The following is a 72089-nucleotide window of genomic DNA, read 5'->3' on the forward strand; positions in this document are numbered from 1 at the left end:
TTAATGAACTTGTCTGGAAATTCAGAGCACCTAACTGAGAGATTATCTAAAGTAACAGCACAGCAGCAGTCTGTTTTAATTTAGGCTGTCTGCAAGCTACTGCTATGAAAATTAACAGCTCTTAAGTGTGTTAAATAATCCCTGGCCTTCATAATAATTGAGCAGGCTGAAAGAAGTCATACAATTTGTATTATCTTGTTGTCAAACACCAGCTGACTTTTTTTCGCCTTGTATATTGATTTGGAGAATTAAGCTGCCTCTAGTTAGATATGTCAGCCTGGAAGGATTTTAAGGACAGCTTACAAAATCCTCAGGCTACCAGTTTTAAGGTAGCAATGTCAAATGGGATTTAATTTCAGACCCTATGTTTTTACTCCTGAGCAATTCCAAGAGAGGGTAATTGGGGGAGAAATTAATTGCACCTCTGCCTATTTATAAGGCTTTGGGCCAAAAAATAGTGACTGAGAACTGAAGACAGGTTCACCTGTATGAGGTTGATAACAATGCTCTGCAGCCCCAAAATGTATGATCTTTATGTTTTCCCATAAATTATGCCTAGCAATGCTGTCTCCAATCAATTAGCTGCCCTGCACCAACTGATTAATACAGCCACTTTATGTGCTGCAGTCAGACAAGAGTGCCTTTCTGGCAGCAAAATGTTTGCTTAGCACTTATTTGGTGATGCTACCATCTGACACTGGTGGCACTCACCCTCAGAACAGATGGGAGAGGAGAACAAGAGAAGATGACTCATGGCACTGGAGGTATTAACATCAGGGATGCTGTTGCAACAGTGCCAAGAAACCCTGGCTGAGGCCAGCACCTTGTGTTGCCAGGCAGAGACACACATGAGCATAAGATGTGGTTCTAAAAGTGTTTCTCTATCCTGGGCAAAAATTCTGAAGCTATGAATCTCTGCAAGAAATTATGTGGAAGATGCTCTACTCTTGCCTAGCTCCTCCAAGCTCAAGCAAATACAAACTTCTTCAGGCACATATTATCTCATTTCTCTGCAGCAACTTCTGACTGATGACCAGTCTTGTTTTGTGGTGACTTTAAAGAGTCAGAAGGTGATATTGATTTTGGGAGAACTAGCTCTGAGGTGGCTGTATTTCCCACTTCTTTTGCACTGAGAATAACTATAGTTTGCTTTTCTGAAGTTGGATTTTTAATTCTCCAGTAAGGTACCTAGAGACTGGAACAGCCATTAATTATAACATTTTTGGTTCATGGAACAGAAAATATCCAATAAAGATGTGCATTGTCATGGGATAAAGAGTGGTTGAAGACCTTAGTTCCTGGAATATAAATACAGATGTGGATGGATAGGTCACTGCAGGCAGGTGGAAGAAATTCATCATTGTCCAGACAGTTTCCTGGATTACTGCTGTAGCTATCACCAGGGAGAGACCATTACAAATTGATGGTACTGATGACTGAGCTCTTGCTTTGGGGTCTGACCATGAGCAGAGAGATCTTGGAAACTTCTAGCTTCAATTTCAGTTCAATAACATTTCATATCAGAAAAGTTTTGTTTCAATGTTCAGCAGAGAATTCAGATGAAAATTTTGCACTTAAACATATGTTGCCTTATATTACTTCTGTAAAAATATGACTGAAAATAGTCCACACATTTTGAAATATTTAATTCTGAATATTAATTAAACAAAGGACAGAAATATCTGCATTTATTTCACCATAAGTGATCCTTAGGCAACTTATCAAACTAACTTCCTATAGATACAATAGGTCCAATGGAAAATGTGCAGTTGGCAGAAATGTACCCACCAATGAGTACAATTTAGTGAATCTACGTACAAGTCTGACAAAACTAAATATTTTTTAATAAACAATACATATATAATGGTTTCATTGTGAAGATATTTTTTCATGCAAATATAAATACTGATATGTTTATGGAGAAATTCATGCATCTAGTGCATCAGATAAGGTTATGCAGTGGTCAGTCCAAAGGGAAAAGTAGTATATTTCATAGGATTTGAAAAAACAATATAATGTGTTCCAAGGGAATATAGTTAACATTTTTATTCTTTTTCTTGGCATGAGACTTTAAGAGTAAATGCTCTTTTTCACATAATACAGCCATTTCTCTATCAACAATTTCAACAAACAGAAAGCATTGAAGTGAATGCTATTTTTATTCTTTCTGATTAAATCTTTTTGGTAGCTTTGTGCTGTATGGAGAAAAACATACTTTTCAACATTTAAAGATTTGAGCTGAACAAGCTTCATATTATCTGTCCAGTTTTGATTTTGGTCATGGATTTATTGTCAGAGAAAAGTTCTCCCCATTCTGATTGTATAGCTTGAGTTGAATGAGTGTTCATAAGTCATTACAGAAGGATTGAATTTTTCAAGGCGAGACTATAAAAGAAAAATATCGGCTATTCTCTCTATAAATGAAGAAATGGCAAAATAATTCTTTGGTATATCCATATAGTTCTAGACAAGGAAGAAATTAATGAAGTGAATCAAAGACTGAAGTACAGCTTTTTCCTAATTTCTATGAGACCACTGTGTTTGATGTAATCTGTACAGCAGAACATTGTAAAGCTCGATGCCTTGAGAGTCTGGAGCAGAATCTTCTTCTGGTGGGAGACAAGAATTCCTCATGTAAGTGTCGTGCAACTTTCTGGGATAGAATCTCTCGTTTGATTCAAGTAAAGACCAAAGCTGGGAACAAAACTCTCTTTCCCCCATCCAAAGAGACTGCATTTCTCTTTGTGAAGGAGAACATGGAATTTATTGTATGTCATATATGTCAGCTTAAGGCTTCTTCACACACTCTGCTTCTATTATGTTTCTTAAAATGTTATTAAAGAGTTAATATCTTCAGTTTTATCAGATGATGTTTAAAAATAAACTTCTTAGAGTAATAAAAAAGCGTATACATGAAGATTGATCTGGCATGCATTTTTATGATATTTAGCACCTAAGACAAGTCCTGCTTCCATGTTTCTAAATCTGTCCTTGAATTAAATCCAAGCCCCATGCTCATTATTTCTATTCAGACAATTTTGTAGTTATAAAAGAAATGTTATTCACTTGGGATGGTTAAGGAAAATTGTCTTCAGTAAGACAAATCAGAACTGAGCTCATATTAGGCAAGGCATCCTAATTATGACAAAAACAAAGGCTGTGAATAGCTCACCAAACGGGTTGCGGAACCTCCTTCACCAGACATATATATATGTATATAAATGGAAATGAAGGTTTCATTTATTTGAAACTAGCAACTCTTTTATTGAACCTCTTTTCAAAGGCCTTTTCTTGGTTTTATTTTTGACTGCCTAATCTAGAGCCTTCCTGTTCTATGGAGAATAAGCTTTCTGATTTCTTGATCTTCAGTGGTGGATTGTCAATTTTTATATTTACACTGCACCTCCCAGACAGTCAGGGACACAAAAGACTAAAAATTATGTCATATGATTATGAAAATAAATATTTGTTTATGCTCATATTCTTCAGTTGTATGAATGAAGTTGGTTTCTCTTTGGAGTAAATACAAATGGAAGTCATTCACAATTATAATTTTTACTCACACAGTAATTATTATAAAATGCCTCCAAAATCTTTAACTTTAGTGATACATTCCAAACCTTTTAAGTTAGCATATGTATTTTAGAATAAATTCTATTTTTTTTTTTTGCCAGGTCATGGAAAAATTGCTTTGGTGAAGTAGGTACTGATGGATACTCTTTTAATTTAGCAGATAACACAGATGTTCCTTTATTTCAATCTACATATATATGGACACTCTTGCATTCATAAAAGTATCTTCTTGGGACATAAGAACTAAAGCATTAAATATCTCCCAAAACTATAAGAAAAATGGAAACAGGGGAAAGTGTGTTGGGTTTGCATTCTCAGGTTCTTATACCAGTAGGGCTATAGGGGTGGCTTCTGAGAGAAGCTGCCAGGAGCTTTGTCCATGTCTGGCAGAGACAATGCCAGCTGATTCCAGGATGGACATACCACTGGCCAAGCCTGGGCCAATCAGAATGATTGTGATGCCCCTGTGATAACATATTTAACAAGAAAAATAAACAACCAGTCACGTTATTGCACAGTTGTAATTACTGACAGAGAAGAGCAGACCTCTGCTGACACCAAGGTCAGTGGAGAAGGAGGGTAAGGAGGTACTCCAGGTACTAGAATTGAGATTCTCCTGCAGGCTGTGGTGCAGCCCATGATGGGGCATGTGTGTCCCTGAAGCCCATGGACATCCAGGGGAATGCAGAGATCCACCTGCAGCCCATGGAGGAGACCCATGCTCAGGCAGATGGATGCTGAAGAGGAGACAGTGACCCTGTGGGATGCCTGTGCTGGAGCAGGCTCCTGCAGAGACCTGCAGAGATGTGGAGACAGGAGCCCACGTTGCAGCAGGTTTCTTGGCAGGGTTTGTGACCCTGAGGAGGACCCACACTGGAGCAGCCTGTCCTTGAAGGACTGCGCACTGTGAAAGAGAGACCTACAATGCTTGTGGACAGCTACTGCCCTTGGGATGGAGTCACACTGGAGAACTTTGTCGAGGACTGTGTCCCATGAGAGGGACCCCATGCTGAAGAAGGGAAAGATTTTTCTCCCTGAGCAGCATAAGTAACAGTGTTGATGGACTCACAATAGCCCCCATCTGCTGTCTCTGCACCTGTGGGGAGGGGAATGAGGTAGATATGGGATGGAAAGAAGGTTGGGGGAAAGGTTTTTAAGATTTATTTTGCTTCTCATTATAGTGCTTTTATTTTGCTAGCAATAGATTCAAATAATGTCCCCAATCCAACCCATTTTGCCTATTATGGTATTTGGTGAGTGATCTCTCCTGGACCTTTTATGAACCTTTGTTATATATTCTCTCCCCTGTCCAGTTCTGGAAGGATGTGAGAGTGACTTTGGTGGGTGCCTGGCATCCAGTCAGGGTCAACCCACTACAGAGAGCAAAACCACAATATAGACAGTGATTACATATTTTTTTCACGTTCTGATTTTGCATAATGTAATATTCTGTAGCCTTGGTGACTGGAATAGTTTTGGAATAATAAAGGATTAGCATCAGTGGCATTCTCACCCTTGATAATATTCTTTAAAATGTATGTTGTGTTTATAAGAAATTATAAATAGCAATCTTCCAGCAATAGCAAGACTAGGCATGGGTCATTAGCTATATTACCATGTAAAAGACTAGATCTTTTCTCCAGGAAAAAGTACTTGAACATTAATCTGGTTGAGCAACCTAATCAATGGAGCATTTTTGTTTTTCCAATGATACTTGGATAAGTTCAGGGCAAAGAGAAAAGAAAAACATGTTTTCTTCTTTTTTTTTTTCTTTGATTGCTATATTAAGCAAATAGATTTTTAAAAATTCTGGTTGCTATCACTCACATTTTAGAAACACACTTTTCTCATTAGTAAAGTAATCTGCTGTTGCCAACAGCTACTGGAAGCGTTACAGTTACATAGGTTTCAGGCTTGGTATTTGTTTCCTGAAGAGTATAATCTGCAATTTTATGTCAGAGACAATGTAACTGATATGTTAATAAAGCACTGATATTCAGACATTCCTGTGGAATCTTTTGGCAGCAGTCTATCCTTACATTTTCAGATATTTGGTCTTTTTATGATGCTGTGCAGGGACACAAGTTGGACTCTGTGATCCTTCCAGTTCCACGGGTTCCTTTCAACTCTGCTTATTATGTGACTCTGTGATTCTGTGATTACTTTAATTTAAAGGTTACAATGCAAAAGTGTTATCACTTTTTAGTGAATTAGTGAACCATAAACACAAAGAATGACATTACAGAAAGACTTGATTGAATGATTTGTCTCAACACATTTCTTATGACATGCCATCAAAAATTTCTTTTACTTTAGTTACTACTTTTCCAGGTTTTCAATGGAAAAAAGAATAATTTTCCCCCACATGTGTTCAATTATCTCCTAAAAATTAATTTGGGTCTTTCTTTTGTTCTGTTTTGGTTGTGGTTTTTTGTTTTAATAATGTAGTATATACCTATTGAGAAGATTCATTTATTCTATGATGAATATTTTTGAGCTCCTGCATATTTTTCAGAGCATTTTAATTCAATATCTAATTTTTTTCTCTGAAAATTTCCTAGACAATTTGAAAAAAAAAAAAAGAAAAAGGTTGGTAATTCTTTTCTTTAGTAGTGTCAAAGTAATTAGGATTTTAAGAATGGCTCTAATCTTTGTATAGAAGCACAAGAGCTCTGACACACTATTCTTTGCAGATATATCTGAACAATGCTTATGCTCACTGTTTGCTTAACTGAAGACAAGAAAAGAAGTCTGGGAACATTAGAGAGAAAAAGCTTGTGATGAAGAAGCAGTGGAAAAAAGGCAAATGTTGATTCAAACCAATCATTGTGAAATAGTGTGTCACTTTATTTTGAATCAATTTAACTCAATTACTTAATGAGGCGTAGTGGAGGAAGTCAGTCACACAAGAGATTCAATTGTTTAAAAGTATTGGAAAGAGTAAGGGGGGAATAAAATATATTAGGAATTTTAAAGTGAAGAAAGAAAATAAGAGTTAAGAGAGACAATGCTGGAAATTCACCTTTTATGGGAGGATGTTGGCAGGTGATTTCAAATTCTATCTTATCATAGTGCCTTTCAGTTTTGTCTACAGGAACCATTTGCTTTCACAATGAAAGAGTGATTTAGTTTCAGGGTTTTCTTATCTTTCTTTGGCTAGTGTCTTGCATGTGATGGTAACTTAGTTTACCTGAAAGGCTAAGCAAAGGTTTGTTCAGTTACGATGGCTAATGGTTCATATAGGCATGCTCTAGAAGTCAAAAAATGATGAACCAAACAAGCAGAAGTGGAAATTCATTGCAGGAGGGGAAAGAAAAAAAAAAAAACAGCAAAAACCCCCTCAATTATTTTCCAAAGAAAAGAAACAAATACATCCCCTGATATTCTCCTAGCTGCATGCCAAAAAACATATTTGAAATGTTAAACTATTGTTACAATTTGGGAAGCATGAAAATTGCAAAAGCTGCAAGCTGAAAATGCTACAGATAACAGTGAAACACAATTTAGTGGATTTTCACTCTTTCTACTAATAACTGACAAAGGATGCTTTGATCAAGCAGATTTTGTTGACAGAGACTTTCCACAGCAGACAGAAGCTCTTATCTTCAAGCTATGAAACACAAAAAACATTCATAAAGATCACTTTGAATGCCATTTTCTCTGTATTATGTAAGTTTAGGGATTACTGAGCACAAAAAGGTGTGTGATGAAAGATACAAGACTTGGGAGATATTCTAGTGCACAGTAATTCACTGCATTTATTACCATTAAATTCCACATTCTGCTGGTAAACATTGTTCCCTATTTAGAAGTTGTGTCAGTGTTTCTAGCCATTTTCGTAAGCAAAAATTCTGCTCCAGCAAATAGATTAACTTTAAAACAACACAGGCTTTCAGCATTAGATACAATAGTTCTTTCCCCTCTTAAACCAAAGCTCTTCTTCTGGAATATTGCAAGATATTTAGCATGAATTTCATTAACTCACTAAATAGAGTGCGGGTCTGTTGCTGGGTAGAAGCACTTTAAGAGCATAGTGCCTTGCTTGCATTTTCAGAACATCTTAGGAAACCAATTAAACCAGCTTTTATTTTAGACATTTGTTATTGCTTTCAGTGTTTTTTCCAACACCATAAAATTCTTTAACTAACCTTTCAATATTGAATATCCCATTATAATTTTACAGTTGGCCTTCCAAAAACATTAAAGAACTTGACAGGGTTATGAATCACAGATTATTTGTCTCTCTGTGGGCTAATCTATCAAAAGGATTGAGATAGGGTCTGTATCTAAAGGGCTGGTGTTGATTCAAATTCAGTGGCAAATTAAACTGGGAGCGTGTTTCATTACCTTACACACTCCTACAGCTGAGGCTTACTTACTCCTAAATCATTGCAGCTTTCAGAACAATGTATTAAAGCTAAGACAGTAATCCTACAAAAATCTATAGCATATTGTATGGATATGTCATTTGGGATCAATACTAACCCCGAGGACTCTGCACTGTCTTATACAAAATGATAATCACTGAAAACCAGGGTATCTCATATCTTATCTTTACAGCTTAGATATCTAAATCAGGATTGCTTCACACATGTTGCCAGTCTTGTAACAAACTGGAATTTGTCACTCAAGAGTTTATGAAATACAGTACAGATACAACAGCTCTTTTAAAATAATGAAGCTCCTTATGAGAGCAGATCCATTTAATTTTCTGTGACCTCAGTCAGTAGCTGATGCCTACAATGTTTTTTCCACTGTCACAGAGATCATTTAATTTTATCTCTTCACAGAATTAAAAAGTCAAAAAGATAATGATAAAAAAGACAATATTCATCTCTTTTTTAATGCTTTTCTTTTTTTTGTGTCTTATTAGATTTCGGTCTCTTCATCATTCCAGTTTTGCCAATATTGTCATTCAATGACCATTCTTAAAATTATTAGCTCTTTAAAGTTTTATTTGATTTTTCTCCTGAGTAACGCCAATAATGTAGCTGACAATTGCTTTGAGTACTCATTTCTCTACCAATGCACAGACAATCAGATTCACTGCCACCTTGAGACTCAGCTATCATCAGTCACCTCAGCCTATCAAACCAGTCAATCTACATAATGAGGAAACATAAAAAACCTGGGGTCAGAAAAGAGCTCTTTCTACTTGAAAGCTACAAGGAATATTCTATTAGAGTTCCTTGCAGGCTTCACCTGGGTATATTCACAGTACAGGTCAAAGAAATGTTTGTTATGCTGTCCTCATTTGTTTAAACCACTCAGAAAAGCATTTTAAGTTCTGGAGTGTTTTTCTCTGTATGTTTCTGCTAGGTGGTTTTAGGTTATTTTCTTAGAATAAATACATTTTTGTGGATTAAAGTAAATGACCAATGAATACCTGTGTAGGAGTAATTCATGACCTGAAATAAAAATTGCTCTTTAGTCTATTGAAACAGGTTATAGGAGGTCCAGAAAAAACAGAATATTAAAATCTAGTGAAATTCCCTTTTAACTCCCTAGATCTGATAAAAATTCAGCTGAATTTAAGAAAAAATTCACATCAAATATAATAGGCTTTCACAGAAGCTCTAGTTTGTGAAAAAGATTTGTTGTAATTTTATATTAATCATAGTTTAACTTTTAAATCAAAGTATGATTTCTGAGATTAGCCATGCAAAATTGTTTCTCAGAAGGAATAGAATTTGTCCTTTCTTTGGTAGTTTTGAAAGTCTACAATGTTCCATTTCAAGTAATGGTGAGAACAATACTAAACCTCAAAAATTAAAATGAATGAACATTAGGGGAAGGTGGGAGGACTACTGGAAAAGAAAATATTACCTTTCACAGATTTCTATGAAGAAGTGATCAAATCTTTCCTGCCTGCTGATTCTGAAACTGTCTACAAGATAAGGTCTCCAATTTGACAATCAAGTAATTTCAACAGCAGATGTATGGAGATGGTGCAGTCAACAGAAGCTAACCACTGCATTCACCTTTCTAAAATCACCCTGCCTTTTCAGGAGCTTCAGAACTAATTATCACCCCCTCTGAAAAGAGAAGACCTTTGCTGCTTTTTTCATGTAAGCCCATTTCTCCTTTTAGCTGTAGATCTTTTATCTTCTTACATTCCTTTAAGTAGGTAATAAAAATGCTTCAATGTGTAACAGATATGCACATGTACATTGCATTAAATTCATTGCAGATACAGTACACACTCTCAAAAATGTCTTTTTTTTTTTCTGTTTTCATATGATGAACACCTGCATCTTTTACCAAGGAACGTGGTTAAAGAGGAAAGACAGATTGCTGTACATTCATCTAACTTTCTTTCTTCTTGTATTTAATAGCAGAATTCTTTCTGGATACCTGTTTAATATCATTATATTTGAATAATGTATACATGTATCAAATGTATTTATTAGTTATTTCTGAACCAAGCAGTACACCCATGACAGATATATATATATGTGTGTGTGTGTGTGTGTATATATGTATATGCATATATTCTTTTTCTTTTTCAATATGTGCAATTTCAATGCTACAACATCTTGAAAATTAATTTTCATGACGGGAAAACCACTTTCAAAAGTGTTTATGAAAGGGAGGACTATAGTGTCATGCATTTTACAGGCATTAGTAAACAATTCAATAAGAGTCCCCACAGCCAGATCTGACTGCCCTTCCCATTGGCATTGATGGGGATTTTTTCAGTACTTTTATGAACTCCCGATTGGAAAGAAATCAAATCAAATCTCAGAAAGATAAGATTTCTTACTCATATCCCTAAAAATATCTAAGTAGCTAACCTTAAAGAACAATGAAATTGAAATTAGTAGACATAAACTTCAGTGAGTGGTGGTCAGTTAACAAAACCTATATATCAAGGAGTGTTAACCAGATGGATTAGAGAAATTGAAATGTTAAGGTAAACCTTGCTTATTTATATGCCTATATAACTGTCAGAAGAATGTAAGCCAAAATGCCTTATTCAGAAATATTTATTTCATTTGTAAGCAAGACTAGAGTAATCCCTTCCCTCTCTCTGTTGTCTGCACACCAGCTGAAGAACTGGTTAGAATGTGCAAAATTCAGAACAGATGTTACACTCTTACTGAAGTTCTTTATGGTAAATTTGGTAGCTCAAATTTTAAACAGAAGAAGAACATCACATAAATTACAAAAAGTAACAATTAATGAAGATTCACAAGACTCAAGACTTGCACAGATTTTAGTGAAAAGAGAAAAATGGAAAGCAAGTGTTTCTGGTGGTTTCTGTTGGTTCAGTTTTCAATGGGTTTCATCTTACATTAGTACCTGCAATTCTAGTACATTTAGTGGTGTAATAAAACATCATCTGGAAACGTTGTATTTTATTGGTTTTTTTTCATCATGTCATCATTACTTAGACACTGTCATTTCCCTTACAGAATATCAGTCAAACATGAAAGTGGTTGAAATAGGAAACAAAGTATCACACTTGCATTCAAAGCTCCAGGGAGAGAGAGAGAGACAGTTTTGACTGATTCACATCCAGAATGTGCCTCGAAGTTTTGATTTTGACAAATATGAGGGCTTGAAAATGAAACCAATTGGTAAAATTTCCATTCCTTTCCAGTGGAAAATGCAACTGTGTATATGTAAATTACTGCAGGCTGGAAAACAGCTTCTGTCCCAAATTTCCTGAGACATGTCTGTTAACATGTGACTGTGATCATGGTAATAAGGCTGCACCTAATAAGGACTGGAAATAGCTGACACAACCTTATTCAGGAGCAGCATTTCCATGTGTTTCGCCACCTTGGAGCGCTGCGCTGCTAGCAGGAGTTTGAAATCAGGACTTTCAGAAAAGGCTGAATCCTCTGATGCCACCATTTCTCCACCAATAAAAAAGTACTACTGATATGAATGCCTTTTGCACAGAATCACATAAGGCTCTGGGTTAGAAGGGATCTTAAAGATCATCCTGTTCCAAACCCCCTGCCATGGACAGGCACACCTTTCATTAGACCAAGCTGATAGGAGCTCCATCCATCCTGGCCTTGAATGTTTCCAGGGGTAGGGCAACCACAGCTTTTCTGGGCAACCTGTTCCAGTGCCCGCACAGTAAAAAATATTTTCTTAGTATCTAATCTAAACCCACTGTCTTTCACTCAGATAGAAAGTTAAAAAGAGATACATGCTTCCAGTATATAAAACAATTTATAGTTTTGACAGCACTGTTTCAAACTAGCCCCAAACATGAAAGTCATAACTTAGACTGCAGTTGCTAGCACTGCACAGCTGCATACAGGACAAATACAATTGGAACGGAATGAGTTAAATTGCTATTCATGTACCTCACACAGTTATCTGGGTCAGTTTGACCTGTGTGTGCTGCTTTAGTAAATGTGCAGCAGCAATTCTAACAGGTTTGATATGGGAGTAACTTCAAAAATTCAAAGGCATATGTAGTGCAGAAGGTCAAACTTGGTGATCACAGCAAGCCTACCTGATCTCAGACTCAGTGAATAATTGTTTTTACTAGGTTGTTACAAATTGTTTTAACTAGGTGGTTACAAAGCCAGCCTCTTTGGTCTTTTTTGTTGCTGTATCAATGCAAAACCATCAGAAACTATTGGTGAATTTGACCCTTAAATTTTCTGGTGCTCTTGTAGTCACATAAGGTTGATAGCTGCAGTTCCACATGCATCAGTCAGTTAAGGTCCACTCAATGTTTCATCGACATCAAAAGGGGTTTGATGTGAGAACAAGTCTATCTTGCCCATTTTTTGGATGATACAGCAATTCTGACCAATACAGTGATTTTTTGCCTTCCAATAGCTCAAAGGGAACAGCATAAGGGAGCACACAAGGTAGCTAAACTCTTAGAGTTTGTACTGGTTCATGCTGGGGTAATTTTCTTCATAGTAGCCCCATAGATATGGGGCTATGCTTTGGATTTGTGACCAAAGTGTTGATAACACAGACATGTTTTCCTTCTTGCTTAGCAGGGCTTGCACAGAGTCAAGGCCTTTTCTGCTCCTCACCCCATCTCACCAGTGAGCAGTCTGGGAGTGCACAAGGAGCTGGGAGGAGGCACAGCCAGGACAGCTGATACCAACTAACCCAAGGGATATTCCGTACCTCCAGCTGGGAGGAGGCACAGCCAGGACAGCTGATACCAACTGAACCAAGGGACATTCCGTACCACATGGCCGCGTGTCCAGCATATACAGCTGGAGAAAGAAACAGAAAAGGGTCGACACTTGGACTGATGGTGTTTGTCTTCCCAAGGCATGGTTATGGATGATGGAGCCTGGCTTTCCTGTGATGGCTAGACACTTCTCTAATCATGGGAAGTGGTGAATCAATTCCTTTTGTTTTATTTTTTCCTTGGATGGCTTTGCTTTCTTTATTAAGCTGCATTTGCCTCAACCCATGAGTTTTCTCACTTTTACCATTCTTATTCTCTCTTCTACTCACCAATAGAACTGAGTGAGCAGCTGGATGGAGTTTAGTTCCCAGATGGAGTTGTACCATAACCGTGCTGCCAAATTAAAGGAAAAATCAACATCCTGCTTCTTACCAGAATTTAGTCCCTGGTTAGAACTGAGAAGGTTTGTATAAAAGGCAAAAAAAGGGTGAGTTTTCAAAAATTATTAAAAAGCCAGTGGTTTCTGTTCTGAACAAAAACATCAGGTCTGAATGCTCCATTCCATAAATTACATGAATGCCCTTGCTTCATAACTGTTTCCTCAGATATTTTTATTAGATACATTGAACAAAAAAAAAAAGAAGGAAAGGGAAAAAAAAACCAAACCAAACCGAAAATAACATACTTAATTTTTAGTCAACTAACTTTACACTATATCTTTGTATCAATTTCTACTTGTCTTAGTTGACACCAATGCAGACCATATGCCTGGTGCAAGTCAGCTATGTGTTGACACTGTCTTTCATCAGTAAGTGCTTTAGGAAAAAAAATGGAATTAGAAAGATTGTTGTACTAGTCAGCTAATTTGTATAACACATTGAAGATGAAAACTACAATATATGTACAGAGTATTATTATTTTTTATTTCATCAACTGCTATGGCTGTTTGTTCAATTGACCAATTATAAAGGAATAACCATGGAGTGCATGAGGCATAATCACCTTTTTTATGACAATATACATTTTTCCTCATGTGATTTGACTAAAATTAACACTGGGATATCTAATTAATGGCAATTCCCATAACAAAATGTCTAAAAAAATTTAAGAAAAAAATAGAGGAGCTCGAAGTTGAAAATAGATTCAGAAAAGGGCACAGATCTTAAATTGTGCCTGTTCTTTGTGTTTGTAAATCTGCTCCTTCCTTGACTGATTTTTTTTATAAGAAACCTTCTCTCTTCTGATTTGCTACATTCAAAATACAAAAATTCCTTGACCTGTGCCACATTAGTTAGACAGATAGCAGGAAACACATTGCCACAACAGTTTTCTTCCACAAAGCATTAGCACCCAGGTGAAATCTTGGCTCTTTTACAAGTAAAGGAAATTTTATCCTGGTCTTATGTATGTGTTAATATTTAATCCAGATGTCCATATTAAGCTGTCATATCCAATAGTTTCCTTTGACACTAATGATTCCAAAGTACTATTAATTTAGCTGAAAAATTGAGAAAATCAGAAAGTTTTCACAAGCCATCTGATTTCTCTTCAACTGTGTCCTGCCAAGATAGACCCAAAGGTCCTTCTTACTTGCTTATCTGCACCTAGGGAGGAAGTATGAACAGAGGTGACTGAATATTTCACTTATATGTAAATCTAGATGGCTAGATCTGCCCTTGGTGTTGAAAATAATATTTGGTAGTAAAGTAACAAGTGAAAGACAGATTGCATGCAATGCACAAACAGTAAAAACAAGCAAATTACTTGGAGGATAATTACAATTGCTAGAAATGGATTTCCCTTTTTTTCCCCCAACCTCTCAGTTTTTCTAAAATATTATTTTATTATACTGAATGTTATAAATGACACATGAATGAGATTTGTATTTGCTCTATGTTTTCAAGCTATTCAGACCTTTGTTCTGTAGTTGCAGATTATTACAAGATTGCTATACATTGAAACTCTGTGCACTTTAGTATCCTGCATAGAATGAAGGATACTTTCATACAAAAAGATTGAGCACCATTATTTGTTGATAAAAAAAATATACAGTGGATGCACAGAATAAGAATTAATCTAAATTTAATATTTCTCAGCAGCCAGTAAATAAAAACATAATAGTATTTCTGATTTACAACAGCAGTTAAAATGAGCACATTTATTTAAGGAGGACCATTCACATACTGGGAAAGTTTGTACAACATCATTTTAGGGTTTTTTTCCTGGTAAAAAAGAGAATTGACAGTTAATTTTTGACAGCAGTCAAGTACACAGAGTATTTATCTCTCTTTGCCCATTCCACTTCTTTCTACAGTCTGTTTTCATAACATGATAATTACACTGGCTTGTCATTGTAAAATACTATTATTTCATCACAAGAAGAGAAATCCAACTGAGATGAACTGTGAAGAAAAGCACAGATGTACAGGTCATCCATCTCTAATATTCATAATAACTCTAGCAGTTTAAAAAATATATGGTTTTGAGCTTCATAGGCAGTCAGTACTTAGAGATCTATTTGTTATAAACCATCTGTTTACTAAATATGTGTTAAATTTCTGGCCTCCTAAATAGATCCAGAAATGAAGTTTGGTTTTCCTGTTTCTTCTTGTTTTGCCAACTTAAACAACCTTCTTGTAGTTAGAGCCAAAAAGAGGTCAGACTCTGAGATGCTGGCAGTACGCTGTGTCCAGCAGGTGGAAATACCACATAGTGAAATGGAAAAACAGAGATGTGAAAGGTTTATATTTTTAGCTGAAAAATATAATTGTCTGAAATGACACACAACTTGTCACAGTGGACTGTCTTTCTGTATGACTGAAGAGCCCTTAAATATATTCATCTTAAATGAGTGGAGGGGGAGGAAAAGAAAATAACTACTAAATACTAAAAAAAATTGAATAAATAAATTCAAAAAACCAACAGAATTAGAAATCTTTTCTGAAAGCTGGGAAAGGAATAAAAACAACAAAAAGAAAAAAAAGCCTCCAAATCACAGCTAAAAGGTTTTGGGATAAATCTTGCTTGAAAATTGTCGATGCAAACTAAAGTTTACCAAGAGAAGAAAAAGTAACTTTAGCTTCATAATATAGTATTTTTGTTTTAGCATTCAGGAAAATGTGAGGCTTACTGGCTACATCATCTATCCAAGAATCTACAAGCTCTTTCAGCTTCTCTTGAGCTCTGCTTCAGTTCACACATGCTGGCTTCACTGTTTTTTCCTTTATGCCACAAATGAACAATTTAAGGTTGTTTAAATAGCAACCATCAAAACTATTAGCAAAAAATTCTTTCTATATCATTGGATTTCTAGAAATAATGCCACATAACATACAGAAATGCACTGTAACAAAGACTGATGGCAAGGTTTACTCTATTACTTGCTACATGGATGAAACATGCCAAGCAAAATCAAATTAGAATGTATTTAAAAATATTTACGGGGAGATTGAAGATTCTAAAGGATAAGGTTGACCCTTCCATTGACTCATAAGGTTTAGAGGCCACTTCCTTGATTTTTGTACTTCTCATGCAGCCTAGGGGTGTCTAGGTCCAATCTTGGACTGACTTGGTCAATGGTTTATGTCTAAAGGGATTAGCTACATGCATTTCATTACCATTGATTTATCATGCTGTCAGCAACTGCTGGTCTTGAGGGTCTCTCTACCTTGGGCAAGGATGGATTGCAGGCTCAGGTCGGGAATCTCAGACCTTTACAGGTGTCTCAGCTCCAGGTAAGAGCATCTGGCATGCAGTCCAGCTGCAATTTGACATTAGTAGATCTGACATTAGTAGAAAGGTACTTCTGCCACAAGGAGCAAGGTTGGGAGGAATCCCAGCTCAACAGGAGACCACTGCCATGCAGCCATATCTGCAGCCATGTCTAGCAAGGAGATCCTGAGAAAATCTCACTTAAGCTGTTGTATTTATGGGATGAAAGGGTTGCCATGCCAAGTTGAATACAATGGGACAGGCATGCATGAGATTCCTTGGGCTGACAACTTTCCTTTTTCCTTGACAAACAAATCTTGGAAAAAACACCCACCATTCACATGTTAATGGTATTATCTGTGTCCCAGCTCATATGCATCAATGCTCACTGGGTCACCTTGCTCCACTGTGGGTTTCCTGGAGGAATTCTGGGCCCAGCTATGGCTCGGGCCTTTGCCTCTTTTGGAGACTCTACCAGCTCCTGCTGGTTTGACTACAGGGATCGAGTGCATCCATCAAACCCTTTAAAGTCCTCAGTAATTTAAAACACACCACCAGCTCTGCAAGTGATCATTAAGTATTATTTTTGTCTTCATATGGTAGAGGCTTAAAAGACATAGCAACCATATTGGGGTTTTGAAAATAATACCTCTCTCTATTGTCCTTCAGAACTCACAAAATTCGCAAATTCAAATCCCTCATTTACAAACCCACCAATACAATAACTTTTTCTTGCTATGTTCTTTTTCAACTTTTTTTTCCATTATAAAAATGTGAATTGATAGGTACTTTATTTGACACTTGCAAGCAAGAACACCTGCTTACAAAAAATAATTTAGATTTATTTACTTATTTTGAATTCAGAAGCACAGCAGGCAGGAAAGTTGATTATTTTCAACTTCCATGGAGGAAAGCAGACATCAGCAGTGCTAAAATAAAAAGGGACATTAGGAAAGGGCACAAGATTATCTTCATATAACTGCCTGGTAAATATGTGGGGTTCATAACTCATTGATAAGAATCAAATGCTTGGTTCTCTTCCTGTTCCAAGTCTCCAAGCAGATGACCTCCAGCATTTAGAAAGCCCCATGAGTTAAAAATATAGGGTCAATTTCCCTAATTTCAAAAAATTTTAATAGAATTTTTTCCACTTTTAGTGTGGCCTAGTTTGTTCTACTGTTTCATTTTATGAAGGTTTCACAAGCTGTCAAATTGCTAGTGGTGACTTTCCCACAGCCTTCTCAGCAGAGAGCAGAACTGATTGCAAGCAAATTTTCAGTCTTGAAATATTGTAGGAAGAGTGTGGACAAATCTTCTAATAATGGGTGCCCACAGGGTCAATAGAAAAAGTGTTTGTAGCATTTCTGGGCAAGAGGGAAGAAAAATTGACAGCTAAAGGATTTGCTGTAAAATGGAACAGCCTAAAAGGCAGCTGCAGGATTATTTTGAAGGACATTTTTCCCTCTTTTCCCTACCTGAAGAGGGGGAATTGAATGCATTCAATTATGTATGTTTTGTGGGTTCTAGCAGAGGAGTTCTAAGTGATTACTAACATCAGTGAAAATGAAGGAAAATGGCCATGCCATCTTCTTCAGGTTGTAAAGTAGTTCTCTGAACTCCATGCTTCTTCTCTCCCAACTTTCTGAAGTATCTACTGCTTTCTGAGTCTGCCTTATGAGGAATCTATTATAGTATGTGTTTGGTCCTCTGAATCCCATCTTAATTTGACATCCAATGGAAACAAAGTGAACTTCTCCCACAGTCTGTTAGTCTCTTCCACACCCAAGTAAGGAGCTATACATATTTTCCAAAAAACTATCCTTTTCTGACATCAGGCAGACCCTGTCATTTTGAATTAAATTTGCATGAGAGCTTCCATTTGGGCTTAAAGAGAAATTTTTTGGTTTTGTATTCACCCAGAAGACTAAGCTAAAAATGACAACTCCTCTCAAATGCCTATGAACTCAGTCATTACCCAGCTGGTGAGTGAAGCACAGAGAACCGTGCCTAAGCAACACCAGAGTTTGGAAGAGAGCTGTGTTCTTCCAACTCTAATTCTCTCCAAGATTTAATCACTGAGCTGCACAGCAGTATGGATCACAGACCATGAGATAAAACAAGGTCCAGTGAGTATTCTCATCTGAGCTATCCCTATTTGCTTTCTGTTTTCCCTTGCCTTGGCAACATCCAACAAAGAATGAACTGTTCACATTTCTTCCACAATCAAGCCAAAGTTGGGTGACTTTGCAATTATAAGAACTCACAGGTACAAAAAAAATCACAACACCTCTGTTGGTTTGAAGAGACCTTGTAATAGGCTTTTTTTCAAACCTCCACATCATCAATGGCAAGTCCTGCCTGACCAACCCTGTGGCGCTCCATACTGGAGTGACTACATCAGAGGATGAGGAAAAAGTCAGAAATTACATTTATCTGGACTTCTGTACAACCTCTGACTCAGTCCCCCACAACATCCTTCTCTCTAAACTGAAGAGAGATGAATTTGATGGGTGGACTGTTATATTGATAAGGAATTTATTGAACAGTCACATCCAGATTGCCGTGGTCAATGGCTCAGAGCCCTGAAGGACATCAGTCACAAGTGGTCCATATACTGACCAGTATTATTTAATATCAGGGGGTCCATATAGTGACCAGTATTATTTAATACCTTCATTAATGACACTGATGAAACCGTTACCCTCAGTAATTTTGCGGAGGATACCAAATTGAGTGGTCCTGTTGACACATGTGATGGATGGGATGCCATTCTAAGGGACCTGGACAAGCTCCAGAAGTGGAGGTTTATTAAGGTTTATTAAGACAGTGTAAGGTCCTGCATTTGGGTTGGGGCAACCTAGCTTGGGGTATGAAGGGATTGAGAGCAGCCCTGCTGAGAAGAACCTGGGAGTGCTGGTGGATGAGAAGCTGAGCATGACCCAGCAATGTGCTCCTGCAGCCCAGAAAGACAAATGTGTCTTGGGCTGCATCAAAACCAATGTGGGCAGGGTGAGGGAGGGGATTCTGCCCCTTTACTCCTCTCTGGTGAGACCCAAGATGCAGAGCTGCTTCCAGCGCTGGGGTACCCAGCACGAGAATGGCATCGACCTGTTGGAGCAAGTACAGAGGAAGAGCAGCAAGATGATTAGAGGGATGGAGCATCTCTCCCATGAGGAAAGCCTGGAAGGATTTGGACAGTTCACCCTAGGGAAGTGAAGGCTTTGGGGTGACCTAATTGTATCGTTCTGGTACCTGAAGAGAGCCTACAAGATGGACAGAAGTTATTTACAAGAGCATTTAGTGACGGAACAAGGGAGAATGGCTACAAACTGAAAGAAATTAGGTTTAGAATGGATATTAGTAAGAAATTCTTAATTGTGAGGGTGGTAAAGCACCGGAACAGGTTGTCCAGAAGAATTCTTTGAGACCAGACTGGATGAGTTTAGTGGAAGGTACCTCTGCCCGTGGCAGGGGGACTGGAAAAAGATGATCCTTAAGGTCCTTTCCATCACAAGCCATTCTAGGATCATAAGTACCTCTACTCCATAAGAGTTATCATCCCTGACTGTGAATGGGGAGAAAAAACAAATGTTACTTATGTTTTGGAGACAGGGAATATACAAGAAAATGTCCATTCTGACAGACTTCTTTGTGTTCCAAAATCAGCCTAAGGAAGTCAAATCTCCTGATTTTTTCCATGGGGCTTTTTGGCTGCATGTAACTGATAATACATTCCAGAGCTGCAAATTCCAGAGGAGATGCAATTACTGGTACTTGCATTGCAGACAGCCTGAACTCAGCCTCATTTTAGCCTGCACAAAAAATTTGTTCTGCCCTTGCCACAGGTGGAGCCATAGAATCTTTAGGAGGTCAGGCCATTTTGGCCTAAAGCTTGATTTGTCCATAAGCATGGAAGGAAAGGATGAATGGCCTAGGCTGTTCTGGGATGCAGCAAATGGCGAGTGCCAAGGCTTTTTTGTCCAGAAGTTATTTGCCATGTCCTGGGACCAAGGGACTTTGTGCTCCTTAGCAAAGGATGCTGATTGCCCCAAAAGGAACATGACCTTTGTTCTTAGGACACAATAATGTCACGGTGTCTACTTGCCAGCTGCTGCAGTGTGTTCAAACCCCTTTCCCTCTGTTCGCTCCCTCCTCTCCCTCCAATTCCTGCATAGAGCACAAGTGAAAACACATATCAAGGCAACAATCTAGAAAGAACCTTTCCCCAGAAAGCACTAGAACTCCATTGTAAGAGACCTGACAATGTAAATTTAATTGCTTCATGGGTTTGAACTTGACTGGCAGTGCATATATACACAGTCAAGAGCAGATGAACTCTCCAAGACGTGGAAAATGTGCAGCAAAGTGAAGCTCTTCTACTAAAGATGTTTTTTCTTTTCAACATAAATCCTATGTTGTGACTTAACTTTCTGGCTTTCTACAGTTGCACCATCTTGGCTTTCTTCTTTTATGTCATTATTCATAACAGAATTTTATTTAAAATGTCTAGGAACTAAGGCTACATCTAAATTTGTCAGAAGTAAATAGCTTTGTAGATCTGGGCCTCCATTCTCAAAGCCCATTGTCTCCATTGTGTTTTCTTTCCACACACTATGTATCTCTGTGACAAATGGTTATGGCTGTGTTTGATTTGAACATTGACTGAGGAGTACACGCAGGGCAGGGGGGAACAGAAGGGTATGGGGAGCAAATATTCAATTTAAAAAACTTGTGCTATAAAATGCATAATAATTTTCAAGTGAAAAGGACATCTTCATTTTCTAAATGGGTCTTTTAAAATGATAGGCAATAATGGGAGAATAAGTCCATTATTCATTTATAAGGGAATTAGCATAACAAAGCTGCTTAATGTGAGAGTTCAGAAAGCTCTGATTAATAAATTAATCCTTATATTTTACAATAGGTCTCATTTTTTTGAATAATCTCTGTAAGAAAATGTTTTAATAATCTCAATGTTTTTCTTCAGAAAATTTAACTCTTTGTAACCTACCCAGAGCAGAGACCAAGATGAACTTCAAGTGTTGATGGGTGCAAATAATTATAGCTCTCAATAACTGATAGCATTGCACAGGGAAAAGCTTGAGGCAGGACCAAAGAGAGCTCCACTGGTGCCTTTGTGGCACATAGGAGTCCATCATACTGTTGCTAATAGCTAAGCAGCACAATTTAAATTAATCTGCATGGTAATTAATTTGAAGGAAGAAAGAATTATGAGCCTTCAGTTTTGAGAAGAGTAGCCTGGATAGAGACCAATTTTTTTTTTTTTTTTGCATCTCCTTTAATTCCTTTCATAATTTTTCTTTCTGTAAGTTACATTTTAGTGTGGACACAGTCTCTTAAACTTGCCTGCTCTTCACTAGATAGAGTCTACAGTACAATTAAAAGCCTTTGCTTTTCTGAAAAAGTTCTGTTCCAGATGAAACACTTTCCGTATCAAGTCATTGCTCCACTGTCTTGCAAAGATGTGTAAGGCATCATTCTCAATCTCCTTTTCTTAGAAAAGAGCCTTTTACTCTGTCTTCTTTTTTTAAACTTCAACGAATCTGGCCTTTTTATCTGAATAACCCATAAAATTGTTTTATTCAGGTTTATTTTATTAGCAGCATTGTTCCTATGTAGTTGTAAGCAATACTGTTTGATGTATGGCATCATTCCTTGCCTATTTCTGTATTAACAATTTAAGATAGTAGCTTTTCTCTTTTTACAAGAAGACACTAATGAAACCAGCACTTTTTGATTCCATTCCTCTTTCCCCCCATAATTGACCTCTAATGCTGTTATTTCCCTCCATGCAAGTCTAATGGGAGTAGACATACCTTTCTGATTACTTTTGGAGGGCCAGAAAGGATGCTCACAATAGGAATCTTGAGATAAAATGCAAGTCACAATGAAGCAGAGAATGGTGAATTCTGCTCAGACACACCATGCACCACAGAATGCCTGATGTGACATACTCCAGTCTGCTTTTTAAAGATTTGGGAAGAGGATTAATGATGTAGTAACATAACAAGGAAGGCAGAAAAGAGAAATAGATGATGACATTGGTAGTTTCGCCTTGAACAATGTGAATGCCACTTTTACTGAGCTTGTCAGAACACTCAGAGTGTGGTTTTACTGGGGAATGGAAAAAAAAAGGCTGAGAGGCTCTTGCTGATCTCCTCAGTTTAGGACCTCAGTCACTGCACAATGACAGAAAGTTTCAGCCATTGGGTTTGTGTCCTTCCTTTGGACGATGCAAATGGACTTTCCTTCTCTGGCCTACTGCCTACACATCAACAGCAAAACAACTGAGAATTTTCTTTGGGCTGTCAGGGTAATAAACTCTCATTTCTGATACTACCGACCTCCGTTCCTTCACCTGTGGACTCTTCTGGTATGTTGAACTTGTCTGTTCTCATCACACCTTTATTCTGTAAATCTAAAAGACAAGACACTGCCTTGTTAAATGGAATACGACAGCAGGGGGAAAAATCACTGTACACAAAACCAACAGTTTGAATCTAGACTGCACAGCAGTTCTTCACAAATAGCTCTCACTTCAAATGCAAGCCAGAAGCAGAGGATCTTTGAAAGGAAAGCACTTGACAGATTACATTCTCTAATAAATCTCATATTGCAAAACAGAGGGGAAGGAACTATTAGAAAACTGTTCCTAATTCATGTTTTATTACAAATTAATGATGCAAACAGGAAAACAGAAACTCCATTACTTATTTGCATAAGAATTCCTCCATCAACAGGCCTTCAGTCTATTTGTAATTCCTACCATTCCTGCTTTGGGCAAATTTATTATTTATATCTATTATTTTGGTTTAATTATGTTTTCCTGTTGTCTAGAGTTCTTTAGAAAAAGCTGTGAAAACCTGGTGAAATCTATTTGGCAAAGCAAGACTGTCTACAGAAAAATTAACAGGGTTTGCCAAGCTCATGAGCCCAAGGGTTGTATCATTTAAATCTTTCTCTTATGCTCAGTGAAAAAAAGAAAAGCCCTTAGAAATTACTTCTTTGGCACTCAGCACTAGCCTCCATTTAATTGTTCTTCCCGTTGGCATTGCTGCTTCTCACAAGGAAAAAAGTCCACTTTTACAAGTTCCTTTAAGGTCCTATTCATATTCTTCTTCACTTCATTTCTACTGTCCTGTGTTTTCTCTTCAGCTGCTCTCATCATACTATATTCATAGAATTTCACCTTTCTTTTTCAGCCAAGTCCTAGACACAAACCAGAGATTTGGTGGCAGTTGTTGACTTATTATTTTGGAAGGCCTGTTGAATCTTTTCCAACCTTAATGATTCTCTTATTCTCAAACTTGCAAGGATAATTTTTACTTCACTGTGGACCTACAGGCAAAAGTAGCAGAAAGCCATGGTACTTAAGAATACAAGCTTGTTGAAGTTGACTAGTTAACTGTTATTTGTGGTTTTATTATATTAGTATTTAGAATTTTTCTTTACTATTCAAAATTCTAGAATAGCAATATTTCTGTCTCAGTGATGATTTAAGGTCTACCTATAGTCTTTAATTACTCTCTGTGCATCATTTTTTCTTTAGGCCCAGAAGACCTGTTCACATCAGTTGACTGAGTATTTAATGTGAAGTGTTTCATCAAAGACAAGTCAGGGTTCACATTTATAAAATAAAAGGTACAGTCTGATAGAATGGCATTGATTCTGTCCTATCCAAAGATAGCTGCCAAATTAAAAACAATAAAGTATAAGTTGAGACGCATGACGTTTCATTTCTGGTTAGCAAGGGAGAGTAATACATGAGCCACAGACAGGTCCATCAATCTCATCTGGCCAGAGATGAAACTCCATGTATAATAGCACATCATGTAGTTTTTGTTTCCTTTTGCTTTGCTTTGTGGCTTTCCTATAAAATTTATCATTACAATAAAATGAGAAAATGAAAAATGATGTTTGAGTGGTGTTCAAAATTATGTATGCTGAAAAAACCACAAAACGTCACCCTAACTGCAACAACAACCCCCCCAAATAAATATTTGGCATACTGCACAGCAAAAAAACGTATGATTTTTTTCCTTTGCAAATATGAAAATTTAATAACATACTCATTCTGGAGTCCTGCTTTTTCTTGAATATTGTGTTTATTGTCTGAGATATTTCTAAGCACATGGACAATACAGAAGTGGAGGCACTAATATAACCAAGAGCAACCTTTGTAATTCCTACTTTCCAGGTTAGCCAGAGCACCAACAAAAGGTGTCTCAGAGCAGCTTCATCTGCAGCTCTTTCTTATGGCATGGAGCACCATTGCCACACTCACTGTGAGGCCAGGAAGTAGAGGAAAACACAAGTCCAGTGGCCAAAATAATGTCTTATCCTTCGCTTCAGGCTCCAGTTCCCCAGCTCAGCACCAGAGCAGGTGCTGAAAGTAGACCAATAATTCTATAATCAAGTCAGGCCCGTATCCTTCTGATGACTTAGGGCATCAGAGATGACGCCTGTGTAGGGTTTCACTGGAAAATTCAAGTCTGCTCTTGCTCAGTCATCCATTTGGTTTATAGTGGTGAATGAATGTTAGGTATGTTACTTTTCCTTTTCTTGAGATATGAGAATGCCTGTGGGAGGAGGGAGGGCTGTCAGTTAGCCAGGTAAGATATCAGTCTGCCAATCTTCCAGGAGTAAAGAAAAAGTACCAGATAGGGATAAGAAACCAAACAAACAACAAAAATAAAACAACAAACAAACAAAACAAAACCAAAACAAAACCCAAAAAACCAACACTTTCATCTTCATGTTTTAAATCTTTAGAAAAGCTGATATAGAATATGCTGATGCAGGTACTCCCTAGAAACTAGGAACAAAGGATGTTGTCCTGGTCTTCTATCAGACAGCATTACAACTTAGCCTGAGATTTTAAAACCTACGGACAACAGATATTTAAGAGCTAACTTCCAAGTTACACTTCTGAATTTGTCCAACTTCTGTTAGAGATGAAACTAACACAAAGCTCTAGCCTGTGAGAACAAGCAAGTGTAGTTTTTATATTTCTCTCATAATCAAGAGGACTTTAGCCTTATAATCTTATTTAAAGTGTTGCCCTTCATCAACCATATGCTTAACAGGATCACCACTCTCTAGATTCCAGATCAAGTAGCACAAAACAGATTTACTGCATTGCTTGTCTCTTATGACTAATAGTCTACCCTCTTCAAATACAGGACATGATCAGACAAATCAAAAGCACTACCAAAAAAAGAAGATAATGAGAAACCTTCTGTAAAAGCAATATATTTAAACGTAATTCCCAAAGCAGCCCTTAAAAAATAAGCACCATAGCTTCATAACCAGTAAATGAAGAAAATCAAGGCAATGGAATCCAGTTTTATGAAAACCTAATTAAGATGGTCAGCAGGGTTGTTTGGCTTACCTCTGGGATTTTTGAGTGTTTTCTGCATTTATAAAAAGGCCCATCATGAATATGAAATAGTGAAGAAGAAATATTTTTTTAGGGGAATGATTCATAGCTTTTTAATACTGAAAACTACATAAGCTGCTCAATACTAGAACTTCCAAAGGAGGCTTACCCTATATTTAGTATCTCTGCATGTTCTTGATAGATTATTTGCTCCTGACTATGCAGAAAAAATGGGTAATGTATGAAGGTAGGATTATTCCTTTTTTAATCTTCTACTCCTCTGTATTAATAGATCTTACTCATTATATCTATATTTTTTAGTAAATCCTTTTGTAAATTTCACATCTAGTAAATTTTCAATATGGAATAATACTTACAGAAGAAAAACTGATTACTTTTCCTCATAGTGGAAAGATAAAAAGTTTCATAAGAATGGTGGCAGGTTATCCTGGATGATGGAAAGGGTTAGGCATTGGTTACAATAAATCTCAGCACATTTTGTAGTTATATCTTGCTTAAATATGCATCTGCATGTTACTTTAAAAGATTCTAAAGACTTTAAAATAAAGAATGTAACGGCTGAGTTTGAAATCTGTTGCAGAGTGTCTTTATGACCTTTATGGCATTATTGCCTCAGAATGTGTGAAAGGTGCAAAATGTACATGAGGTAGGCAGAACTACAAAACTCTCAAAAGTTACACCCTGAGGCATGTAGCTCCAACACCACTTGACACAGAGCAAGTGTAAAAACAGCCATTTTAAAGGAGATCTTATTAACTACATGTAAAGATTTTAAGAGCTACTGCGTGTAAATAACAACCCTATGATTAGATGACTTGAAGATACATTTTAAAAAAAGGTTTAGATACTAAAATATGGAGGAATTACCCTACTAGGGATGCATAATTGAAATTGAAGGAGGCTTAAAATGGTAGCTTTCCATTTGTCTTTCCATTTGTCTCAGGAAAGTCAGCTATGTACACTTACATCAGTGTCAGTAGTGTTAACTTCAAGCTTTCAAAATTCATGAGTCAGCCCTAAAGAAGTTTTATCATTGGCCTAAAAATCATTAGGTTAAATAAAGGTGAGCGGCTCATCCATTCTTTTCCACCTCTCCCTCTGTAAACTGCCTGGCTCATTTGTTTTCAGGAACTCTTTCCTTAACTCTGGAGACCAGAAAGTTGTGCATATTTCAAATGAAAACTAGGAAGTCTCTTGGCACCCCACTAAGCTTCAGGCACAGGAATCAGGGAAAAACAATATACACTGTAGTCTTTGTGATTAAAACAGTTTCTATCTCAATTTTGATATGAAAAGAATCTGAAAATCTCATGACTCTGTTCAGTTTGGTATAATGAATAAAGGGCCTTTGGCCCAACATTCCTTTTTCCCTTTTAAAAAAAAGTGTCAGGATAGTACCTGAATTTTAAAGTCCTTCTGAAGTCACAGAGGAATATGTTTCACTCAGAACATCCGCAGTTGCCCTCACTGATTTTTCAGTTTTGATGTAGAAATAGGGAATTATTGTGGATTTTGTGAACATTCCTCCATCTCTTAACTTTTCTGTTATCCACTTTTTCGTCAGCATATTTAAGAAGAGTTAGTGAATTGAGTGCAGTCTAGACATCACAGAAATTGTGACTACTATAACTAGCCAGATAAAGGCATAAAAAGACCAAAGAGTCACCTCTGTTAGCTAGTAAAAAGATTTCTAAAGGTCTGGATTGAGATATATTTGAGGATAATATATTTGAATACATGTGTTCTATCATTAGTAGTTAAAGAAATGTTTCTATCTTTTATCTTGATTATTTAAAAAAATAAAAATGAAATTGCAGAGGGAGCATCTGGGGTCTCTTTCTTGCTGGTTTTTACTATTTACCTGTGAACAGGAAGTGATTCCTTCATCAAATGGACTTTGTTAGGAGTTTTAATTCATCATACACTTGCTGTTGAATGGGGCAACTCATTTAGTTCCAGCAGACACCTCTGTGTCTGCTGGAACTAAATGAGTTGGTGTTCCATGCTCTGGATTTTGTTAACGAAATTTACTCTAGGAAAAGAAATAGGAAATCTTCCAGCAATACAGAATAGAACTGATTTGGATAACCCTTGTGTACTCCCTATGGCACACTCTGAGGGCGCTGAGAGGTCTGGTTACCCAAGTCATGAGGATGATCTCAACTATTTTTGAAAGATTGTTGAGATCAGGGAATGTCCCAATGGCCAAAGAAAAGCGGATGTTCTCCCCATATTCATAAAAAGGCCCAAAATGTTATCAAAGGAAATCCTGCCCTAACCAGTCAACATCACCTCAGGCCCTGGAGAAAACTGCTAGCAAGTCCTCTTGGAAGCTACTTCTGGACTCATGAAGTAGAGGAAGATTATTGGGAATATCTAGCAGTAATTTAAGCAGAAGAAGCACACCTGACCAAGCTGATGACTGTCTGTGAATTAGTGTAAGGCAGTTGATATTGGCTACTTTGGTTTTAGCACAGCATTAGACACGGTATCTAAGTGAGGACATTATGGTCTAGATGAGTGAACTACCAGACAGCTGGATTGTTAACCTCTATAGAGAGAAGTTTGAGGTTGGTACCCTACCTGCAGGCTGATTACAGGTAGAGCACAGAGGGGTCTGTATTGGGACTGTTCCTTTCAAGCATAAGGATTTTATGGTTGCTATTAAATTTGCTTTTTAACCAACACTAAGCAAAATTTCCTAGGTCAATGGTAGTGCTAGTTTGGTTGAAGAAAGCGTGACGAAACTAGAGACTGAATATATCAGAGACACTTTAAATCTAGTGAACTCTCTAGATCTTGATCCCTCAAAATTATTTACACATATTTCCTAAAGAAATATTTGTTTCAGGCTTTAACTTGGTTTATGTCTTCATTGTTCCAAGAGATTGTAATGAGGTTTATTTTCTATACTGCATGGATGTGATATGGTACAAAAAATTGTGTCAATTAAAAGGGGGAGCCAAAGTGTCACCAAAATACCTTGTTCACTTCTTCCTCCTCTGTTACTGTGATAGGTTTGTGTGTGGGTGGATGCATATATAAACAAACAAGAATGTTTTCTTATTTCTTCCTCTGTCCTTTGTCAGTCTGTTAACTGAAGTATGACAATACCTTCACTTTGAAAAATCAAACACAAATGGATTACTTTGAGCTCAAAGTATAACTCTAGTTCCTAGCTCTAGTAATATATAGTGGAAGTTTCCAGACAGCTGTTTCGACAGGACAGGATTAATCCTGTCTCTTCATGTTAAGCAAAAAGTAATCCTAAAAGTAAATCAGTCTCAAGAAGCAGGTCTCAAGAAAAACTGGCCTGAGCAGTTAATATACAAACTATGATTTGAAATGCTGAGTAATGGGAAGAGAAGCAGGACAGAAATCCAAAATTCTCTTTTTTTTTCTTTTTTTTTTCCCCTGGGAAAAAATGTAGCAGAAAAGGAAGTGTGACAAGGTGGACAAAGGAATGGAGTCTAATATCTCATTAATCTAAATGTCTATCACAATCATATTCAGGATGTGTGCCTCTCTCCCAAAGCAGCTAATTTTTCCAGCAAAAGAAGAACAAAGAAATCATCAGTGGGAAAATTTTATTAATTCTTACAGGAAGTCCATAGTGAGGCCTTTTCCAAAAATTGCCCTGAAATGTATCAGTCAAGAGAGGAAAATTATGATGGCCTAAGAGTAAAAGTTTTGATGTACCATCTGGAAAAGGAAATTTTGAAAAAAGGAGGAAAAGGACCATGAAAACTCTTCTTGCCACAATAGCTTAACTACAAACTCAATTCTTTCAGAAAATATATTCACTTTTAACTTCCATGAGGCTGGTTTCTACTCCCAGAAATGTTTCCTTTACCCCTAAGACACCTTATCTGAATCAAGGACAAAAGACTATTTTCACAAGTGAAAACTAGAGGAACAACCTCTACAGCAACATCAGCAAGAAACTTAAGTGCACATTCAAAGAACAAGTTAAAACCCTAATTGTGAAATTCATGAAGTGGCAACTTTGAGATGCAGATCAATCAAAGGCAGGATTGATACAAGGGCAGGTATAGATTCCTCCATCTTCATTCACTGGACAGTATGTATAGACTGCATTTTGCTGCAGTTGTTTCTAAGCCCAGGACCCTTATGATTCATTGGCAGAAGCTACACTGTGTCAGCTGAAATGGAGTCTTTATCTGCAGCTAGAAACTGCATCATGTTTCTCTTAGCAGAAATCTCTCCTTGCATATCAGACAGGTTATTCTGCAACCATACCCTTAAAATTTTTTTAAAAAGAAAAATTCATGTTTCTTACTGAGACAGCCACACTCTATTTTCTGGAATATATGTAAGAGTTATTACAATGCTAGTGAGTTCCTTTGTATTAGCAGCATCTCAAAATACCTTGGTGTAGATTGATCCTTCACTGATTTCCTCTCACTTGTCTGGAAGGCCAAGTGTGTTTCCTGTCACTGGCAGCATGGCTGAAGAAAGAATTACGAGAAATTCAGGCCAGGTTTCTAAAACTGCATACAGCAAACACACCCAGGTTATATGTTTAACCCTGTGACTCAGAACAGCAAGCAGGCAGGTGAGAGACTAAATAAGATTAAGAGATGGCAGCATCAGCTAACCTACTGCAGTGTTGGTGGGAGGTGGAGAGGCAGAGGAACCTGTCCTGTAGCAGCCAAACACATCTCCAATGTTGTCTGCTCGGTAAATTTTGTATAATCTAATATTTTATGTTACGAGGTTGAGGGAGGTGTTCTTTATCAGGGTCCTCTTCATGATTTGTGAAGGAATGGCTGCTGAACAGAAGGAGCATGGACAAACACACAAATAGGTAGTCCTCATATTCCTCCTCTCTGATTTCTTCTGTTCTGTTACTTGGGAGTCATCACCAACTTCTGTATTTTCATATGGCAAAATCAGAAGCACTATCAGCTTGGCTTGATGTTAATGGGCCACTTACTGTGAGCATCACAGGTAGCTGTAAGGAGCATATATTTTTGCTCATTATTCAAATCTAACCATGCCTTCATAGTGCCATAGTGCTAATATTCTATGAAAGTTTAATAAGTTATAATGAGTAAGTGGAATTTCTGAAGCATGAATCTGGGATTGTTTTTTGTAACATTCATATTTTCCATCCAACAGTAAATAAATGGCTATTCATTTGGAAGTGTCAGAGATAACTAACAGGAGGTATTTATTTAAGCATCTTCTCATTTTGCACATGTGCAGAGCAATGATTGGTATTTAGTATTTATGAGTCTAGGGATCTCTTACTGTGTTAATGCAGTTGTAGTCCTCATAAATTTCTATCCTTAATACTCAGAACATTTGTATGTTTTGGTGAACACAGTGGTAATGTAATGTGGAAGGCAGTACAGTCCCATTGCTTTATCCTTGAATGAGTGCTGTGATTCTTGTATGGCCTTCAGCAAATCATTCCTCCTCCTCGGTGGTTGGTAGTCTGTTTTTACAGTGGTCCCTGGAAGAAAGGTGACACACATTTTCTGTTTATCTCTCATTGTTCTGAGAATATCCTCAGAGGTTTTACTCACATCTGTAGAGCAGCTAGTTGAAAACTACAATTCCCTTTTATCAGACCCTGTCACCCTTGTTATATTAGATAAAATATGTGATAGGAGAGGATAACTAGCCAATAGGATATAACTACTGTCCAAAGATTAGAGTTTGTGACTTCTAGTTTTACTTTGGGTCCAGGCATTATCTTCGTGATTTACATGTAGATATCTTTTTGCACTTCTCAAGGACTCTCAAAAGCTGTGATAGTTCTGGCTGCTATTTGGCTGTCTTGTAAAGACATTCATAAGGAAACATTTTTTCCTACTGAAAATAGGTGAAGCTTGTTCCCTCTCTGTTCTGAGAGTGGTGCATGTCACTCTGAAAGAGGAACAAGAGAAGGTGAAAATCTAGGTTTGCTTTTTATTTCACGTAAAGTCAATTCCATGAATGTTGTCCTTGCAATCTTCCAAGACTGTCCCTAAGGGTTCAGGCTCCTCTTTAAAGGTGGATAATGTTGCCAAGGAACTTTGACATTGCTGATAAATGATTCTACATAAGGGTGAATCATTGATTTATTGTCTGCGGTTTGAGATTGAAATTTGTAAGAATGGAGTATCTATGGACTTTTATAGACTGTTATTTGTAGCTGTAGTTTTCTGCTGGGCAGTTCTTCTAAAAGAGAACTGCTGATAATGTGGAGGGAAAAAGAACAGATAATGTAACATGTAAATTCTTAAGTATTCTGGAGCTGGAAATTGGTGAGACATCATCAGTCACTTGACCTTCAAGTGAGCAATGGAGGTGTTTGTCGCATAAAATAAAAGCTCTTTGGGAGAGTTCCAGAAGGGAGATGAGTGGGTCAATTTACTGCTTGGCTCCTGTCTGTCTCTGCTATGTTTCTTCATTCTCCACAGCTCCTAATGACTCTAGCCAGGCTCAGAGAGAGAGAAGAGTCTCTCTTTCTTGTCTGAAATTGCATATCTAATTCAATGTTAGCCCATTAGATCTGAATTCTGCCTTGGTGATAGCCATTTTATAATCCTCTAATCAAAAATGAGAAAAACCCAGCAATAAGCACAGTTATTTCCATTGAGCCAGAAAGTGATATTGCCATCATTTATCTTTGTGGTTATATTTCATTAAGAAAGTTTTATGTTTTTATACTTTTCTTCCTCTTCACTTTTTATTCTATATTGGTGCATGAAGGGAGGTAAAAGGTGTACTTTAAAAAAAAATTTATAGTTTGTAGGCAATTTGAATCTCATCTTATTAGTACAAATATTTTCCTGCAAAAAATGGGATTTAGTTCTAAAGTATGAAAGATAACCAAAATATATTGCAAGTGTTTCTGAAACTGGACTCACAATCAACATTGTAATCCACACATTGTAGTTTACATAACTCACTTAAGTGTTTGCAAGATATTCATTGGATCTTATTTGAAAACAATGACTTAAATCCTTAAGACATTTACAATATTTTGGAAAATTGTTATCTTTTAACTCCCTCCAGTAACTAAGCACCTTGGAGCCACTTACACACCATCCTGCTGCAGGGAGGAGAATCAATCCATAAAAGGTCTAAAAATTGAAATAAAGCAAAATATAACAATTATACTAATAATAGTAATTATAATACTACTACTAATAATAATTGTAAAGAAAAGGAATAAGAGACACTAATTAAACCCAAGAAAATTTATACACAATATAATTGGTCACTGCCTGTTGATCAATGGCCAGCCTGTCCCCACAGTAGAAATTGGCATCTCCCAACCAAGCTGCCCCAGGTCGTATACTGGCCACAACATTCTGTGGTATGGAATATCCTTTTGGGCCAGTTCAGGTCAGCTGTCCTGGCCATGGTCCCTCAAAGTTTCTTATCCAGCTCTTCCCTAGCAGAGCCTGGGAAACAGAAAAGTCCTGGACTTAGGGTTACCAACTGCAAAAACATGAGTCTGTTATAAATATTACTCTCATACTGAATGCGAAGCACAGCACTGTACCAACTATGAATAAGAATATTAGCTCTACACTAGAGGAAACCAGAATGGACACTAAGGAATTTTACCTGTCACAAGGAATTTACAAACAAAAATATGGATGACATCCATCACATCAATTATTATTGCTCATACATGCCTAATAAGAGTAATGATAATATGATAATATGTTTTCAAGTGTCTTCATGTTTTGGAAGCAGATTCTTCTGCCATTCACTTTTTCTTCAATACAGTTGTCTTTAGTAATGACATTATTGGAAGGAGCTAAAAGCATTTCTCTCCTCTCCTCTCCTCTCCTCTCCTCTCCTCTCCTCTCCTCTCCTCTCCTCTCCTCTCCTCTCCTCTCCTCTCCTCTCCTCTCCTCTCCTCTCCTCTCCTCTCCTCTCCTCTCCTCTCCTCTCCTCTCCTCTCCTCTCCTCTCCTCTCCTCTCCTCTCCTCTCCTCTCCTCTCCTCTCCTCTCCTCTCCTCTCCTCTCCTCTCCTCTCCTCTCCTCTCCTCTCCTCTCCTCTCCTCTCCTCTCCTCTCCTCTCCTCTCCTCTCCTCTCCTCTCCTCTCCTCTCCTCTCCTCTCCTCTCCTCTCCTCTCCTCTCCAGCATGTGAGGAAAAGATCTTTGGAGAATGCAATTCCCAAGAGTAGAACATAAAAAGTATAGACATGGGATGGATCCTGAGCCGACTTCCATTATTATTACATAACTAAGTGAATGTACCTTGCTTTAAAAAAAAAATGGAAATTAGAATGGAATATCAGTAATACCTGTCCTTACAAATTCCTGTTCTGACCACTAAAGCACACCAGTGTACATTTTGAATTCATAAATACTTTTCCCATAGGTGTTTTTTGGTGTGGCTCCACAGAGGTGTTTTACAATGTCAGGACATTCATACCTGTCCTGCCCATGCCTTGTAGACGTATCTGTCATGAAAAAGTGTCCTTGCCATCTAGAATGCTGGGAAGTGTCCTTGACTCCCATAAAACTAATTTCCCAACAAGCTAATTACTGGAGTAAGAATCTCTCAAGACAGTTATTGTATCAATGCACATGCAGGAATAAGAGTTTTTTTGGAGGAAGAGCAGAATAAAGACAAAAGGAAGCTGAAGGAAGCAAAAGAAAGCATGCAAATAAAAAAAATTGCTTCACCTATGGATTATTCTATGGATTATTCTTGCTTTTTCTTGATGTAGCATCACATCAGGCGCTAACCAACACTGCAAAAATACTACATATTTCTGGTCTCCTACAAAGACTAGATATTCCTGGTTTCAAAAAAAAGCTAAATGAAACTGAGTAAAGTACTGCATTTCAGTTGCAGCTCTTCAGTAATGAATATCTGGTGTTACCTACTCAGCTGTACAGCTTGTCCAGCCTAAAAGTTCTGTAGTGTGATTTATACACATGCCAAAATATTGAGCAAGCTTAACAGGTATGCTCTGATTACCTTGCAGCACAACAGAAGCAGAATACTTGCTTACTCTGTAGTTTCGTCAATCCCTTTCTAAATACTTTGCATTATCAGATCAGGGTAGATGTAAATTTAATTGAAAAGGAGGAGCTGAGTAGCTGCTACCACCTAATGGGCCAGTGAAGTGTGCAGACAGAGTTCTTGCATTTCTGACTGCAAAAGTAGGTGGAGATAAAGGTTTTGACATCCTAAGGAGCATGCACATTGGTTCTGTTGAGCAGGTATGAGCTGTCTGTTGCTCTTCAGCATCTTTGGTATTTCAGCATGTCCTATTGCAAGGCCACAAAGAGCCTGACACCTGCTGGGGAATGTCAGTGTCCATGTTTCTCTACAGAAACACCCATGTGCCACAGTTCAGGGGCTCAGGGTGGGGCAGCCTTGACCAATTGGTTCTATGCCTCTGACTGGACCATTAAATTCCTAGAAATCACAGAGGAAAGCAGTGAATTGGGAGCAATATTGTGAGCAGAGCAAAGCTGCAGGACACTAAGCAAAAGCTGTGTTCATTTCCAGTCTATAATTTATCTTGCTTATTTCCATGTGATATCAAAGGTGATATTCAGATAGTTTTAACAGATAATTAAGGAAATGGCCTAAGTGTACCAGAACCTGATGTATTGTCAAGCAAATTGCCTTACTAGTCATTATTTTTGCATCCTTTGCTATCTTCTTCCATGCACTGCTGGAACATTTATTTCCACTGAGAAATGCAATTTTACTATAATCAAAATAATGTACTTGTCCACTTTGGTGCTCAAAGCAATTGGGAAGAAAGCCTAAAACTTCATTATTTCCTCGATTCATTTGAATAAAGTCAAAAAGCATTATTTTAATGAAGTGGAAATATGCTTTCTGACTTGGATTTTGGTTTGAATATTGTAGGGAAATGTGTGGCTTAAGTAGGTATGCTGGATCAAATGCTAAGTGCATTACCATATTTTACATAAGGATTTAGAGAGTTGCTTGAAAAACTTGATAGGACAATTTTCTAATGTTTAAGGCACTCAAAATCAAAATGCTTCCCAAAGAAGCATTCTTGATGCCACCAAGAATTCTTTTCAGAAAATTGGCAATGATTTTGTGATGTTTCATTTTTATATATCTGCATTGAGGCATTTGACAGTCTTCATTTACAAATCATGCATCTGATTCTTATTGTTTTTGTATCCTTAATAATACAGTAGCATTTCTTAAAATGAGTTAAAAATAAAACATCCAAAGTGAGTGAACATTTTGTTTAGTTATGAGTGTTTTCAAGTTCTGTTCAGAATAAAAAAGCACTCATATTAGCACCTTTTCTATATATTTTTACCCTGTTCTGTTCTATTTTCTGCCTCACTGAATAAAAATAGCAGATATTATTGAATTGAAAATAATTCATCTTTGCTAAATTAAAGCTTTTAATTTAAATAAATGTCCCATTTCAGTTTTCAGAAAGTCTTTCTCATTGCAAGAAGGGGGTTTTTTGGTCTTTTATGAGTTTTCTTTTTTATCTGTGATCATAACATCTTTTTCCGTTTTTATAACCATATTTTCTGTGAAAAGAGAATTCAATTTTTTGACCAGCGCAGAAACTGCTGGTAGTATATGCTGGACATATGCTTTGCAGATACATAAAAATAGCATTTTTCATTTGTTACCATTTTATTGTTTTGTCCTAAATAACATGTTGCCATGTCAACATCCTGTCAGGTCCAATGGCTACAACTGGGTGCAGAATAACACACAATACATGAGGACAAGGTGTAGAAGAAGCGATTAAAATCTGTGTTATTCTGTTTTGAGGCAGTTTCCCACACACTGTTATTTCTGGTAACAAGTGTCAGAAGCGCTTACAGCCCAGCCAGCTCAGAGATTGGTGGGTGCTCCTTGTTCTCTGTGACTGAAACTAATTTGGGATCATTGTCTGTTTTCACAGTCCTCTTTTCATTTCAGAGGGACAACAAAAAATGCTTGCATTCAGTGGGTGCCTCCTTCTCTGGAGTGCAGGTGGAGGGACCAGGCTGTGCTAGGGACGCTGCCCTCCCACGAGGAAGTCTGCCGGAGCTGCACAGAGCACCTTGTGAGTGACTTGGGAAGAAATCTTTCTGGAATAACTTTAAACTCTGCCTGCCTTCCTTCATTTTGTATAGAAAGCTCACGCTTCCTGGGATACCTTTCCTAGCACTGAAAACTGAAACAAACCTGCTTTGCAATTTAAAACACTCTAACCTCTCAAGCCACAGCTAAAGTCATAAATTTTCTTCATTCTCTCACCTGGTCTGCAATATTTTCCATGGTTTATCTCGCTTTTGGGGGTGCATTTAAATAATTGCCTAGTCAGAGCAACCTATTCTAATCATGTATCAGTATTATTTTGGCCCATATAATTCATTCAAAGGAAACAAGCTCCCTCATTCTTAGTTCCTAGGAAACCTTTTCTGGTAATCCATATTGACAGCAGTGAGTTGTGACATTTATCGGTGAGGTGAAGCTGACCAGCTGCAGGGCTCCTGACTGATTTACTCAGCCAACAAGCTGCTCATGATTCCAGCCAAGTATTGACTTTTCTTTCCCTTCCCTCCCCTCTAGTTAGAAAGAAAATACAGAGGCATTTTTTATCACTACATTTTTTTTTTACCAGTCATATTGAAAGCTAAAATATGGACCACTGACTATATCTTCCCTCTAAAATTGAATTTCTTAATCTGAAAAGATTTTAATATGTTTCAAGGAAAGAAAATTAGCATTGAATCTAAAGAAGTTGAGGTATAAAATAAACAAGCAGATTTGATCTAACGTTATTGGAAACACTTACTTCAATAGTTATGAGCTTCAGTCTCATAAACAACCTGCCTGCAATCAAATGACCTTTGTGATGAAAAAGCTAAAATTTCAAACTTAGCTCATTTTCACTCCTCAAGTTCAAAAGCAAAAGCAAAATGTTCTGCAAGTATTCTAGGATTTTGTATTTTTAAGGCTTAGATACCAATAGAAATCAAAGATAGAGAATTTTCTGTATTTCTCTCACTTTTCAAGTCCCTTCTTTTTGGACTAACATGCCTGAGCCACAATCGAACTTAAAGAAAGCATGAGTATTTCTAGAACTGACATTTTCAAGCACCAGTGAATTACTGAATCACTCATTCTTGGCACTGATACATTATATCCATAATTGTTCTGCTTGAGGAGGTGACATTTCCAGAAATGGCAGTTCAGCGTGACAAAGGACACAACACTGCTGGGAAGATAAGTGAAAGGTGACAAGACCGTGCAGCTGCCAAGGAACAGGATCTCTTTGGTACATCAGCACTAGATGTAACCAAGTTCAAGTGTTGTAATCTTGATGGAGATTCAAGTCAGCCTCCATTGCTAACGCTCTCATCTGATTTCTGTGATATGGACTGCATGGAATTAACCCAAAAGCTGTTACTGAAGCCTTTAAATCTGATGAAAGGCATGCAGAGTGACTGCTGAGCAGCATAGGGAACAGGTGGGTAAAACTGGTGAGAAAAAGGGGAGGGCAAAGTGGCTCAGAAAAGAACAGTCAGAAGGGGGCTGCTGATGGATCAGGAAAAAAAATTGTCACCATTGTGACAAGAACTGTGGGACAGATCAAGTGACCACTGGCACAAATGCTCACACTTTGTGATTGCAATTTAAATAAAATTTACTGAAACTTCAATGTTGGTGCTTGAACTATTAAACCAGTTATTGCACTAGGGATCGCTACATTCAAAGTAATTCCAAAAGTTAATCCATAGTTATTAAGCATGTGCAACTCCATATGTTGCACATACCATCCTGATTGTTATATACACCCATAGAAACTAAAAGACATATGTACCTACACCCAGCCATTCTTCCTGTGTAAAGACATTATGTATTGTGATGCTCTCATATACAATGCAGCTATGTTTGAAGAATGTGTGTATTTCTACAGATGCACTTGGGAAAAGAGCACATTTTCAATCTGTCCTTAGAGCAAGTCCTTTAACAAGAAAATATATTAAGTTGCCTGTTTGAACTGCTGTGGCTTCTTCAAATGTAGCTGTGAAAAACGCCTTTTGTCATTCCTCCCCAGTGCATTATGTTGTGACAAGACAGTCATGTTACATAACGTGATGGGGCTGATACCAAATAGCATGTGAAAGGTTTGATCTCTTCCCCATTTAGTACGACTACCCTGAGCTGTGAGTGGCTGGACTTTGGAGGGTCTTTTTTCCTCTTTAAAGAGAAGGAACAAAGGAACACTCTGTTTGAAAGTCCTTTCATAAGAGCTGCCATCAGAAATTTTGCTAATATTTTCTTTACATCTATTAGATGAAAACCATCTTCATCTTTAAAATATGCACATTGTTTCTGGCTCCCTCTTTCCACTGTCTTATCAAGAGCAGATTTTTATTAGGGCCTATCAAACAGGCTTTGAGAAACTTAAGCACGTAATCCTGTATGGCTCATGGCAACACATGGTGAGGTGCATTCTGCACTGTCAGTGACCTGCTGGCTTGACCCATTTACTTCTCAGTGTTGACAGCAGCAGGGGAGAAGGAGGAAGGAGGGCACTGAGAAGTCACTAGGAGAGGGAGGGACCAGCAGGGACGTAGGAGGCTGAAAAGCAGGAGTTCTTTCCATCTACCACCATGTATTTTTGAAACTGTTGCCGTTTTAGACTCTCTGAATCCAGTGTGTTGAGAAAGTTGCATCTTTTCAGAGGTATACTGAGGAATTATTTCCCCTGCTATACATTAATCCATCACAATGTAATCTAAAACCAGTGTAATCCAACTGCTCTTAATAGAGTTATCCCAGAGACAGCATTGGCCCACCAGTGTAATTGCTGTGGGTTAAGTGGCCTCAGAAACCACGTTAGCTGGAGATTTACTGTGCAACAAAGAGTATTTTGCAAAGAAGAGTTTGAAAAATTAAAGAGACTAGTCTTTCAGTTGAAGACTTTCAAGCACTAAACCCAACCCCTCTGTCTTTCTGAAAAGTGAAGCTTTACTGCATTTTACTGACCTGCCTGAAACTGTTTTCATACTGAGGTCAGCAGAAGCAGTTGGAACAATACTATAGAAGAAGAAAGAAAACTGTGGAAATTAAAAAATATAAGGCAAAAATTCATGAAACTTTACAATCATATCATATTTATGTTTAATAAGTGTATGAACAATATTCTTTTGATGAATGATATTGTATAATATAGTAATAGTACTTGCAAAGCTCTCCCTGAAACTTAACCAACCATCATCCAAACCATGACAATGCCTTTGATTACATGTTGTACTATCAGTGAGACACATTTTCAGTCACAGACTTCAACATGAGCAAATAGCAAACACAGCTTTTAAAAAGTTACCATCAGAGGGAAAAGGAAATAATTCCAAACATTCAACTTAATGCCAAATATGTCAGTATGTCAACTTCCTAAGACAATTGTTTCTAAAATGAAAGATTGTGAACTGACAAGTTAATAGATATGTGCTTTCACTATTACATTTTCCACAACTCCAGAAAGTGAGGTCATGTTTACTTTTGCTATCACCAAAACTCAGGAGACCGACTACAGGATGATATCAAGGCCCTAAAATACACTGTTGTAGGAAGACTGGGATTATTTTCCTGGATCAATCCAAGATTTCTTCTAGAGCTATGTCCTGCTCCTGATAAAACTCAAGAGTTTATGAATCACAAGACTGTTAAGAGACATAATACTCTACGTTTCCAAGTGTTTCAGTGAGACAATATTTATAAATTCTAATTGTTCTAAGGAAGGGGTCTCTATAACACACTGTTAAAATTCAATTTTACAATTATTAGAAAGTTGCTTTTGCCAGAACTAAGGGGCAAACAAGACTATATGCTGAAATCAATAGTATGGATTTTATTTAACAATTAATGTGAGGTAGAGAGAGACAGAAATAAATAGAAAAAAGAGAGCAGGGAAAAAAATAGAGCGTCAGAGAGTAAGATTAAGAGAAAAAAAATCCACCACCCTTGGATCCAGATGGCATCCTGTCAGTCCTCTTCTGGTCTTCTCAGTGTCAGTGACCCAAAGGTTACTCAAAACTCACCATTTATACATTTTAGCAAACAAAGGAATCAATGCTCACCAGCTAACACTTCTCTTATCCTATCGTTTAAATTATTCCCTAGCTTCCAATGCTAATCAGTCCCGTGCTCAGTCTTCCTCCTCTTTTGAGTTGGGTCTCACATCTTGAGTCAGTGGGCTAATTTTCAGCATAGCTGCTGAGCTACCTTTCCTTGTGGGTACATTCTTCTCCTCCAGTCTTGTTTAATTGTCCTTAAACCTAATATAATTGGACAATAGTACCACCTTTATCTTATCTCAAGTCAGGTGGCTTAACTCACATCCAAATTCTCGGAATCCAGGAGGCATATTCAGGGAGGGGGCAGGTAGAGGGAGCGTATCAGCAGTTGCTTCTTTGCAGGGTTTGCTGCAGTGGACAAAGTCCTTCTTTGATCTTAACAGCATTTGGGGCAATTAAATCCCTTACACGTGTGCTAACAATTCTTCAGGTTTTCAACAGCGTATTTTCAGAGTGCAATGTCTCATTTATTGCTCAGCTGTGATACTCCCCACTGTACTCCTTCAGCAGTCCTGCCTATACTTCACTCCTACCTCAGTTTAATGGTGATTCAAATAATGATTAATGCACATGTCTACTTTAAAGACAGGCTATCCAAAAAAAGTAAGCCTCTACTCTCTTTTAGTATTCTGTCTGGGAGCAGAACATTTAGCCCTCTGGTACAACCCTTTTCCAAATGTGTTCAATGTTATGTAAGTCTTACTCCCAGACTGAAGACTAGGAGCCAATACTGGTCCTGTGTCCATGGCTTTCCAGTCTTTTGAGGATTTAGTCTATTTGTCAAGGCTGTAGGAATCCATTAGTCATTCATTATCCAAGTAATATAAAGTACCTTAGCACTGAAATCAAACTGAGAATTAATGGTAATCATGACATATAAGCATTGTCTACATAGCCTAGAAACAGAGACAGAGCAGGTTTATAACTTGTGTTTGTTAAGTATGTAAATGTTGTAAAATCATGCATATTCTCTCTGTGTGTTGGCTCATTCAGTAAATAGAAAAATTCCCCTTTTGGACAGTGACAAATGAAAAACTGCTTCTTGTGAAGAGAAACTGGAAAGCACCAAAATTTTTTGTAGATTCAAATGATCTACAGGTTCAAACAGGCTTGAGTCCTTAATCTCTTTGGTTGAAGATTAACTAAAGGCCAATTGTGTACCTATTTAGAAGCTGTGTATTTATTCAGAATATTAACTGAGTCTTAAGACAGAAAGAATAAAGAGTGCCTTCATTCAAAGATAATAAACCTCAGCTGTTCAATATTCATATCACTTAACAAAATTAGAATTATATAGCAGAGCCTTGACTGATTGTGAAGTGAATGAATTACATGGCCAAAATGGAGTTCCAAAGCAGGACGCTGGAGAGGATGACTGAGTTAGAGTGTAAATATTACAAAGAGAAACAATTACATGGCAGTGTCGCCCAGACTTTATAATTTATGACTTTGATTCAATTAGAATAATTTCAGAGCATTCTAAGTGCAAAGAAGAGCACTCAAAGCCAGTAAAGCTATAAAAATTGGCTTCACAGATGGCTGGTTTGTTCTATAAGAAAGCAGCAGGTTTACAGAAAATTTTCAAAATATCCTCTTGATAAGTCAAAATTTGAAGAGTTGATAACAAGGTGAAGAGGGCAATCATACAAATTAGTTCTAGGAAGATGTCTTGGGAAAACAGTCACCTCATTAAAACCCCTTTTTTCTCAGAGACTCAACAAATCTGTATATCTGCAGAAAACATTCACATTTTGAAGTTATGTTTTCTAGGCATAGAGTCATCCATGGCTTCCTACCCAATATACCACATTCAAGGTACTGACAACCAGATTCTGGCCAAATGTTTATGCAGATAACAAAAGTAAATAAAGATGAGGCCTCTAAGATTACAACCTATTTTGGAGACAGAAAAAATACTCTGCTGAAAATTTTGCAGAGGTAAACTTACATCATAATGGGATTTCTATTCTCTCTCTCTTCCCAGTTTGTTACCTTTCTTTTTGCTTACCTTCTCATTTATAAGAGATCTGCTCTTGAATTGCCATCTTAGTTTTTGCTATTGTTTTTTGGGACTTTCCAGGATGATTATCAGTAACCAAAGGCAAACTATAGTTGCAAGGTTTGTACCATCAATGCTTAAACATTCAGGTTGTGTAAAGACAAGATTCTTATGTCTGTAAGTGCATTGTTCACATTGCTATAGAAGACATCCCATATATAACACTTATCTGCCCTGATGCCAGAAGAGCACTGTGTCACTCAGTTGCTCACACCTCACTTTAACTATTGAATCAGGTGCAAGGCAGGTTGCCATTTATAGTGTTTAATATGTTTCCTGTAAACGTGCAGGAAATATTTGTTTGAAGTTCTGAAGGAAGCAGTACTGATGTTCACAGAGATGCAACAAACTACTTGATGAAAGAAATCATTTTCAAGAAAGAGTCCTATGGGAGAAACTGAGCCTGTTTATTTACACAAAGATCAAAGCAACTTTCATATGAATTGATGCTAAATATTTAGTACTTGAATGACTAGTAAAGAACCCTCTAAACTTCTAAAGGAAAGAATAAAAATGGGAGAGAGATCCTGATATATAAATGTATACATAGGCTCTCTTGGCAAAATCTTTTTTTATTATTTGCATTAGAGTACTGTCTAGGGTCCAGCTTGAGATCAGACCTACTCTGTCATACTGTATATAAATACTTGGCAAAATACAGTCTTTTTTCTGACAAGCTTACCATGAAAACAGGCGAAGTTCAGGAAGGAGGACAAATTCTGATTGAATTTGTGCACATTTCCCTTATAACTTAAAAAATATGTACATCAAATAAAATTAAATAAAATTGTCATTAAATTACTCCAAAATATGGAAAATTATTAGTGTGTATGTCAGGAAAACCAAATATGAACAAAAGACCCCATATACTACCTGCTTCTGATTAAAAATTTCCTTAGGTTTTCTACCTATATTCTCATTTTCTTCATCATCCAAATCAAGTTTAATTAAAAAAATCATAATCAGAGCTGAGTTTTCCTTACACAACTACAGAGGGTATTCAGACACAGACTGCTCAAGCAAAAAAATTAGATGAAAAACGAGTAGTGCAGGAACAGACACCCATCCACCAAAGAAAACCATGTCTATGGCTTGCCAGCAGCCTCAACCTCACCCAAAATAGCTGTCTCTAGCTGGCAGAAATCTCACTCTCCCTCCTTAAAGGTGAATCCTGAGGTTTCAAGAGGAACTGTGCCAAAATTGATGCATATATCTGAGCACCAGAATTTTTTGCAGCTAGGCAGGGAGCAGGTTACAAAATAGGTCAGTGGCATATATTTCTCATAGTTCGCCACCTTCTTTCCAGCCTCTAGCTGCAGATCCCTAACCCTGCAAGACCTTCCTGTAGAAATCAGCACAGTGCTAACGCACATCTGTGACTCTGGGACCATGGTTAATCTGGAGCTAGGCTAAATTCACACTTCCTCAAATCAGAAAAGCTTTGTCCTCCTATGTGTAATGTACTACTTTTCTCTGTATGGTCCTGAATAGCCCTCATTTCTGCAATACTTTTCCTAATAGCACATTAAGTGCTATCTGTCACATGTGGTTTGTTCTCTCTCTTGTTCTTACTACTTTAAATATAAAATAACCTGTAAAGAGTAAGAAGAGTAGGGCTGTTGGCTGTGAGGAGCAAATAAACTGAAAAATTGACAACAACCTGGAACAAACATTTATGAAAAACTCCTTTGTGTTTTCTATTCCTTCACATATTCAAAGTAGATTCTTCAAACTACAGTCACTGGTGCAGTGTTCATTACTCTTTCTTTCTCCTCAAAGAGGAATCATGGTTTTTTAAACTTAAATAGTGAAGATTTTTCTCTCGGTGTTAAGGTTTATTATAAACATACTATAACACAAACTAGACTACCTCAAACACAAACAAAAAAAGGACCATTGCTTTAAATTCCTAGCCATGGGAAAAAAGTAAAAAAAATAAAACAAAATCTACTGTGTGCTAAGCATTGTGGACAATTTCAGGCACTGAATTATGTTGAGCTCAGGAGAATTGACTCCCTTCTTTTCAGTGTGTAATGGAGGTCACGTGCTCCTTGGTTCTAGCAGCTACAGACGTGTGAAGTGTCTGCACTAATTCTCTGTGTGACCTCAGACGGGCTCATTTGCCTGTCGTGGCACAGCTGGTCCCTGTTGGATACTTGACCGCTTAATTCTAAAAATGTCTGGGCCCTGAAGTTCTAGTCCAACCTCCTTGCCATGGGCAGCAACACAAAGAATTTTCTATACCTTCCCATGAGAGCTCAGAGCCATTGATATTAATGTCAGCCATTGATGTTATTGTCAGAAAGATTTCCTTGAAATTAATCCATTTTTCCCCTTTTCAATTTTGTCTTATTTTGTTGGATAACATTGTAGTTTCTGTAACTTAATGTAAAGATTTTTTAATCAGAAGTCCAGTTACAAATATTAGAGCTGCTTGGAACCTTTCAAAGTTTACCTTTTTTTTTGTTTTTTTAGCAGCAGTTTATTGATACCAAAATGTTTCATAAAATTTTATAGATTTCAACATCAGTTTTGATGGCATGCTTTTTGAGGTCGTGGATGAAATCTGTGGCAACCCTAAAAAGGCATATATAGACAGAAAAAAATATTAGAAAACTAATCTTTTCACTAGATAAGTGCATGTGCCTTTTTTGGAAGAATATTTATTATCCATGTTTTGAACCCAAATTACCATAAAATTTTAAACTGATATAGTAAAACCATATTGTCAGTTCTCAGTCAACCATTATATGTGTAATTTAGGACAGTGTAATTATGGCTTCAATTTGTTTTTCATCAGAAATACATACCTAACAGGATACACTCTAATGGTCTGCCTCCTCTGGGTTTAAAACAATTCAATATTTTCATTAATGATCTAAAAGGAACAGAGAGCATTCTTATTAAGTTCACAGATACCATTTTCTGGGAGGAACCAAAACAATGTTAGAGGGCAAGGACAGAATTCAAGATGATCTTAAAAAATCAGACATATGGACAGAAAATATTACAAGATTTAGTAGGGGTAAAACCAGAATCCCATACTTAGTCATGATTAATTCAGTCCAAAAATACAGGATGAGGAATAGCAATCTATAGACAGTTCTATGAAAAAATAAATGAAGGATTGTAAAGGGTCACAAAGTGAACATGAGTCAACAGTGTCATGCTGTTGTGAAAAAGGCAAATGCCTCAGAATCTCTACAGCAGGATGTATAAGACTGTGACTGGAAGGAAATGTGAAGTAATCCCTCTGCTTTGTTCAATGTTTTATTCAATGCTATGGCCTTAGACAGAATATTGTGTCTAGTCCGAGGCAGCATACTTCAATAAACTCATAGATCAATGCAGAGAGTCTAGCAGAAAAAAAAAAAAAAAAAAAAAAAAGACCAGAGGTTTAAAAATATGGCCTATGGCAAAGACAAAAGGAAATGAGTAGTTTAATTCAGAGTAGAGAAGACCAAAGAATGGCATTTGCTTTAAATAACAGTTAAACAAACAAAAGGATGAGATGATTTCTTGAAGTTCTTTTCTCGTCCTAGGATTTCATGATTCCTGGCTGCTGAAGTGTAGTTTGGTGGAGCAGAGACACCAGCCAGAAATACATAATACCTCCAAAATAAAAACAGAGGTATCTAAATTTCTCAAACTCTCATTATAGGAACTTGGAGGGAGAAAAAAGAGTAGCTGCGTCAGGAAAATCCATCATCCCTAAGTAGCAGCAAAGAGTCTGTGTAACTCACTGGATAAGAACTTAAAGTCTACTTGTACCATGCCATCTATAACTTACTCCCACTCCAAAATTCCCAGAATTAATCGTAGAATGGTTTGGGTTGGAAAGGACCTTAAAGACCATTGTGTCCCACCTCCCTGCCATGGACAGGAACACCTTTCACTAGACCAAGTTGCCCAGAGTTCCATCCAACCAGGCGTTGAACACGCCAAGGGATAGGACATCCGCCACTTTCCCAACATTGCTAGAATGTCTTGAGATTTTTAATAATCATTTTGCAATCAACCTAAAATAATTCAAGGTATAGCTTCTGTTCAAGTATAATAGTCAAAGAGATATATTAGATAGTACAGGAATTTAAATTTCTGTGTCTGTAAAAGAACCACTTTGGTCTGGTTTTTTTTTTTTTGTAAGCATAAAATCAGAAGTAAATATTAGACCCTCTAAAAATAGTCTTGAGTGACCATGCGCTGAACTTCTTAATGCAGATATCTCTATAAATTCCTTAAACAGCTCTTTATTGTACTCCCCAAATCGCAAAAGTGAATTGGTGAGGAAGTTTCAGAATTAAGTACTGGGAAATGTGGTGGTAAAAATCACTGCAAAATGAGCAGCTTACACAATATGGGTCCTAACTACAGTTAATTCTTACTTCTACAGTGAATACAGTTTCTGTGAATCCCAAAGGAAACAATATTCATCTTGTTTCATCCTGGAGGAAGGAGCTGCCTAAAAGGAAGACTGCTGAGAACACAAAGCACTGACACAATGTTTGAGATGTTCCATAGAAGCAACATACAGAGACTGTACCAGTCATCAAGCTGCACATATTGTTCCTTTGCAAACAGTGGTTTTTTCCTCCAGCTGCCAAAGTGGTGAGGAAAATAATTTAGTTCAAGTCATGTGGGACCCCTGTGAAGGTACTGGACTGGACAGTACTTGCTAAGACTTCCAGATAAAAGAGGACAATACAGACAACTCAGAACAGCATAAAACTAGAAAATCTTGGACGTTGTGGTTGTTTGTCTCCTCACTCAAGGAGCTAAAATGAACCAAAAATGTTGCACCCAGAAAATTCCCCAAAATCTTTCCTGTCCCCAACTTCATTCCTGAAGTATGTAGACTGAGGACCAACGTTCCTCTTTCTACTTTGCTGGTGGGACAAGGAGAGATAACCTAGGCTTGTGTGCCACTAACAGGTGCCATTGAGACCAAATTGAAAAGGTGTGGGGCTGTCTAAATAGGAAAAAAAATCCCCAGTTCAGAAAAAAAAAAAGGTACTGGACACCAAAAACTTTGTGACTTGATAAATAGAACATGACACCAGGTAGCAATAACAAGAAAAGAATTTTCACTTTAGGAAAAAAAAGTCTTATCAGCCACCCACCATGTGCTATAATTTAAAAGCTTTTGAGCAAAAAAAGCACTGCTTTACTGCTAAAAGGTTTAAAATGCTGCAGTATGTAGACCAAAAAGTCTTGATTAGCTGTGGCAGATGAGTCAGCAGAGAAACAGTTCACAATGCAGTGCAGCCCTTACATTTTGACATGTATTGTTAAGGGCTCCCCAAAGTCATTCCAAAGAGGCAAAGAAAGAAGGAAAAAAGAAATAAAAAAAGAAAAAAGAAGGAAATAAAGGAAATTGTGGCATAATGAATTCAACCTTGAAAATAACATAAGGGAAAGGATATGAAAATGGAGGGCATAGCATTCTTCATTGTCATAGATTTTGTGGAGATTTTGGAATTAGCATACAAAATTTACTCTTTCCTGCCACAGGGGATTCCTCAAGATGTCTATGTATTGGATTGTCCTGATGCGCTCCAAGCAGAAACTTACTTTTGCAGCCAGGGATGTTGTGTCTTAATATTATGTGCTACAACACAAGCCCTTTTCTATTTTTGAGAGAAAGAAAATGTTACATAAATACAGTAACAGATGTGCAGTAGTGCTGGATGACTACACATTGTGCATCTATATGTGACTCTACCATCTATAAATCTAAAGAAACAAAAATAATTTTATTGAAGGGCTGGATAAAACATACCCCAGAAACATGCTGGTTCTGCAACACTCATGTACAGTTAGCCATTTCTTTCAGAACATGATGAAGTTAAGCTCCCAGAGCAGAAGTCAAGAAGGGAAAAAGGAAGACATAAAAAAGAGATTCTGACAGTTCCAGATCCCAAGATACTTCTAGCAAGAGTCAAAATTCTGTCATTAATATTCCAGGTTTCTACTGGACTGAATTCCGTGAGCATTACAGACAATCATATGAGATTACAGTCTGATTTAGAAATGAGATGGTTTTCTTTAATATCTCAAGGTCTGAAGAGTTCCTGTTAAATGTGAGAATGCAGAAGTTCTCTTGCATTATTTAGCATGGCTGCATGATGGGAAACACTTTACAGAGTCCTCTTGTTGGAATTGCTACACTTCCCAGTGCAACAACCAGCATGTTGCTGTGACTTGGATCAGGATATTGCAGGAAAGAGTTGCAGAACAAAAGCAGCAGCTCACTGCAGAGAAAAAGTTAAATGACAAGTCCACCCTCCTATTGGGGCTATAAAGTCAAGGGCTGAGGTAACAGCCCCACTTTCTCCTTAGACAGGGATACATAATGGACTCACAGCTGCAGCAACATAGGGAAAAAATAACAGGACAGCAAAGCTTTTCTCCCTTCCTGGATAATACCAGCAACAGCTTCTGTCTCTCCACACTGAGCTGTATATGCCTAAATTTTGAAAGATTACCTTCTTTTTTCTTTGTATCTTGAGCCTGAACTGAACAAATAAGTTATGAATAATTAACACTCAAACCTATTTAAATTTCAAAGGTAGTAGAAGTCTTCATCTCTAATTTTCTAGATTGGTACACACTGTTTTGATTCCAAAATGTTTGTTAAATCAGCAGAGGTGGAGTTTTTTTCCCTGTACTTTTTGGAATGTGATCAAAGTCTAAGAAGGTATTAGGATGAGGAAGCAGTTTCCAGAAGCATCATTTTAACCACTGTGGGTTAAATCACGCTCTTTTTCTAGTATAAGAATCCTCTCTTTCAGTTGTTACTAATATAGTTCAAAACTGACATAAGAATATAAATAGAAATACTGATGGATTTCACAGTTTACTGTTAAATTCCTATCATACTTTCACATCATGAGAGGTTTCTAACCACACTGTTAAATTTTATACAGTTCTTTACACATTATTATTTTCACTAGGCGTATATTTTACTGTCTTATAACTGTACTGCATCTAAACACAGAACCGTAGGGAGACAAGTAGATAAAAAGTGCAGATGGTGCTAAGAAAAATCTTTCAGCAGATCTTAAGCCAGACAGAACTCAGTGTGCTTTATATTGCAGCTGTGTGCAGTAACTGTAGACCATCATACTGCACAGATGGAAGTGCAAGTTTGAGGGCTATTGAGCGTGTGGATTTTCCCAGTGTGTCACAATTACAGAAACATCTGTGCTAAATAACTTCAAGCTGATCCACAGCAAAAATTGGCAATGTTCAATAACTCTCAATATCCTCTTTTTCCCCTGTGGTGAGATGGCCTAGTGATTGTGAGTTGGACTATAGTATAAAACATGTAGCTTCATTATTTCAGGGCCTATTTAGAGATTTCTCCCATGGTATATTACCTAAAAAATCCATATGTTTTTCTTTACTTAGCTCTATAGAGCCTGAGTTTCAGAGATGCCACATGCCTGCAGCTATCATTGACTTCCATTAGAGGTGTAGATATGTAGGTTCTCTGAAAATTGAGTCCTGTGGGGATATTTTTAATTGATTTTGATTTGCACAGGGAAAGGGAACAGTCTGGGTGGTGTGATCATAAGAGAACAGAAGAGAAAGAGAAAGCCTGTAGGAAAGGATTAAAATCTATGAACACATCTGATATTTATATTGTACCATAAAACATAGACAACATTCATCACTTTCTTTTTTCTAGTGGAGACAGTGGAGACAGCATTCCCCTGAAAAACAGGACAAAAAACGGTTCCAAATACCCTAAATGATATAATTACATGATCTCCAACATATTTAGACTACAATGCAGTTTAGTAAACTTCACTGTTCCTTATCTATGACTGAATTAGGACATTGTTTCTCTCCCTAGATTCTCTTGCAGCATTGGAACCCTGAGGATTTTTGGATGTAAGCACATCACTCAAATATGACACATTACCAATTCCTCATGCACTGTCACAGAATGACTTTTCAAATCCTTGTTGTCTTTAATTTCATCTAGAAAACCACCTCAAAGCAGTTACCAGATTTTTCTCACTTCCTGCCAGTAAAAGAAATACAAGGATTTATATATTTTTCAGCTGCAATACAATACTAAAACCTCTGCCTAATGTACATTTTTCCATGCATTGCCCAATGTCAATTGGGACTTTGCAAGTGTATAATATTGTTTCTCAGAAACTGTGATCACTCTCTAATGTAATAGACTCGGCAGTAGGATTCCTTTCCTTATATCTAGTGTGGTTTTTATTTTCCTCAGTTCCATCACAATTTCTTCCAAGAATACTATTATTCAACTAAATATTTCCTTGACTGCTTTGATGTTCAGACTCTTGAAATATTAGCGAACTAGTGACATGCATCTTATCTGACATTCAGCCAACTTAAACAGTGTTAGTTCTTTCATCTTTATAAACCAGCCTCCAGTTTGCGATAATTACTGCTACCTGGTTTTAAATTCTTCCCAGTTAATCTCTGCCTCTCTCTGTATTGCAGCTACTATAATATTCTAACTACCATCACATCTGAACTACAGAGGAACTATAATCTTCTTGGTTTATGATATGACTCTCAGAGGGAACAGCCAAAATCATATTGGCTTTTTATGCAGCCTTATCTCTTCTCCAGCTCTTGCATAATTTCTTTGCACTTCAATATATATTCATTCTAGGGTGAATGCATAGCTAGCTGATGTCTGAATATGGGTCTTCTCTTGATCCTTTTTCAAAGATTTTAAGCTTCTAAGGAGGAACACTGAAAAAAACAACCAAAAACAAACAAAAAAAAAAAAAATTGAAAAAGTAAGGAAAACAGACCAAAAAAACCACTCCAACATAAAGGAGAGAATGAAGGATTGAAAGTATTTCTCAGTCTTTTTTCCTCCTAGCTACCCATCCATCCCCAGTGCACACCCACCTGAAATCATCCAACAGCCCCTCTCCCAGAGTACTCTCTGCCAACTCTCAGAACTGCCAAGTTGTCAAATGATTCTGTTATTGTGTCCCCATAGCAACAAGCTTTCTGGCCTGAGTGACAGTATTTCCATATTTTCAACTGGAAAATGTCCCAAATAACTCTAGGAGCACCTGGAGTTTTCCTGCTATGCATATATCTTTTTCTTTTCTCCTCCCAATGCTTCATATATTAAAAGGAAGTTATTTATACTCATTGCAACGGATGGTATGATGACAGCTGAGCTTTTGAAATTTGCTTTAAAATTCTGTAAATCTGTCCTTTCTGTGGAATTTATGTTTTGTTTGAAATATAATTTGTGGATTTTAATGCCATATTTAAAATAAAATTTTAAAAAATAGTAAGCAACATATCAAGATCTTGATAACTGAACAGAGAAAGTGTATAATGTATTTTGTGACACATTCTTCAAGCTTTTAAAGTCAATGAGAAATATAAGAGAAATGCAAAAGAACGGATGAAAATGTTTTCCTTGAGGAGGAACACAGTCCTAACCTATATATCTAATGTGTAGACTTTAACATGTATATCTGATATGTTACTCTGCCGTATGCTTTGACTAATCTTCCAGAGCAACAGTGTTTTGATCATCCAGACTGATTATGCATATTTTAAAAGGAAAGCGAGGTGAGGAATAAAAGCACAATAAATGCCACCAGTCTAAGTGAATTGGGTGAAATTTATACCCCTGAAAATATGGCAATTAGGTCAGCCATCTCAAATTTTAGCAGTATTTTTCAGTTAGATTATTTTATCTCACTGATTTTTGAAGATGACTCCCAGTCAATTTATCGTGGCCGGCTAAGGTCTTAAGTGAAAAAGTAAGTGGGAGTTTTTGAAGCGTGTGGAAACTATATTTGTCAGCACCATTACAACATTCACATAATACCACTCCGAACTGGCATGTGAGTGAAAGAGAATAGAAGCCAGTTTACTGTCTTTTGGACAACCTGTGGGTCTACACAGCAAACGGTGAAGTCATCCCCAGCATCCTTGTCAAGTGCAGGTTTTGTGCCTAACTCTATCACCTAGGTTACCAGCATAGTGTCAGCAATTTAACACCATCATATCCTTTTATTTGGCTGCTTTGATACATATTAAGCTTTCAATAATGAGTGACAGCTCATCCTATTAATTGCACATTGCTAATTTTGTGGGCTTAAGACTATTATGGTGTTTAATTAGCAACTGTTTGCAATGTTCTTTAAGAGGCTTTATTTAATAAAGGTTTGCATGTCCCAAATATACCAATGCAAATAACACAAATTCACAAATTAAAAGCCTATTCTAAAAATTATGACCCCAGATATGAAGGTTAGCTATACGGTAAGGAGGGAAGTATAAAGACTTAATTTGATGAAAGCAATTAATCATTTATTAAATAGTCAGCATTCTTTTAATCTGAGAATAATGGAGGAAAAAATTAATAAAGTCTACTTCAAGAAGAGAGATCCATTTCATTGAAAATTTAGTTTAAAAATATAGTAATTTTATGGGGCAAACCTTGTAGACCCTATATAATAAACTAAAATGCACTTTATTCACACGTTATATGTCCTAACAGTTCCAGCTAGTTATGCCTATATTACAGAGAATCATTTAAGAGAAATCCTTACCTGAGTTCTCTCTGGGTCGAGAGAAACTTTGGGTTGCAGAAATGAGACAGTTCCTTAAGCATTGTTTCTGCCTGGGAAAGTACAAAATACAATTAATATCAAAACATCTGAGTCTGTTTTAGGTTATGAGCACAAGCTGAGGGCAAAACTTGCCTACATGACAGCAAAAAGAGGGGTGGGTACAAAAGAGGACAATCTGGCAATTAGATAAGATCTAGAGACAGAGCACAGCAGCACAATGATGGTGACATGACATGATGGTGACATGGGCCACCCCTGTCCTCACAGGGAAGCCCGTACTCACCCTCACACAAGTGCACAGCAGCAGATTGTGAATCACCATTCACAATACCCTACCCACAAATATAGAATACAGAAGCCCAAAACCTGCAAAATCTATGCTTGTCACAAGAAGAACGAAGAAGGAATGAACATCAAATATTCCATAATGTTAAACAAGTATTCAGAGAACCAGAGAATCACAGCACCATTCAGGTTGGAAAGGACCTCTAAGACCATTGGGTCCAAGCATTAACTCAGCATTGTCAAGTCTACCTCTGAACAATGTCCTTAAATGCCACAAGTTCATAGCATTCTATGCAAAGATCTCGTGTCTGGGCTTTGTTGTTACTGCTCCACAGCTGGGTTTTTTTCCCTACTCTTCATGTTTAGAATGCTAGCAGTTTTAAATTCATGAAGATAGTTGCTCCAAGCAGCATATGGGCTTTTGCTGTACATAATAATGTGATTTCTGAGTTGCCTCTGCTGATAGTATCTTTTTCCTATACAACTGGGCTCAGATCACCTCATGCCCCTGCCTCCTGTGTGGCTGCTGCATTTAAGCTACGTAAGGGTTACTGTACTTGAGTGTAATATAGCAAATGAGTGCACCAGAATCCCACTGAGGCAGCCTGTAGCCTGCGGATACTAATGGTTCATCAAGAAGACCTTGAAGCCTATTTAATGCCAAAGCCTAAAGATCTTGATATTTCTTTCTGCCATTTTGCAATTCACTGCAGAGTTGAAGTCAAAGACCGAAGGTTTTTTCCTCATGTAGCAAATTAAAAAATGAACAACTGGGTACTATGTGTTTCTGTATAACACAATATGATTCATGCCTCATCCTTTGTGCAAGCCAATAGTTCTTTGATTTAGAGCCTGGATAGCTATAAACCATTATTACAAAGTAATCTGGTTCAGGCGAATTTATAGGACAAATCCCTTAAGTAAGGGTTCATGACTCTTTAGACCAAACATCCTACATCTATCTATTTAATCTAGTTAATTCATCTATCTCTATATTTATAAAATATCCAGTCACTGGTAGCCAGATGCCATCAGTGTAAATGTAGTTTACGGACAAATGGGGGGGGAGGGAGGTTGCTGCTGACAGATACACTTCTGCCATTAAGGAAATAAGTGTTTTAAGACATGTAATCACTGTGTTTATATATTTTATAGGATTTTATGCTCTTTCACATTCTGTCCAATTATAATATTTTTATTTGGACTGGAGTATTTATCTTTGCAAGTCATAGCTGGGGTGGGGAGCACAGGGAAGGGTAGTACAGATGAAGAATCCCAGATCCTTGCCTAAGCAGCAGTGTCTGCTATCGCACAAGGAACTCCTTTACATGTTGTACATTTTAGAAGTGTTAGTTAAGTAATCAAAAGGTTGATTTGGGAAAAATCAGTGCAGTTTCCTCTTTTTGTTCCCTGTTGTTCATAGTGACTACGTAAAACATTTCCAAATAGGGAATATTTTCTCTGGAACTATATGTCTCATTACTTGCGAGGAATGATTATGCTCAATATATATCTAGTTTGGTATACACACACTTGACAATGGAATTCACAGAAATAAAATATCCACATTTAAGCTCACACATAAAGAGCTGTTATTTCATGAGGACCATTCCTGTTGCTGTTCCTGATAGTGAAGGTCCTGCTGTGCTACTTTTGTTTCTGCTATGACGGGACAAGTTCTTGCCTGCAGGCGAGACTGAACTTCCAAAATGATCATGTTATTCTCTGTGTCTAGTGAGCAATGTGGAAAACATGGGGGTTTGATTTGAGGATACAGGAGAGCTATAAGGATTTAATGTCTGGAATTAATCACACTGCTAGAGTTCACTCTGCCACAGGTCAGTCATCCTTTCTGTGCTCACATATCTTTGCAAATCATTGCATGCTGGTATATTAAAGGAATATTTCTGTATTCGTTGTACCAATGAAAATTTTATAGTGGCAGGAGTTTGTTGGTTTTTTTTATTGTTTTAGTGAACAATAAGGATATGAAACTGTAGCAAACAAATTCTTGGTCAGATCATAGAGCTTCAAACTTGAACTGACACATTGTGGTGATGTATATGTAATACAGATACTCTTCATTTTCTGCCAGAAACTAGGCCATCTAACTGCGTCCTCCGGAGCAGTGTGAGTCCCAAGCTACCTATCCCATGCCTCTTCCCAAAAGCTTCAGAGCAGTCAGTCCCTTCATTCTGTCCTCCAGCTGTGCCTCATTTAATCCAGATTTTGAAGTAGAAAAGAAACTGATTGCTGAATAGCACCATGAAGAAGACAAATTGAGATTTTTACTCTTTTATCTATAGGCAGTAATGACACCTTTCCTGGGAGTAACAGTACCACTCCCAATGGCACTTAATGGCTAAATCTCTGATATTATGCTATAGAGACTAATATCTACATAGATGACTGCCCTTGTTCTGGAGTACTTTTAAGATAACAATGTAAGGGCACATACTTTTTCAGACTTCTAATATGAGACAGTCACAATCCAGGCCCTTCACTGTCCAGTGCTTCCAATTCAATTTTAAATCAGATGGCTACATTTGTTTCCTTTTTCTCAGAAACTGCAGTTATTCAGATCTTTAACATTTAACTGCTTATTTTTTGGTTAACTGTTTGATTATTATATTTCCCCTCAATTACTGTGTACTAAAGCATGTACTCAGTAAACCTAAAAAATGCAATGAAAGGGGCAACCTGGAGTCAGATTTTGGTTGCCCAAAATAATTTCAAATAAAACCCACAGGAGAGTCCTTCACAGTGATCCATGACGCATGAAGGTGCCATGATCAGTTAGGCACCTCCAAAAAATCAGGTGTGGGTTAGAGATCCTGGAACTCAAGGTAGTGCACGATACTTGAGAAGAGATTTGTTGTAGGTGGAGCCATTAGGATTCAGCAATACTGTGGAAAATCTTTTTCATGCTGTGCATCTGTTGTACCAGCAGAACCAGTATTTATGCACAAAAATCTCTATCATTTGATCCAATTCCCTGTATTTGCTTTTCTGGTCTGCATCTTTTTTCTACTTCCAATACAATGAAAACATAATATCTTAGGACTGAGCATGACTCCCTATGTATGAGTATTTCTCAAAAAATGCTCATATTAGTCAGCACGCATTATAAATTTCACTCAGCTGCCTGTGCACTCAATGCATTTTTTCCCTGTGTTACCATGACCTCTAAAAGGTAGTTTTGTTATTCTGTGCTTCCTAATAAGCAGGTAAAGCTAAAGCAAAACAGAAAATTATTGTCTTCCTCTGATCTCTTTTCTGGCTTCTGCACCTAACAATGCAACCTCTATTTCTCTCTGTTCCCCAGCTCATTCCCTTCTAAGCACACCTGACACACATAAGGTTTAATAATTTACAGGTAGAGGGCCTAGTTTGCCAGGCTAGGGACATATTCCAATTTCTTCCCACAACTCTAATGAGACAAAGCAGTCAGAACCTTATTGCTACCACCACATAAAATCAGATTTATTGATGCTTTTTGTCAGAAAGTGGTGCAAAGCAGTTTGAGTGTTCCACTGAATTTCTCCATTCATCTTCCAGAGTAAAGTTTTCCTGCCTGTTAATGGAAGAACCACTATTACGAGTATTATTTTTTTTTTCCTAATTAAGAAGCCAGATAAGATTGCCACAGTCCAAAACATGCTGTGCAATTTTACACAAAACTACTGGCTTTATATCTAGTGGTTATGATTCCCAGAAGGCTGTACCTGTAGGGAGAGAGCTTTGTGTGCTATAGCTCATTCCTGGGTGACATATTAGGGAAGGGTGATATGGAACCATTGATCCTCTAAATGATCTGCCACTGCTAGCAGAGCTCCAGAAAGTTCTCCTCTCAAGGAAAAGGTTGTTCTGTACTCTCTGACAATGACAGCAGAGCATACTGTCTTTGCCAGCCAACCAGGATAAGCCCATTGACTTTTGTTTGTTTGCTTTTCTCTGTTTCTGATGTGAATTATTCATTGCTTCTGTTTAAACAGTCTGGGGTTTTGGATCATCTGAAGATGCTGCCTCAGCATTATAATCTCAGAAGATGTAGTACAAAGGCAAAAATTACTCACTTTCTATATGGTGGCAGCACATCTAGCTCTAGAAATGGCCAGATCTGAGATATTATATTCTGAACCAGATGGTGCTGTCAGACAGCACAGAATGACAACGTTTAGATGGTACAGAAAGGGTAATGTGCCCAAGAAGTGAAGGAACTCTATCTCCACTTGCTGCATTTTTTTAACTTCAGTTACAGATGGCACAGCAAGGATCATCTCAGAAGGAAAAGTAAGACTTCCTCATAGCTGAACTTAACGTAAAATGTAAAATGTTGCAACATTTAAAAATTAGGCAGGCAGATCCTTTTTCCTAGCGACTGCCTTTGGCTCCCTCATAATATAAGGAATAGAGGGTAATACAAGGAATTGGGAATTGTTGTTCTTTGCTGGATTTTTTTTAAATCTGAAAAACCAAAGAAGAGTACTCATTCCAATCAAGCAACATTTCTAATGCAAAATATATATTAAAATATGACATGTTTTCCTCTTCATAAACTGTTTCCATTTCAGGTCAAATTATTTTTCAGTTCAAAATATAACTTATGGTAGAAACAGTGAAATATTTCTGGGGAATCAAATTGAAACAGGTTGAAATTGTCAAAACTAAATTATATCATTTACTCAAGGTATCACACGTTACTTCACAATTCAGAATTTTTGTTTTGTAGACAATTATTTTAAAATGACTTTTCGTCATAATTTGTTGCCCACAATTTCTCCCCATCTTGAAAAAACTCATGAGAAAATACAGTATTTCTTACCCAGTGCCAAGTCAAATATGAGTTTTAGCAGTAGTAGACCAATTATCCAAAATGCAGACTTTCTTTCCCAAAAATCTCAGGTATATATTCTGCATTCACCCCATTTGGAGCCATAATGCTACTAAAAGACTGGACTTATATAAAAATGAAGCAAAATTTTTGTCTTCTCTTAAAGTAACTTGGCTTTAAACTACAGAGGCCACATGCCAAACTATCTTCTTTCATACAAACCAATGAAAATTGGCACATCAGTCCATTAAGTTTACACTAAGACTGTGCCAAAAAAAAAAAAAAGTAACAATACCTGGGCATTTATTTTGCTTGTGGCAGATAAACTCAAGAAAGATGAATTTAAATTCAGAACATTAACCACTAAATTGGTTATGAGGAAAAAAAATGTTGCAAAGATAAAACTCCTACTTAATGCAACATGCTATTTCTCTTCCTGTAGAAATGTATTAAAAACACAAAAATAAAAGGGGTTTAGTTTTGCTGATCTCAGCTCTCTACAGCCATCACAAATTGGCTGGCTGACAAATTTCTAATGACAAATAGGTGGAACTTTTATCTCTAATGGGAAAACATAAATAAGATATTATTTTAGAAATTTAGGACTAAAATACAGTTATTAATCATTTAATGGAGATGAAGAGGACAGCCAGAAAAATTAGGACATTTTTACCTGTTGCAAGCAGATCAACTCCTTGCCATGTTTGTTTCAAGCTGTATGGCATGTAGGTCTCTTTGTAAATGATACAAATTTACTTTTGGGTGGGATGGTTAGGAGGAAGGATAAAAAATTAGAATCTTTCCAAATAAATGTATGGAGCAGGGAAAATCAGCATGGTGTAGATGAATCAACACAGAAGCAGGAGTCAGGAAGCAGCAAGGGAATGAAGATACTTATCTTTCAGGGAAGCATATATTAGGACTGACTGCTTAATGAAAACAGATATTTTAAATTATGTAGTATAAAAATCCCATATAAATTCAAAATACTTTATTATTGGAAACTTGTTTAGGCCTAAATTTTCTCTTTCACACAAGGAAAATAATTTTATTGAACCTCTTCTCCTGAAGCATTACACTTTTGCAGGATTAGAATGGATGGGAGTACTGCTTTCTGTTCCAGAGTGAAAACACATTCATATGCTTTTTTTGCAAGATTTCTTTCAAAAGTTCATCTACATTCTTCTAGCTCTAGCAAAAAATATGGCATCCACCAATAGCTAGTTTTCGCTTGTTTGTTTTTTCAAAAAATATGGCTTTCAAACATGATAAGCAAAGCCAGCAAAAAACAAATTTACATTGGCAAAACTGCATCTTGTAATGGTTTTGCTGCTGTAGTGATGCCAGCCTGGGGAAGAGATATTCGCAATACAAGCAGCAATGCTGAGAAAGTTAAGCCAAGCAACATTTTTAACTGGGGTATATAAATACCTTGTGATTGCTTTTTATTTCTTTTCGCATGGTATAAAGTATAAATCATCATGTAATCTACACCAATGCATGCAGCAAAAAACAAGGGGAGCTAGAAGTCACTGTGCAGCAATTGAACTGTGACACAGTTACCTTCAGAGAAATGTGGGATGACTTGCACAACTGAGTGCTGCAGTGGATGGCTAAAGACCCCGGGGAAGGGAGAGGCAAAGAAGGAGAAGCAGTGGGGCAGTCCTGTATTGTTGAACCAGAGAGTGACAGAAGTGCTCACCAAGCCACTTTCCACCATTCATAGCAGTCCCAGATAACCAGAGAGGTCCAAGCTAGCTTGAGGCTGACCATTGTGATAACTACAAGAAGGACTGGAAAGAGGATCTGGAGAACTGCAGGGCCCCCAGACTGACCTCAGTGCCAGTGGAGGTCATGGAGCTGTTCATCTTGGCTGGCATGTACAGGACAACGAGGGGATCAGGCCCTGACAAAACGGCCTCATGGAAGGCAAGTCCTGCTTGACAAAACTCCTTGCACGACAGTATGACCCACTCAGTGGATAAGGGAAAGGTTGTGGATGTTGCCTATCTAGACTTCAGCAAAAACTCTGACATCCCTTCCCACAGCATCCTCCTAGAGAAACAGCTCATGGATTGGATGAGCTGACTCTTCACTAGCAGCAAATGATAGGACAAGAGGAAATGGCCTACAGCTGGGCCATGAGAGGTTTAGATTGATCTTCAGAGGAAGTGTTTTCAAGGACTGGAACAGGCTGCCCAGGAATTTGAGTCACCATCCCTGGAGTGATTTATGAGACATGTAGGTGTGATTTAGTGGCATGGTTTAATGCTGGACTTGGCAGTGCTGGGCTAAAGGTTGGACTCAACTGTATTGAAGGTATTTTCCAACCTAAATGATTCTGTGATTCTATTCTATAAAGCAGACTTGGCAACGGAGGCAACTATACCTGCTATGTTCCAGGTCTGATTTGCAATTTTTAATTTTTTTTTTTTTTTACATGAAGAGGTAATGTGTAAAGAGAGTTATCCTGCTGATGGATTAAGGACTTAAACCATAAATAGGAAAAAATATTATGACAGTTGCATCTGTCATAGAATAATTGGAGACAGCTACAAAAACACATCTTAAGTAGGGATCAATGATTAAGTTTACGGTTCTACATATTTCTTAAAAGTATGTATAGGAATCTAGCCCCTGAACAACTTGCCCTTCATTGTTTTCTCTAATGACCAAATGAGTTTCTTAGAAGCAGTTGCTGACTCCTGACTCTGTTCTGTCAGTAGATGATTGTATACAAGCTCTGCTGAAAAGTCCTCTGCCATTTTAGCTGCGAGTTACTGAATTTCTAAGAGCTTCCTCAAATCCAGTCTGGAAGTTTGGAACCCACCATGTATAACCCACAGGCAGCTGAAGGCAATTTCAAAGATTGCAACAATGGGAAAAAAGCCTACATTGGAGATATACATTTTGGACTGCGTATTGGAGCATTGTAGGGAAAGGTACTGCCTTGTAAAGAAAAGTATGACTAATTGAAAAGTGGAAACCTACTGCTGATTAGAAAGTAATTTCAAAGTTCCATATTTCCTTCCAAGTATTTTCTCAAAATAACTTGCTTTTCTTTCTACCCCCAACACCTTTCCTTGAAGGTTTGATGGGGTTTTTTCCCTTTTGGTAGAAATAATTTCCATTTCATGTACAATATGGGATGTGTATACTTCAACCTTTTGATATTGCATCAGTTCCCACTTCCTCCTGTAACAGGTAAAACTTGAATTATCAAATATAGAAACAACCCTCTGTTCTAAGCACTTCTTCCAGGTACTGATCTTTGTACAGAGACTCAGGTCCCTCTTCAATAAAGTTATTCCTCAGCTACCTAACTCTATCAAAGACTTCACAGCATTCTCACCCAGACAGGATTGCCTCAAAAGATCTCAACAGATCAAAATTCACTACTGGACATCTTACATTGGTAGGGATTTATGAATTTGTCTCTCTGAGGGTCACTAAGTTTCCCCAGACCAAAGTTTATGCTCACAGTTTACAAGAGCAGGAGTGACATGGCCACTGACAAGTACCAGCAGCATTATTAGCTCTAGCAGACATGCTGTCCAATCCAATTTTAGGCTCTGCAGACCTGCCCATAACTGCAGTTCATGAAAGGTCAGATCTGTCATTTGTGATCACCACACAAAAAACCAGATTAATGTCTCTGTTCCCATTTTGCTGGATAAGTGTGGCTTCATCCACTTGCTCTTTCCCCTGGAGTGTTAGAACAATCTTCATTAGAGTCATCCAGAAAGCTGGGATAGACAAATAGCTTATATGGGAGCTTTATCTCCCCCCCTGTCCTGGCCATTCACCTTTTCCATAAGGTCATATTCGGAGGATGAGGAAGGGAACTGCCCTGAGCCTGGAAGCACTAGCAATACATTTCATTATTCTTATTTGATGTGGTCAAAATCTGCATCAGTTCTGTCAGTCACCAATAAGCAAGAACCTGTCTCATTCTATGTTATGGCCCGTGGCCAGAGAAGCTCTGAAAAAGTTTTATGTGATCTTTCTGAGCTTCTTGGGATTGTTCCTTGACTTCTTGCTGCACCTTCTAATTGTTAAAGTCCAGGTTTTAACAGGCACCCCTGGGCAAACTCACCATGACAAATCTAACTTTTGTGGCACCAAGCACTCGGTTTTGCTCAAAGTCCTTTGAAACATCTCAACTTTGAGGCCTTATTTAGGGTTAGTACTTCAAATAGCTCTAAGCAATGTAGACACAAGTACTTGCAGAAAGAGAAATTCTCTCTGAGCTCCTCATTACAAATATTTTTCTGAGACCCTTAGATATTTTTCCAAAAGAGCTTATCACTGCCTCATTTGTTCTGACTTCAACCAGTAGTCAGACAGCATCATGCAGGTATGGCTGTGGTTAGTTTTATCTGACATATGGCATCACTGTGGATTGTCACTCTGCATGATTTATTCACTTTTATCCCCTTAAGTCCACCATTGCTTTATTTCTTCCCCATAATTTTTGTTCCTTTCTGATCCCCTTTTTTTATTATAAATATTTTTCTTTTCCCTTTGGATTGCCTTGTAAAAATAGATCACCAAATGAAAGTATTGCAGAGTGGATAGTTAATTGTACTAAATTGACAGCCTTATCTGCTTGTGTGCTATCATTACTATTGTTATGTTTGGATAGGACACAATTTCCTTCATCTTTTGAAACCCTCAGGAGCAATTAGGAGAACTTTTATTACCAGTGCAGGCTTGTATAGAAGAAGGAGAAAGAAAACTGTTTATCTGCTACATTGTGGTTTTGGCCATAGCCCACAGCAAAAGAAAATACAGAGCTGTACCATCCTGTGGAGGAAACTGGAGGAAATCTGCACTAGACACCAAGATGTCTTGGAAGTATAGTGCCTTCAAAAGTCCTGGGCGCATTCATCATATTTGACTAGTCTGAGGAGAAATCTATTACTTCCTTTCCACTCTGCTTCAGATGTTGTCCAAAGGAAACACCACCAAAACTGCCCATTAGCCCCAGCTAGAACCTCTGTGAAGGAAGAGCATAGATAATTTTAACGTCCAGCTGTCAGGAGGCAAGTCAGTGTGCAAAAGACCTTCATCCTTCCTCATGGCTTGTCTTTAAAACCCCTACAAGCTTATAGGAACCATCAATATTAGCCAGCCATCAGATCTGTTTAATCATGTAGAAAGCTGAACTCTGAGCATACCCCCTCCCAAGAGACAGAAAAAGTATGGCCTTTCTGACAATTGAGAATTTAACATTCAGTTCTGGCTAGGCAAAGGCACAAAACTGTGGAAAGGTATAACGTCTCACGACAGGGGGCCTAGAACTAGATGATCCTTAAGGTTCCTTCCAACCAAACCGTTCTATGATTCTATAATTCTACTTGTGAACTAAAGATTTTTACTTGTTTTTTTCAACTTTGAGACCTTATCCTGTATGCAGTTTTGTGGCCACCACAAAACGTCTGTCTTTGCCTGGTGAACTGGGGACTCCTTAGAATCCAGAAGAGCTGTCAGTGTTTGTCCCTTTGAGTGTTTGCAGAAAGCTGAGGCTCAGTAACTAGCTCTGCCATGCTCTCAGAGCATTGCTGTGAATGCAAAGATGTAGCATGTTTCAGACCACAATGCACAGGAACCCGCGTCCTGCTTATCGAACTTAAAATCCTTCCTAGTTTATTAAAGAGAGCAACAAACAGGAAGGGTTGAGATGGAGTCTATATATAATGGATCTGAGAGATACCCTTCTGTCATGCTGAGACTTGATTACAGCCTAAGTGCTGTCAGAAGGGCCATATGTTCCATTCACAGCATGGCTTAGCCCTCTGCGCGCTCAGCAGGAGTGGGCAGCAGCTTGGCAATTTGTCCAAGGCAAGTCATGAATTGACTGGGATAAAGAGATTAGGGCCCTGATCCTCGAGTACCTTCATCCTCGTGGAGTGACTTGTATGGGTGTGAAGTGGATATGAACGGGTACTGCTTGGCCTTGATAATGACTTAGCACCACTTTGGGCTCATTTTGAAAAGGTGAAAATGACTGTAGAAGCAGAATATAATCACTGACCTTAATTCCTGCCCTGCATTTCCTTTGTGCTTGTGTGTTTCTTCTACGATTTGTCTGCTTCTAACTGCTACATTTTGAAACAAATTGGAGTGGGGAAAGGCAAAGGTGACAGAGTTCCTTCATGGCATTTGAATCTATGGTTAAACACCAGGCATCTGTGGTCGCTAAAATAAACAACTAATGGGAAAAGCTAAAGTTTGCTTTTAAACAAAGTAAGAGAAATAATATAACTCAAAAAAAAAAAAAAGTGAGCTAAGAAATTAATGTTCTCTTCCTCTACCAGTCTTCTGCTGACATTATTTACTACTCTGTTCTCCACTCCCAGTCTCTTTCTGTAATGGTGTTTTCTGCAGTGCCTTAGAAAATGGCTTGTGGGCTCACAAGTCAGTGGTACAGCAGTATTTCATGCACTACTTCAGGAATGGGGATCATGTCCAGAGCCCTAATTTTCATGCAAATTGCTGACTCTGTTTAGAAAGGTCAGTACTGCAAAATGCTAACAAAATGCAACAGCAGGCAAACCTAGTGGAGTTAAAGGTTTGCTCGTGATTTCTTTTTTTTTCACAGAGCCCTGTAAAAAATAACCCTGTCTCTGTCACAAAGAGCACAACATTATGATCTGAAATAAGAATTCTATGAGTCAGTTGAGAGGTGGATAATGTGCTAATTTACTTCCATCTAGAAGAGAGGGGGAATAAAACGTCAATCTCTCCTTGATTTTTCACTCTCAAAGAAACCGAACATAAATATGGTCCCCTGAATCACAGGTATGAATCAGAATTTCACACATTTTTTGTAGTAATTGGCACCACACTCCTTTCTTCTGAAGGGCTCCTCAATTAATGCAGATAGGACAAAAGGAAGAACACTGACATGGTATTGTAACATTAAGCTCCATCTGTACTAAAGGGTCAACTTAATGCTAGCAGGCATAAAATTCCATCTTTTGTCCTACGAGTGGACATTCAGTCTGTGAGTTCTTTTAATACTAGACAGAGCCTGATATTACATCAGTACTGGAGTTTTCTAAGTATTTTTTCCTTGGTTTAAGAAAGGGAAAAAGAACCCAAATTTTTGTTTTGTTTTGACCTAAATAAAATGCGTAGCTCAACTATTGAAGTTTTTAACATTAAAGAAATGGTGGTTATTTTTTTTTAATCATCACTTCAGTTATTTTAAATGGTTAACTTTTCAAAACTAAAACCAGTATTTTTCCCATTTGGACTGAAATGTACCCAATTTTTTTTTTCCTGAAGTTGTCATTTTCAATTAATAGATTCCCTGAATGCAGTAACTGTCCACACGAACTTGCCAGTTTATATGAAAAATAGAAAAAGAGCATCATGGAGGAAAGCTTATTTTCTGAGTGGTTGGGGTAGTCTGGTTATGATCTATGACTACCCATGATCCCAATGATCTGAAGCAATGGAGGATTTAACATATAGTTCTAACTAGCCAAATGGACAGGGCTGATGATAGCATTCTGCTTCCTGGACTCTCACCTTAAGGTCTGTTTGGCTTAACTATCTAAAAACACTGTAAAGCATTTGGTGTAGTCCACCTTTGCCATTAGAAAGTATTAAAAAATTCCTGAAGTCCAGGGAGATGCCTGTAAAATTGGGAGAGGGAGGCATGTGTTCAGATGAGATGCTGGGCTCCTCTTGTTTTGCATGGTGGGATGGAGAAGGCTAGTATGCTGCAAGATCATCTTCAGGGCATGCTTCATCCCACTGGATCCAGTGCTATTAGGACTGGAACTTCACTGTGGCAAGGGAAAAGCATTGTTACAATGTGCCATGCCCGGAATAATTTGCCTTTTTTGCTACTCAAAATGTCTCTGAAGTAGAAAAAAAATGGCAGAAGTTTATACTCATTTCTATGCACATACTTAGACTGGACTTCATTCCTTTTTAGCTGCACAAATTTGTGTGCTGTGTACAGCAAGAAACATCAACCTGACAACCCATTTCCTAATGATTCGCAAACAGAAGGGAAATTCATCACATACAAACCTATGTACACTAATTTGGTCACCTCTAGCATTAATAGCTTGAACACTCTCCTCCCTACTGAGTGTTCTGTTATGCCCTGTGGTAGTTCAGCTGCTCTCTTCTACTTCCCATGGGAGCTCTGCAGTATATTTGGAATAAAGCCTTTGGCCTCCAATTTCCTCCATTGCTGCTCCCTGCTAGTAGGCCTCTGTGATTTTCAAAGGTGATCTGGGAAGGAGCTACTTTGGAGACTGATTTCATTTTTATTTAGTGCACAGAAATGACGAGCAAGCCACAACCATGCCCCTCTGCTTTGGAAAAGTGCCAGGTTCAAAGACCATAGAGCCTTTTCTAAAGCTCCATTACCAGAATAGGTTTCAGTCCTACACCATTCAGGCCCATTAGACATGTGCTCAAACAGATACTTTCCCCATCCCTAACACAGTAGGGTACAAGGTAAGACAGATCAGGATCAGCAGAGAGGTATTACCACTGCATTCTCAAATTAGAGTGAAATTGGTTTTGTCGATTCTTTCATTGTACTCCCATGGAGAAAGCTTGTCCTCGGTAAATGTTGTTTTTTTTTTTAATCAAGTGCCTCAAGTGAAACTTCAGAAGTACTGGAGGTGTGACTTTAAAAAAGCCTGTATTCTTTGTAAAATTTTTATAAATATGCACTTTTAAATGGTATCCAAAACTGGAAAAGTAGTATCAGAATTCAGTATCCGCACATGTGTTTATCTTTATAGCTATTAATCTATTGCTAAGCTATAAATCTATTAGGAAGGGCTTTGAATATTGCCTTTCATCTGCTCTTTCCCTCTTCCAAAAATAGATCTCACTCAATAACCTTCCTATTCTTGGATAAGAGGTTCAATATCCGTCGGTATCCTTTTTCTTGTTAGACATGAGGTTATTACTGAATAATGATGATAATTAAAAGTAGTCAAACTGATGTGACTAATAAAACAAATTTACATCAATGATGAAGGGCAAATCTCAACACATTGGGTGTGGTTTAGATAAGCAGTCAAAAGATTGATTATCCAAATGTTATCCAAAGGCTGTGTGCTAAACTGGGAGCAGCAAAAATTCAGATGAAAATTTTATAATAGCAGCTGCTTCATGGTAAGTTCCTTCCTGCAGCTGGAAAAAGAATTTCTGTAGTTTATTACTGAAGGCATTATAACCATTGATCAAAATTGGCTGATATATGATGATTTCCCAGCACTTCTCAAAACCATAATCACAGATACTGACACTTTTTGGGCATTGATGAATAGTTCTCAGTGAGGTGGGGGGACTTGTAACTTTCTATTTTGACCACTGAATGTAAATAAACTTTGTTCTGGAATTTTATAAGAAATATTAAAAAAATGTTTCTATTAAAAAATATATCAAATGGTATATTTGTATTTTCATTTGTAATAATGATTCTAAATTTATATTACTTATAATATATTGTCACGTGTAGCACATTCAGCTTTCAGGTCTAGATTTTCCTTGCTTATGAACACTGTTCTCTCCAAAAGGAAACGCACTATCCTCTCATCTCCATGTATATACTAGCCCTTTTTGCTTCTCTGTCAACATAAATACAAGCATTCCTTTTACTTCAGCCATGTTAGCCTTTGTCTACCAGCTGAACTCTTTTCTCATTCAAACCTTTGAGTAAATCTCTCTTCAAATCCTATCTTGCCAAAAATATGTCCAAGAAATCAGCCAATTTTCAGGAAACTGAGTGAAAAGACAGATAGAAAAAAAAAATAGATGAAAACAATAAAGTGGGAATGCTTATTTCCACGGAAGACTGTAGTTATTCAGCTGTGTGGTTCCTCTCCCCTCCTTTAGGACTGGCAGAGTCCACTGTGCAGCAGTGTAAGCACAACGCAGATGCAATCCCTGAGGTGTGCAGGCAGGCATGAGAGTATTCACCTTATCAGTCAGTGGAGCAGCTAAAATTCCCTTCTACTCTTCTGCCTACAGAGAGTACTCTGCCTAATGATTTTCTGTGTCTTCGTGTTCTTGCTGACAAAAATAAATATTAAGTAGCTGAAAGGTTTTGGAATAAAAGGCTAAAACATCTTGATGTAAAATGCTTTTTTGGCTTTTTTCACACAAATTTGAACATGCCAATTAATAGGCAAAAATCTCATCCTGTGAAAAAATTTCACATATAAAATCTGAATGAAATAAACCAAATAAAGTATTTACCATTAATAGCTTGCCTTGCTTTAGTCCTTGTTCAAAGGAACCATAACTCACATCCATAACTCACAGCCCTGTCTAGAAATCCTGGGTTATGGTCTTTAGTTTTTGGATTCAAAGTATACTATTTTGCTCAGAATTAGTGAATGATGTCAATGTTACATTATTCCAAACACATGATGACTAATGTGGGCTATATAAAATCAGTTATCTTCCCTTTTTGTCATCAATGTGTTTGAATATAAAAATGGAAAAACACAAAAGAATTTCTTAAAAATTAAAATTAAAAAAAAAAAAGAACAAAGAAGAAACCAAAGTAATTCCTTGAATTTCCTGTGAAGAAGCCTTTCACACTGAGTGCATAAAAACACCCCCACAACCTAAACGCATTCATATAAGAACAATTTCCTTAGATAGCAGCATTCTTTATTCCTCTTGCTATTATTAAAAATGCTGGTATTTGAATAGCTTTCTCCCTCACAAATCAGCTTTTCCTTCAGCTGAGGGAACTCATAACCCTGTGTTTATGACATCTCATGCTGTTTCTCAAAAAAATAATTGTTGTGCCACCAGTGCAGAAAAGATCACAGAGCTGATGAACTTTTAATATATTAAACACTTACTCTGATTCTAAAAGCTATATTTTCAAATTAGATGCATCCTGGCTTTCAATTTTGCATGATCAGAATAAGGTACCTACATGCCCAGAGGGCACAAATTGGAGTACTTGTGATATTGAGCCCTTAAAGAGGACACAAACAAGGGTGTAAAACACAAAGGATTTGGTTCTGGTACGTAAAGAAAAGCCTCTCTAAGGTTTTGAGTATATATCAACTCCATCAGCTTCTGTTGAACTAAACAAGAAATGAAGATGCAGAACATTCTAAGATATCCACAGATGAGTGTTCAGTCTTGACCTTAATGATCTCTCTTTCAAAATACTACTTTACCTCATGAGAATGTTGTGGGTTTTCTCACTGTAAGGGTGACAAAGCACTCAAGCATGTTGCCCAAGGATGTTGTAGAGTCTCCACTACTGGAGATAGTATCAGTAGTGGAGATAGTAACATGTATCAGGACTCAGTAGTGGGTAATTGACTCTAGCTGGCCCTACTTGGGCTGGAGGGCTTGGACCAGAGGACCTCTGAAGGTCACTTCAGGGTCCTGCCATTTGAGATCCACAGTTTACTGCCAGAAGCTGCTCTTACTTGCTATAATGTAAACAAAATGGGCCCACCAAGATGAACTACTAGCAAAACATTTATTTTTAATAGGAAGCAAAATTAGTTAGCTAAATGATGGAACATAAATGTGTTTTCTTCTGTTGAATGGTGGACATTATTTTTACATTTTTCTTAACATACTGATGTCTTTTTTAAAACGTGAAACAGTTTCTATGGTAATTTTCTAATTTTAAAAAAGTGAGTGAAATAGCGCTTCATAAAATTTATAGAAAAACATGATTAAGGTAAAATATATTGTTAACAATTTTCTATGGGAGAAATATGTCCATAAAAAGAAAAATGAGGAAGGAAAAAAACTTAAGCAAAACAACAATTTTAATTCACCTGAAACACTATTTATTCTTCTGATGTATTATATTAGTTAGATGAATCCGGTAGAAAAAGGAAAATAACTTTCTTTTTAAAGAATTCTTTATGCACTCCAGAGTAATTAAACTCTTGGTTAGGGTATGTGTGGTTGAAAACCAGTGCATAGATAACAATTTATTAGTCAGCCCAGAGCCATATTTACCAGTAAATGTGACTTAACAAAAAAAAAAAAATCAAACATAACTTTCAGCTCTCCAAACAACTCCCCATACTTTTGATTTTTGCAGCGCTGCCTGGTGGCTCCCTGGTCATCCTATTGAGGACAAAGAGGGTGGTTTTATATCTCTGGTCCCCCAGCTGTTCCTCCAGGGTGCCATCCAAGCCTGACATGGACTCTTAGTCAGAAGGAAGCATTGCTAGCTGACAGCGGTATGGAAGACCTCTGGTAGAATATAGAACCTCCACAATTTAGAAAAAAGAATAGCAGCAGTCTTTTCCCACAAAATTCTCCTTACCTTTTGGCCTACAGGTACAAAGTATGGAGGTTTTGGAAGGTGGGAATTATATATCTAAATCCCCTGCTGATATGGAGAGTTCTGACTCATAGGCTAAAGGTTAAACCTGAATGTCATTTAGATGGAGACAGGAAGAAAGCACATGCTATAGTCAAGTCACACTTAAGGGCTGATACTGGTACCATTTAGATTTGATAATATTGGCCTTCTACACTCCCACAGTACCAAACCAAAACTAAGTATGGGCACATAAGTCTCAACCATTTTTCAACTTCTTATGGTGACACTAGAGAGATTTTTTTACTTTCTCAGTTTGCAGGTTTCTTTTGAGTCTGGATTACCATTTGCTTAAAAAAAAAAAAAAAAACCCACCTGATTTTTCTTACAAATTAGAGCCACCAAGAATCTTACTTTCAAAATTCACTAGAAAACTAATAAGAGTTTCCACTGAAACTAAAAGTTACTACAGTCTCTCCTGTCCAGGCAGGTTTACATGGCTATGGGAGCTACCCAGTTACACTTGGAGCATTATTAATTCAAGTGATCCAGAAACAAATTAAGTACCCAGAACACCTGTGAAACATAGCAAATGTGACACAGAGAATGCTGTGCACCGTGTCATCAGGTACCTCCTGCAATAAGTATCTGCAATAATCCTGCAATAACCTCCTCAATTTTAAAGGGAAGCACACTGCTCCTCCCTCCTCCAGTGGTTTCTTTTCCCAGTCTCACCCTGTTAACTTTTAACTGTTGGGAATAGGAGGGATCAAGATATGGGAGAGGCAAACTGGGATATTGACAGAGAATGAAGTGACCCTGGAGAAGAATATTGATTAATTAGGTGACAGGTATGACACCAATAGCAGTATCTAGTTTGCTTGTTGTGATTTCTTTTGAACAGTTTTGTCCTAAAACTTCTTTAGGAAAATAATGCAGATTCTGGCTTCATTGAGGACCTAATTTGATACACTTTTCCTTCAGGTCATGTTGACCTCATCAGCCAGCAATTAAATCTTCTGAGTTATTTTGTTGTTGTTGTTGTTTTGCTGCTTGATTGTTTGTTGGGGCTTTTTATTTGATTAAAGAGTCTTTCACATTTCTGGAAATAAG

The sequence above is a fragment of the Fringilla coelebs genome (assembly GCF_963513975.1).
Source record: "Fringilla coelebs genome assembly, chromosome: 1".
Lineage (NCBI taxonomy): Eukaryota > Metazoa > Chordata > Aves > Passeriformes > Fringillidae > Fringilla > Fringilla coelebs.